The 59187-nt window shown below is 37.1% G+C and overlaps 2 protein-coding genes across 2 annotated transcripts; one reads left to right on the forward strand and one right to left on the reverse strand.

Annotated features, from left to right (window-relative positions):
• Window positions 1–22784: 22784 nt before the first annotated feature.
• LOC140140958 (dnaJ-like protein 60) lies at window positions 22785–36552 on the reverse strand. Its single transcript, XM_072162724.1, has 7 exons — window positions 36444–36552; window positions 32557–32665; window positions 30531–30624; window positions 28261–28454; window positions 27150–27311; window positions 25659–25745; window positions 22785–23005 (listed from the first exon to the last, which is right to left on the reverse strand). The coding sequence occupies exons 2-7, from the start codon at window positions 32655–32657 to the stop codon at window positions 22849–22851; spliced, it is 795 nt and encodes a 264-aa protein (XP_072018825.1). The 5' UTR covers window positions 32658–32665; window positions 36444–36552; the 3' UTR covers window positions 22785–22848.
• Window positions 36553–37793: 1241 nt separating this feature from the next.
• Window positions 37794–54581, forward strand: LOC140140959 (small ribosomal subunit protein mS31-like). The gene is made up of 8 exons (XM_072162726.1): window positions 37794–37980; window positions 47652–47894; window positions 48147–48314; window positions 48949–49047; window positions 49872–50042; window positions 52254–52315; window positions 53233–53403; window positions 54212–54581. The coding sequence occupies exons 1-8, from the start codon at window positions 37931–37933 to the stop codon at window positions 54457–54459; spliced, it is 1212 nt and encodes a 403-aa protein (XP_072018827.1). The 5' UTR covers window positions 37794–37930; the 3' UTR covers window positions 54460–54581.
• Window positions 54582–59187: the final 4606 nt, after the last annotated feature.

The raw sequence follows: 59187 nt of genomic DNA on the forward strand, positions 1-59187 counted from the left end.
GGTAATTGATCTTGGTTGTGCGTGAATAAGCTTGTATACCCCATTGAGGTCAATGGTCATCGACTTTTAGTTTATACTGCCTAGTAGTGAGTGCAGCTGTACTACACGATGTAGTCCATACAGGACCAACGCAATATAAAATTAGAGTTTTGGTCCGATTTTGAGTTCAAAGCGCACGGCCAATTTTCAAAGCGCATTCTAGCGACCATCATATCTGTTCAACACGTATTTTCAAGTGTATGAGACCACATCTGGTTTCTTGAGAAAATTCATTTACGGAGATATTCATCATTTTCTAACCCGGTATCCGAAGATTTTCGTCTGATATCAAAATCGTGCATAGCAATTCGTGTATTCATTTTAGTGTCTCTGCTGCACCAAATAATTATTAACCAGGCGGTGTCGGTGTGGGGTATACCCGCAAAGGCTTGTAGGATTTACCGAAAAGGTGCATTTGGATTAGATATTTGCACGTGGACGTGGTACGCGAACGCGTGTCGTCATCATGTCACTTCAAACGCTGTAAGCAATCGGCAACTGCTCAAATATCCGAACTGCTTTTCAGCGCCATGTGCCTCCAGATGCTGGCTTCGATTCTATTGTTAGTGATTACAAGGGCATCCAATCTATGCCCATGACTAAACGGTTGTTTATGCCCGAGGCATAAATAAACGCTGTTTATGCCCGGTTCTCGACCAATCACGCGCGCTGCTACATAGCGTATTTGTATGAACGAACTGTCATCCTTCACCCTCATGCACCGTGGGATTCAGATGCTTTTCGTGATGCCGTGCCATCGCCTTGACTTGACGTACACTGTTGCAGACTGGCCTCACTGTGGACAAGGAATTATATGAAGAATAGTGAGAGAAATAAAATGCTCTCCTTGCAAAGTCTAAGGTCAATTTTCACAACCACAATCCTGGCGGAAATTCGTTGCCACACCAGCATTGGTGTTAAAAGCACGCAATCGCCAGAGCTAACTTGGGGAGACTATAATCAAATCAACATTGCAATAGGGGAGCGGGGAAGGATGTTGGCCAATTAACGCTTTGGTGTGGCAACCTTTTCGCCAGGATTGCAAGACGATCAACGCGAGTACAACAAACTATCAACTCCCAAAATGGCCGGCACAATCACTACCTGCACATGACTGCCCAAAAGTTCTGGCTGAAAGTTTATCGCAGTTTTTGAAAACAGAATAAAGACCTTCGTCGAGACCTGCATCATTACCGTCTATGCAAGCAAGTCACATATTATTATAGTCATGTAGCAGTACCTTCAGCAACGTATTTGAATTATCGGCGGATGCATGAGGTCCTGAGGCTGAAAGCCCTTATAGCCTATCAGCATCATTCTATCAAGCTATGTTCACTGCCTATGCGTCTTTATTATCTGCTCTGCTGTTGTCAGATGTTTGTTTTTTGTCTATTTATAAAATGCAAGCGTAGCAAATGGATACAGGAATGCGGACTGCCAGTGGTATGCGGTCTGTTTTATACAGTCTTGCAGTCTTATTCCGCTAGTAACAACACCCATGCCCCGGGACTACCCCGTGCATTCCTGATCATCAAAATGTGCTTTGATGATCTTCTTCCGGCCATTATACAAGGATTGTCAATTCCTCATTGTCTTCAGGTGTTCCCCCATGCTTTCAATCACGTCTCTATCATCCTTCTGCTGAAGAAACCAGACTTGGACACTGACATCTTGCTGTCGACCAGCTGCAGACTTATCTCGACAATAACAACATCCATCCCACCAAAGCAGTCCGCATACCACTGCAGTCCGCATTCCTGCATCCATTTGCTACGCTTACATAACATAAATAGACAATTTAAGTTTTGAAATTTGTGTTCCTAAATTGCGTATATAAAAGGGGAAAATATTTTAGGGATGTTGAAAGAGGGGTTACAGATTTTTTTTTAACCAAAAGGGCCTGGGGCAAGTTTATTCACCCTTGCATGCAAGTACACATAATTATTATCTTACAACCCTTTATTGCTTACTTACAGTCTCTGAGCTCAGTCCCCGGCCATTTTTTAGCAATTCCCGTCACCATAGCCTGTGTCCCATATAATACAATCTCATACTCCGTAGCACCTTCGGTCATCGCTTCAACTTGTGCAGCACCACCAATGTCAGCGATAGTTGCAATCTCTCTAATCAGTGCAATTTCTTCATCAGATTTCACGATCCTTAACTCCATCGCCGGTTTTGCAATATCCACTATATCTACACTATCCGGAACTGCTTGCTTGAACTTTGACACGTTATCGAACGGCATATGATCAGACTCGAAACCAACTTTACCACGCACGTGTCCAAGTAATTTTTGAACAGCCCGCCAAAAATTATCTCGTTGCCAGTCGGTGTAGATTAGGTTGCCGCACGTATTAGCACGTCTCCAGGGTTGGGCCCAATCAACCAGTGCTGATATAGTTGTTGCGTCATCGTGTGTTACAACCAGGCCATAGGGTCGCCCAAAGCTGCAGTACATAAAATCTGCGTAGTAATTTATGTTGTGGTAGGATGTGAACAAGGCACCTTCGATTCCGTTTTTGGACATGTAATTACGTAGTGTGGACAATCTTGTATTCATCTCATTGGCAGAGAAAGTGGGGGTTATCTGTACGTTGTGCAAAAAAAGATATACTTGCTTTTATACCTGTGATGGCGTTTAGTGTATATATATATTATACAGTACATTGTAGTCTTCTTTAAATGCACTTTTACTACACAGCCATGCTTCAATATCTCGAGTAGGATTTGCTTTATAGTCTAGAAATTTAGATGAAAGCAAGCAAGAAACTTAGTCAAAGTGTCATCAACATAACGCCACCACTGAGTGGCTTGGCAAAAACCGAAGTCTAGATTAAATTATTTTTTTGTTATTTTATTCTACCTGAACGATTGATAAGTCAGAGGTGTTTATACTACTGTTTCGTATAGATATTTCTGTTCTGCATTTTGTTTTGATGCCATGTTGTTATGTTATGTGCAGAAAATTATAATAAGCAAATAAATAATTAATTAATTAATTAATTAATTAATTAATTAATTAATTAATTAATTAATTAATTAATTAATAATAAATAATAAATAATAAATAATAAATAAATAAATAAATAAATAAATAAATAAATAAATAAATAAATAAATAAATAAATAAATAAATAAATAAAGTATTAAAGTAAGTAAGTAAGTAGGGACCGTTCACAAACACTTGTAAGGGGGGCCTGATGCAAAAAGGGGGGCCCTGAACATTTTTGACCCTCCTAAGGGGGGGGGGGCTGAAAAAAATGGCCACAAATTTTTCTGGGGAAATTGAGTTTATATGCTTTTCTATGGGGTTGACCGATAATTTTCATGTCCAAAAGGGGGGCCTAAAATTTTCGAGGTCTGTAAAGTGGGGCCCCGAAAAATTTTCGCGATAAAATTTTTTTGCATCAGGCCCCCTTACAAGTGTTTGTGAACGGTCCCTAAAAGTAAGTAAGTAAGTAAGTAAGTAAGTAAGTAAGTAAGTAAGTAAGTAAGTAAGTAAGTAAGTAAGTAAGTAAGTAAGTAAGTAAGTAAGTAAGTAAGTAAAGTAAGTAAGTAAGTAAGTAAGTAAGTAACTAGAGCAAGCAAATATGTAAGCAAGTAAGTGACCAACCTTGAGTCCATTTTCTATTGTCATCAGTTGCGCTCTTTCTTCACCATCCAATCGGTGGAAAACAATTCCTGGTTGTTGCTTGTCGTTTCCATGGGACAATCTCCGATGCAGTGGGACAGCAGCTTGCCGGGACAAGACTTGTCCACGCCCTTGTAAAAGGCGATACACTGTAGACAACATTTTCTGCACACTGGAAGGAACGTTGATGTGACGTTCTGCTGATTCGGTAGGAAAACTAGATGTATCAGCAGCAACAGGCTTGTTTGAGTATGAATAATATAAATTTAGACTATAGAATATCCACAATCATGAGTCTCGTGTTATTTTAATAGTAAAGACGTAAAAAAATACGTTTCAATATATATGTAGCTCTATATAATAGCTTATAATTCCTATATTTGTTGTGCAGACATTATGTGTAGTACCTTTAAGCAAGCAAGCAACATACGGTTTACGAATGGCTGGTTGCCAATAGTGTTTCAAGTGTAAACCACGGTAATACTTCCCTGGTAAAACTAGAGGCAAATGGTGGTCATAGACCACAAACCTAGCTGGGGCATGTTGGTGTTGTGGAGGTATCTGACCCCTGCAAAATGTTCCAAAAATGTTCCCCTGTGATGAGGTTTGTTGTCACCGAGTTTTGAGTCCTGTACTCCTCACAGATGTCCAGAAAATGCAATTCTAAGATTTGACCCAGATGACCTTTGACCAGACACCTGCAAGATGTTCCATAATTCACCCCTGGTCATGAGTTGTCACCGAGTTTGAGCCCTGTACCTCTTACAGATGTCCAGATAACGCAATTCTAAGATTTGGCCCCAGAATGATGTCTTTTGAGCTGACCCGTGCAAAATGTTCCAATATGTTCCCCAGGTCATGAGGTTGTCACCGAGATTGAGCCCCGTACCCCTCACAGATGTCCAGATATTGAAATTCGAAGATTTGACCCCAGCTGACCTTTGACCTGCCCCCTGCAAAATGTTCCAACATGTTCCCCTGGTCATGAGGTTGTCGCCGAGATTGAGCCCCGTACCCTTACAGATGTCCAGATATTGAATTTCGAAGATTTGACCCCAGCTGACCTTTGACCTGATCCATGCAAAATATTCCAAAATGTTACTCTTCTCATCAAGTTTATTGTCACTGAGTTTAAGCTCCGTACCCCCTACATATTGCCAGAAAATGCAGCAATTCTAAGATTTGACATGACCCTTGCAAAATGTCCCCCTGGTTGTGAGGTTTGTTGTCACTGAGTTTGAGCCCCATAAATACCCCTTAGGGGGCTATTATTTTCTTTGGAAGGAGGATCCCAAATATACAGGGGTCATAAATTTTCGGAAAGAAAAATACGGGGGGGCATAATACTTTTGATGACCAAAATGTAGGGAGTCACAAGATGACCACAGATACCGTAGTGTGTTTATTTTATTCAAAACTAGCGGGAGCTAGTAGAGTAAACAGGAGCAGTTAGTAAACGGGAGTGGTTAATAAAGATGTTGAACGGTGATGATAAACATCCCAGCAAACACAAAAACGTTTTAAAAACGTTTTAAATAAGTTATATTTTGGCTTTTGGTTTAGTTAAAAACGTTTTAATAACATTAAAATGTCGGGTTATATAAAGGTCATGATAACGTTTTAAAACGTTTTGTATGAAAACACACTACAACAATATTTTTAAATGTTTTCAAAAATGTTATTGTAAACTATTTTTTGCAAACATTTTTGCCAAATATTGTGTCAATACTAAAATAACATGTTAAAATATTTGAACCCAGGAAACACAAAAATGTTCTTCAAATGTTTTTTTCAAAACCTTTCAATAACATTTAAATGTCGGGGTATATAAAGGTCATGAAAATGTTTTTAAAACGTTTTTGAAAATATTTTGGGCAAACATTTTTCGCAAAATATTTTTCAACCCCAAAATAACATTCTGTTTAGAATGTTTTGTATCAAGTTTTCAAGAATGTTTTTGGAATGTTATTAAAATGTTTTTATACCCTTTATATAACCCGACATTTAAATGTTTTTTGTAAAACATTTTTGTTTGCCGAGCAGTAGAATATCATAAAATGTTTTTTAAGGTTATGAAAACGTTTTATAACCTTAATATACCCTTTATATAACCCGACATTTAAACGTTTTCTGACAACCTTTTATAACCTTTTGCGAATGATGTCGAAAACATTTTGTGTTTGCTGGGATTGTGTCTTGGACTAAAACATGAATAGGAATTATTATTATTACCCAGGTATAATTCTGGTTTACCCTGTGCACCCTGTGTTTTAGGGTTTGGTTAGAGGGATGTCATTTTCTTCGTCCGGTGGGGGGGGGGGGGTCGGTGACCGGAGTAAAAATTTTTATGACCCTCCTATTGCGGGCACAATTTATTTTTTAGACCCCCCCCCTATGTTGGGTCGAAAATTTTTATGACCCCACCCCCCACCCACTTCCACATACACAGACTCAAGACAAATTATTCATTGCCGGAACAAAGGCGAGGAGCGCATCAAAACTTTAGAGCAAAGAAAGTGTGTGGAGTGCGTTAAAATTTAATTGTGTGTGTAAGGAAGGCGCACTATATGCGCAAAATATCTGCATTATATAATGAAAGATTGTGTGCAAGAATACATGCACAGCGCGCGAAAAGTTTGAGTCACCAGCCCTTAATAATTCTATACCCCCTATTTTGGGTGTTGAAAATTATAACCCCTATAATTGGTCTAAAAATTCTATGACCCCCACTCCCCAGTATATTCATGACCCCCCTTCCAAAGAAAATGACAGCCCCTTATAATTTAAATTTAAATTAGGGTTAGGATTAGGGTTAGGTTTATAAACGGTGAGGATTAGGGTTAGGGTTATAATTGGGGTTGCTTAGGGTTAGGGTTATACTTGTGCGCAGGGTCTACCAGAATTATTCCAATACCCATGAATAGTCCTGTAACTATCACTATAGAATTAAATTAATTAAACTATGATCAGTCTTACCTTGTTAGTACTAGCTAGTATTTCTCATTCAAGATCACCATGATTACAGAAAACAGCAAATGGGTGATAACCATGATAACAATAAAATGTACTGGTACCATTAACTCACAGATTATAAACATTTATCCACAGATTATAGAAGGAATTTTATCATACCACGATGCAGTGACCAATTCATCTAACACTGAAACCTTTTAGAAATGCAGTTTTAACTTGTTGTAGGGCATAAGGTTGTGCAATAAAAAATTATTTACAATATTACTTGTATACCCTGACCAATTGACCCTTACAGCTCAAATGTTACAGTCCATGACATATATACTACATCAAATGTAATGTGGCACCACAATAGTGCTGCCGCGCACAGTATAATACCCAGTGGACTCGGAGGTATCATGAAGGTACTTCTTTTACAGTTACCAATTACTAGACTTTTAAAGGCTTTTATACTATTTTCCCCAACTTCATAAACAAAACAAAAAGTAGGGAAAACAAATGAATTCATGTCCCGCATTCATTTAGGTCTATTCCATTTGCAAGCTATTTTTGTGTTGCGCATAATCTTAAACCATGTTTAATTTCCCTGTAAAATACAAGAACACCAATTGTTAATGTTTTAAACCACGCAAATTAGGAACTGGGATTCAAATATATATTAATGCAAGATGTTTTTAATCAAACAAAATAAGATACATACTCTAAGATATAAGTATAAAACAAAAAACCCTAACATCAGAAGACAAGAAAATCCCCAACAATCATTTACTTAAGCAAAACATAGAGCCTGTAAATATGCCATGATAATGGCACTGAAAGAATTAAAGTTCCTACTGCAAAGGAAACACATCTGATAGTTTCATATACCGGTACTAACATTGGAATTACTAATCAAGCCAAAAACACATTTATTACAAAGAAAGAGGCCAGAGAACACTTTCATTAATACAAAGAAAGGGGTCGGACATAACCATACAGAAATAAATGCTAAACATTTTAAAGCCTGGCTCATTAATCCCCTGTTTCCAAACATACCACCAAAGTCTGTAAAATACGGGTGCAAAATCAAAATCAAAAGATAAGCCAGAGCCTAATACTAGTACTTTTAATAGTAAACATAATATTAAACCCATAAATTTATACTACAATTACTGTTAAGGAGTGCCTTTAACACACCTGCATGGTTCATATCAAAAATCAAATTTCTATTAAAAAAACCTATATAAATATGCCATTACTGCTTATTTCCACTGCATTGACATTCAACCTTAAAGAAAACCTTTGGCTTTGCAATCACCTAAAGTTATTCACTTTGTTCATGTGCCCATATGCCATTATTTCAACTATTGCTTCCTACACAAACTACTGTCACTATTATCCAAGTTTTCTGCAACAACCTTTCAATTCCAACTAACTACATCCAAAATCATATTAGCCATCAATCCTCCCACATATATTCCCTGGGCTTGCAGAAACAACAGGTCATTAATTACCTTTTCAACTAATTAAGTGCCTTAGGTTAAATAACAAATTACAGTAACAAACTAACAAACACATTCATTCCTTTAGAAAAACAATGATTCAAAAAGGCCAAACCATATCTTCACTAGTCAAATAATTCTTACATAGCATCAAGTCAGGGTTTCATACTCAAAGGGTAACAAAAAAAAAACATGTGCATTTTCACTTAGTTGCCAGCGGAAGAAAACGGGAAGATTACAGTGGTTTGTTGCCAGGGGAAGAACCCGAACGATTACAATACCTAGCTGGGGGGGTGTAAACCCCCCAGCTAGGTAATATAATACTGCTGCAACATGCTGGCAGGTCAGGTTGGTACGTGAGGTCAAGGCAGTGCGCTCCCTTGAACTTGAGGACCAGTTTGCGCCCATTTTTACGAAAATCGGAGGAACTTTTTTACCCCCTGTATAACACGCACTCACGCAGGATCTATTGGGGGGGTGCGATGCTGATTTTGAAAAAGTGGACTTTTTTCCAGGGGGGGGCGATTTTGATATAAAATTGGATCGATTGAGCCCATTTATTGGTCGAGCTACGAGTTTTAAAATATTGGACGAGCAGTAGTCGAGTCCAATATTTTAATACTCATAGCGAGACCAATAAATATTGGGCGTAAAGTATCCAATTTTATCATTATTATATTTTGGATCTAAATATTTTCACACACTTGGACTCATCAAAACATAATAATGTGAAAAGTGGACTTTCTTCCCAAAATTTGGACCCTTGTTGACCAAAAACCGTAAAAAAAACCTTTTACCAATTTGGGGGGGGGGGGGGGGCGGCCTGCGTACGGCCCTGTCTATATAATTATGTCCTACATGCAGATATGTTACATTTTTGTAATCCTTAGACCCAGACGAATGATTTGACATGTTTTTCAGTGAATTTGGAGCATTTTTAATTTTTACCCCCTGTATGATCAGGGAGGTTGGGGGTATATAGCTTGCAGACAAAATATTTGAATTCAGCATACCTGAATTAACCAAAATAATTTGGTTACCAGCTTTTACGCGAATTTGCCGATTGATCTATAAAGCACATAATAGAACCAGTCTAGTATTAATACCTCCCTGAAAAAAAATATTATGATGTTCAATATTAGATTATCGGGGTACAATTACTTCGCTAAAGAAGATATGAATTTTTCTATACTAATATTCAACTTGATTTGAACTCTAAAGGATGGTGCAATAATTATAATTAGGTGTCCCCAGGGTGGTGAATTATTGGGGAGGGGGAGGGGTAAAGAAATTTTTGGAAGGCCAATAGGGGGCAAAGAGTTTTTGGCACTGGCAGACAGGGGGGTCAAGCGATTTGGGCACAGATATTTGGGCACCGTTTCGATATTACGCCTTTGTTTTACGAGTTTTTTTTTTATTACGAGTTTTGCATGTCTATGAAGGGGGTCAACAAGTTCAGGTTCTTTATGAACACTCCCTAAACATTATGTAGCCAGAGGTGTCCAGTGGTATAAAATATAAACTTTTTTTGTTGAGAAAAGAGCTGTGGATCACGAAATACCCTTTTAATCGAAAACTTCGCGATAAGGTATTCAAATATGACCTAAAGTTGTGGAGTATGAGGTTTTTGTTGAAGCTTGTTGGTGACGTCACCCATTTTATACTGGCCTAATGAATTGGAAAAAGGTGAATGGAGTTTAAGTTCAAATTAAGTTCAATTGAATGGAAGAATCAGATATGTGATGCAGTACAATCATGTAGTGCATAGTAGTATTGACGAAGGGACTTTCGTGCGATTTTTGTGTTAAAAGCAAACTTTCACTTGATTTCGTCTACATGTAGCTCTTGTGGGAAAAATATTGATAACAATTCCTTTAAAAGGGAGAGCTTGGCCTTGAATACACAAACTTAATGAAATGAACATACTGCACTACAGGAACTGACATTGCAGTAGTCCTATATACTCGGTTATATGAAACGATCTGATCCAATCAGTCCAAGTCAGTACTGATGTTTGTGTCAAAAGCAAACTTTCGCTTGATTTCGGCTAGCTCTTGTGGGAAAAAAAAAGAAGAAAAAAACATGTTTCCATTTTTTCAGATCGGGGTAAGTGATTAAATCCAAGATGGCCACCAAACACCCGTAAAACCACATGACGATTGTAATGATAAGCCATATCAGTCTCATATCACTCTCAACATATGATCAAAATATTAGATTTTAACTAGTAGAAAGATTGAATTGAACAATAGACCTATAAGTTGTTTTGTATCAGATACTCAATTATTCAGTCTAGTAAGGTGATTAATATTCAATATGGCGATTTCTAACTTAGTAAAAGAGAATATTCCAAGTGATATGTCTCAATATAAGTAATTTTCCATCCCATTTGTGAAATCCAAGATGGCCGGCCGCCATCAGATACAAATAACACAGTACTGTACTAATGATATCAACTACTCCTCATTCCAGAAAAATACAGCACTAATTCGTTTTGGATTAAAAAAATATTATCCTATTTTAATGAAACAAAACTAAATCCTAATCCTTCAGTTAGTTCTAACTGGCAATAAAAGTCAAATTTCAATATTTTGCACGTTTCTTACTATAGTAGTCACAAAATTGTAAGACTTGGTACAAGTCTAAGTATTCAAAGTATAGGGTAAGAGTTGCTCATAATTTGAATAATATTATGTTATTTTTGCCAATTGGTTATGAAAAAGATTGGAAAATGTGTTTTCCAAAAATTAGAATATTTGCATAACTTGAAATTAGTCTTAGTTAAAGTCTTTGGGCTTGATTGTCACAGAATACGGAAATGGTCGACAAACGCCCTAAAATGCATGTTTTGGCCCTAAAAATTGACCCAAATATTAAAATTTTACTTTCATTGCCAGTTAGGACTAATTAAATGATTACGATTTAGCTACGTTTCATTTGGCAAAACAGGATAATATTTATTAATGCCAAAAAATTAGTGCTGTATTAAGGGACTAGTGCTAGTGATAAAATACGCTACAAATGTATCACAAGCTCGTTCAAATGCAAACATGCAAAATAAATATTTTACAAAATTGTTAATTTTTCCTAAAGTTCATCAGGAGATACTTATTTAACTTTGCCTTTAGTACAAGAGGTCTCCGGATCAAATCTTCGCAGGTCCAAACTCATATCCGCCCTCCCCTTACTTGTCTGGAAAAGGTGAGGCAGATGACCAATGATAAAAAAATTCGTTACAGTCGGTTCCAATTTAATGCAAACACAAAATGTTTTCATTACTCGTTGACTGCCGATAAAACGCCCAATAAAGACTTAGTCACCGGACCGCGCCGGCCAGTTAAAGTACATGCCCTATCACACCACTCCACACCATACATAAATTCTCCCAGTCACATTTCCCAAATATGAAATTAAAAAAAGTCAAATTTTAATTTACTTCTTTTAAAGTTTGGCAGAGGCGGGGTTCGAACTCACGGCGCAACGCTTAGTACTGATGAGCCTAGCGCCTTAGACCACTCGGCCACTTGTCTTGTTGTTATTCATTTGAAACTTATTTAAAAGTAGGCCTATAATCGCTACCACGTGACAAGCAAAGACAGAAAACGTATTATATTTTGGAATTTTATCATTAATGTGTATTATAATAGAGCTACCATTATTTATATTGTTGAATTCTCAAGCGCATCATTTCGAATTGGGTTTTTATTCCTAAAGCCCGATACTGACTCCACCTGTACATTTTAATTTCATCGCGGGATGCTGAGATGTTTGAAAAGCATCGCAGCATCGCATACCGCTGCGAAGTGGAGTCAGGATCGGGCTTAATTCGAACCACCAGCATCCATGGTTCGATGTAGAGAGTCTCTCCTATTCAGAGGAAATATTGCAATTACACACCTTATTGCCTTTTAACAATAACCAATGACACTAGCACGTAATTCCAGTCAAGCACCAATCTTTAATCCTATTGTTGAAGAGGATAATAAGCTTATACTTTCTTGCTTATATAGCATTCGTAAAAAAGCTTAAGTCTTTGTTTGCTTTGGTTAAGTCCTGTTCAAGTGGTGGATTAACCAACAATTAACATTCCTGAACCTCGTTCAGTTGGCGATGATTTGAAGTGACCGCCAATTATGACATTTTGATATTTAATAGGGGCCTACCAGCAATGTGGAAAAAAAGAAATAATGTACATGTAGTGCCAAAATAATGTACCCTTTTACGGAAGGAGCAAAGTTTAACAAGTTACAACTCCGCTTCTGCAGTACGAATATCAGCGGCGAATGTCAGGTTATTATTTCCCAGTCTTGAAAAAAAATTGCAGGCAGAGGTGGGAATCGATCTCGGTACCTCCCGGTTAAAAAGCACTGTGCAAAACCACTAAGCCAACTAAATATCTGTCGTGAGATGCTTGACATTAATCTTTGATATTGCTGAATGGAACAAATCGCGGAATTAAATCAGTAATAAAAGAAGTAGATTCTTATTTAGCGGCCAAATTGGATAAAAGGGAAATATTTGTCCCTGCTCTAAAGAAAATATAGGTTAGAAAATTATCAAATAAATTTAAATTAAAAATTGAGACTTTATATTTATTTATTTCACAAGGCGGCATTTTCACAGACAAACACTGTATATGCTAAAAACTCGACCCTTATTACTAGATGATGGCATAGCTCAGTGTTAGAGCATCAGACTGGTAATGTCAATATCGTTGGTTCGAATCCGCCTGCCAGCAATGGTTATTATGATTTTAATGCTACGCTACAATTTGTTCAATTTTTTTTTCATTTATTTATTTATTTATTTATTCATTCATTCATTCATTCATTCATTCATTCATTCATTCATTCATTCATCCATTCATTCATTCATTCACTCATTCATTCATTCATTCATTCATTCATTCATTCATTCATTTATTTATTTAAATAATTTGATATATTTGAAAGGGGTATTTGAGCAATTTGAAATTTTACCCCGTATAATCCTATGGGGTCATTTTGAACCCACCCCCTCCCAAATTGCCAAAACCTATGAGTTTAAATCATACATAATGATCAGTACGTCAATCATGAGTGAACACCGGTTGGTCACTGCATTTATTTGGGAATGGGTAGGCACTGCAGCTTGATTCACCATCCACAACATGATAATGTGTGCACATGCTACATTATATACACTTGTAGGCCTATGTTGTTGTTGGTGTATAAGTAATGGGCCTTGCAATTGAAATGCCTCAAGCTTTTAATCCGATATGCAGATTATCTATTTGTTTTCATGAATTGGAAGACATTCTTTGATGTATTACTGAGCTCAATCTGAAATTACTGGAGTGTGAGGTCAGCATAGTATTTTATTAACAGAAAGTATAGAGGCCCTGCATGAAATTATCGATTGGCTCCAAACAAAGGATTTGAGCCGGTGTCCTTCACCGTAGTTATGGCGGAGTGCAGTCCATTCAATCAAATGTTGTCATCAACCTATTTGATTGCAATCATGCTTGTGTTGAATGCATTTGAGTAGTCCGCCATATTTACGGGATGATATGTCACATGCAAGGCCTCTATTCTCCAAATTCATTTCCTAATGTATGTGAGAATGATACAATAATGACATGATGAACATAGTCATTGATGCATCAGTTTTAAAATAGACTAGGCGGTTACCATATTTGGCGGTTCTCGGCTGGGCGCGATTACCAGGCTGATGGTGACATGTCCATATGACAGTTTTTACTAATTTGACCTCAGATGACCCCTGGCGACCCCAAAATGACCTTCCAAAAATTTGGCTCTAAATGTTGACTGTACCCACCAAGTTTCATGCCCATACGACAGTTTTAGTAATTTGACCTCAGATGACCCCTGGATGACCTTGGATGACCCCAAAATGATCTAAACTTATAACTATAAATGTTAACTGTACCCACCAAGTTTCATGCCCATATATGAGTTTTTACTAATTTGACCTCAGATGACCCGTGGTGACCTTGGATGACCCCAAAATGACCTTCAAAAATGTTGTTTTAAATGTTGACTGTACTTACCAAGTTTCATGCCCATACGACACTTTTTAGTAATTTGACCTCAGATGACCCCTGGGAGCGGACCCCGGTGTCAGATGACTTTAAAACGAACATAAACATCCTCTTGCCTGGACAGAACTACACCCACACACCGAGTTTGAGTCCCGTAGGACCTAGTTTCATGCCCATATGGCAGTTTTTAGTCATTTGACCTCAAATGACCCCTTGGAGGGGGGCCCCGGGGTCGGATGACTTAACGAACATAAACTTCTTCTTGCCAGGACAGAACTACACCCACCCACCGAGTTTGAGCCCCGTACGACCTACGACGGCCTCACATTAGCAGTCACAGACAAAACCTAAATCTATACAGAATAATATCCATTACTCGTCTCGAAAGAGCTCAAAATAAATAACTTAGAAAATTTTCTTGATGTCCTTTAACATGTTTCCATAGTTAACCATCGTTAGCCATGGATATCTATGCTGTAGAACTGACCGGTGACTAAGTCCGATTTATTGGGACGTTTATCGACCATCAACGAGTAATGTATTGCCGGGTTATATAAAGGGTAAAACGTTATAATAACGTTTCCTCAACATTTTTGAAAACTTGATAGAAATGCCCGATCAGCTTCACCAAGTCACTTACACCGGGTCGAAGTTTCATCAGCGTTATCTGCTAGATATGATTGACAAAAAAATTATCAGTAGAAAGCTGCTTCATCAATACCAGTATCAGCAGTAGTGTAGATAGCTACTTCATCAATACCAGTATCAGCAGTAGATAGCTACTTCATCAATACAGTATCAGCAGTAGAAAGCTGCTTCGTCAATGCCAGTATCAGCAGTAGAAAGCTGCTTCATCAATACCAGTATCAGCAGTAGATAGCTACTTCATCAATACCAGTATCAGCAGTAGATAGCTACTTCATCAATACCAGTATCAGCAGTAGATAACTGCTTCATCAATACCAGTATCAGCAGTAGATAGCTGCTTCATCAATACCAGCATCAGCAGTATATATCTACTTCATTAATACGAGTATCAGCAGTAGATAGCTGCTTCATCAATACCAGTATCAGCAGTAGATAGCTGCTTCACCAATACCAGTATCAGCAGTAGATAGCTGCTTCATCAATACCAATATCAGTAGTATATAGCTGCTTCAATCTTCATCAATACCAGTATCAGCAGTAGATAACTGCTTCATCAATACCAGTATCAGCAGTAGCTAACTGCTTCACAAATACCAGTATCAGCAGTAGATAGCTGCTTCACCAATACCAGCATCAGCAGTAGATAGCTACTTCATCAATACCAGTATCAGCAGTAGATAGCTGCTTCATCAATACCAGCATCAGCAGTAGATAGCTACTTCATCAATACCAGTATCAGCAGTAGATAGCTACTTCATCAATACCAGCATCAGCAGTAGATAGCTGCTTCATCAATACCAGTATCAGCAGTAGATAGCTGCTTCATCAATACTAATATCAGCCGTTGATAGCTGCTTCATCAATACCAGCATCAGCAGTAGATAGCTGCTTCATCAATACCAGCATCAGCAGTAGATAGCTACTTCATCAATACCAGTATCAGCAGTAGATAGCTGCTCCCATACAAACTAGAATTACGTGGTTTGTAATTAAGGTGGCCCCCACAACAAAGGTTGGAAAATATAAAGAATACTATCACAAGACCAAGTTTGAAGTTGGTCGGTGATTGCGTTTAAGCTGGAGAGTGGATTAATGGAAATGTAGGCAAAATATGCAAATCCGAACTCATTAATATTCATAAATACACAAATAACATGACACAAAAGTATACAGCGCATGAGGCCACCATATATTATCATCTTGTCAAGTTTGAAGTTAATCTGCGATTGCGTTTAAGCTGCAGAATGAGCTCATTGATATTCATAAATATGCAAATAATGTGACACAAAACTATACTGCACATGAGGCCACCATACCCTACCACTATACCAAGTTTGAGTTGATCGGCCATTGCGTTGGAGCTGCCCAGTGGATTAATGAATTTGCTTCCGCCCGGACAGCCAAACAAACAAACAAAGAAATAAAGATACAAAGAAAGAAAGAAAGAAACAACCAGCCATCTGGATTATAACATAAACCCCACATATGTGGGGTGTGTGTGGGGGGGGAACAAAAGTCCACTTTGCTGGGTAATTAAAAAAATTTTAATGCACCCAAGAAGGTCCAAATTAGACAGAAGAGTTAACAAAAGGACCACTTTTGCATGTTAAACTGTTCGAAATAGCACAGTCAGTTTCAGATGGTCGAGTCAAATGTTTGCATGATGTAAGCATTTCTATTTTGGGAAATAGTTCCATATTTGGGAAATTCTGCACCCCCATACTTTTTAAATGCATTATAGTTATAGTGTTGCCGGTTTGTTTATCACTATAACCAAGGATACTACATATAATATACAACCCTCCTTTTTTTTCCAGAAAGTGCATTAATTTTAATTATCATCTGTTAACTGCGTTCAGTCATAAATAATCATTCCAAAGCAGAAAGAATACAATATCTTTTTGTTTGTCACTTTTAGACTAATTGCAATTCTGAAAATTGACTGTTTTACATAGAGGCCTATGGGAAGGCATGGACAAGCCTGTAAATGTGCTCATTAGTCTAATTAATGACATGAAATAACACAAAGCACATAATTATTTAGTTGCTACAATTACCGACATCAAATTTGTACTACATAATCATGAATTTTAGTTTTCAACTCAACATAAAAGGGAAAAAAAGTATGTCATCAAATTAATATGAAATTTGATGCCTGCATTAGCAGCCATTTTGGAAACATGCAAATTAACATTTTTTTCCCTGTGGTCTTTTTTGCCCTTTTTAGATATGCTGTTCAGGAGGGTACTTAGAGTTACTGGCAAGCAAAAACGTAGGTGTTCCATTTTTGTCTAGCTCATACTTAAATTAACTCGTCTATTTATAGCTTCATTGATCATAAAATAATTAATTAGCATCAATGGAAAATCCTGGTTTTGGAGCCAAATTCAAAAGAAAGTATTCATCTTCATTTTGAAAATATCATTATTTCATTTTTTCAAAACAAAATGCTGCCACCCTTTTAAGGGTCCCAATATAAGACATATGGCCATAATGCATAGGTGAGAAGCCCAAAAATACAGGGTGCCCCAAAATGATGTACCAGTTGAGTGCTGGGCTCGAATTAGATCACTGGCTTGAAGCACTATCTTTTAATGAACATGTGTAAACGGGGAATAAGCTCCGGGGGTATCACCCCACTAAACATATTTTACTCTTCTTATGATGAAAAAATCATTTATTGAGATTTTTTTAAATTAATTTTTTTTTTGTGCCGGGCGGCCAACATCAGTCCCGCCCGCAGTAGCAACAACCCTGCCAAGTTTACAGTTACAATCAAAATGGAATTGACAGAACTAACTAGTGAACATATTTAAAATACTTTATTTTCACAACTTAAAATATATTCACATAATCTATACAATAATTATATATCTAAAACTATACATTCAGTAACATAATACATTTCACATAATAATATCATCTTAATGTACAATCTTGATTAATATCATTTAAAATCAAATACAAAGTGATTTTAAAATGCTCATGTGTTGGTACAGATAACAGTTTACAGACAACAATAGAATTAAGGTACAATGTACCTTTTATTTTCTCCCCTGCAGTGGTGTAGATTTCTTTTTTTACTTTGGGGGATGGGGTTGGAAAAAATTTCTTGAAATATAGTGAATGTGGCACCTTTTGGCGACAGAATACGTTTATTGTACAAATGCGTGAAAAATTTGAAAAATTTTACTATTTTGAAGTAAATAAAATAAAGAAAAATTCTGGGCTTTGGGGGCTAAAATGGCCAAATATGAAGTTAATTTGGTCAGAAACCAACACACTGTACATGCGTCAACATTGGAGGGGGGATGATTGTATGGACCATCCCCCCTGACAAAATATTGGAGGGAATTTATCCTCCCATCCCCGGGATCTACGCCTATGCACCCCTGCATAACCTAAACAAAGACAGATATATGTCATAATTAGAACAAGCAGCCAATACCTGCATCTTTTAGTTCTGATTTAAGACCTCATTTGTTGAAATTGGTAAAGAAAATAATAAAGACACTGTCATCAAAATCCAGAAGAAGATGCAAATTTAAAAGTTGCAGATTGCTCCATTGGATGTTCTATTAATAATTTATACACAAATGATTCTCGAACAAGAGAACTAACACCATGCTTTGCATTGATTTGATCTTGCTCCTTTGGGTTTTCGATCACTGTTTCAATCGATTTCAACGAACAAGGTCTTAAATTAGAGCTAAAGGATGTACTTTTTTTTTATCCTTGGTTAAATCCTGAACAAAGTGAAACGAAAAATCACACCAACCATACTACGCCACACACTCATCAAATGCGCAGTCTCTGTATGTGTTTATGCTTGAAAGGTCTATTGCAGAGCTGCCAACATTGGAATATGTAAATGCAGAAGATTTCTGTGAAGTGTAAAAAAAGCTTAGGATGTGGCGCGAGACAGCGGCCCTTGCGTGGGATCAGCCCCCCCCCCCAAAGCTCCTGGATGTTGGCTTTTGAGACCCTTAAAATGCCTTTCCAGGGCTATTCAACCTTTTTCTTGCTAAAGGACAGGACAGTGGGCGGATAATTGATTTTGTTTTGATTTTTTAGCCAGATGGCTGTAAATGCAGAAGATTTGATATGTTTTGCAGAAGACAGAAGATTGTCAGCAAATGAGGAAGTCTTCTGCAGAATCAAGAAGGGTTGGCAGCTCTGCTATTGGCAGTAAGTTTCCTCTCATTTTCACTTGGAGTCATGGAAATTTGAAGAGATAACAAGGTGAAGATTTAGAAGCAAATTGTGACACACTACAAGTAAAAACAAGCTAAAAACATCAGGATTGGTCTAATTGCATGTTTTGCATTGCCTTGTCAAGATATTGCACATACTAGGGTTTATGAGCCTTCCAAAGCAGGGGCATAGTCAGTGGGCCCCCAAAATGACCAAAAGCCAAAAAGGTCCACTTTTCGAGCAAAAAAACAAAACAAAACCCAGCTTTTATGCTTTTTTGGTCAAATAAGATCCAAATTTACCCATTTGCGAGCATATTGCATGACAAAATTAGGTTCTTTATACTTTCTTGGTCAAAAACTTTTGTGAAAAGTTTCAATTTTGGGGAAAAAAAGTCCACTTTTCAAAATTAGCCCCCCAAAATAAATCCTGGCCACGCCCCCTCCTAAGTACAAAATGCATATACTATGATCAGCTCTTAATAGGCAGGAATTATTCGTTTTTTGTTACTGCGCGAGTCAATAAAGTTCCAACTTACGCATGCGTAAATTCACAAAAGCACGCATCATTCACACAAAACGCAAAGCGCAGTTCGCGTAGGTGCTGCGCTTAACTGTGTGTACGCCATTCTGTATCAATCCACGATGTTATGAGTCCCCGCCTATTAAGAGCTGATCAGAGTATATCTGTGAACAAATAACAAACTTCCCAATATAACTGGATTAAAACTGAGCCGACTCATTAGCTCAGTTGGTAGAGAATTGAACTGGGAAACAAAAGGCCAAGGTTCGAATCCTGGACGGACAGTATGAACATTATTTTGTCCCATTGCTCTGTCAACAAGTAATATGTAGTATGTACATTTTCAGGTTGAGAACTTATGGCCCTGCTATCCCCTACCAAATTACGTCACTATAGCCCATATGGATCTCCAGATATTGGGGACAAAAGAAAAACCTAACCATATGCATAAATTATGCAAATCAGCTACTTAAGTAAATTAGCATATTTTGCACTGAAAATCTGATAAAGTTGAGAACCTCTGGCTCTGCTACCCCCTACCAAGTTACATCACTGTACTCCATACAGATCTCAAGATATTGTGAAAAGAGAAAAAACAAACTAAAATGGAACATGCTTAATGCATACAAGGAATACATTATTGCAAGATTCCTTTTAATGGCTGAATCCAGAAGGATAAAAAGTAAGACATTTGTGAAGGTGGACGTTCAGCAGATAATAGCCTGTCAGCAGTGCATGTTGTCAGCAGTGCATGAGTGTACCACAAAGAAGTAGCCACTGTCAACTATGGCCTCATACATAGTACCCAAGCACCAAATATCTAATTTAGTGCTTATAAGCTAAACCACGCCCACTGAACAGAAAATTACGTAATATGTAAAAGAGACTTTAACCTGTGGTTTCCTACAGTGGCTCATGCCTATTTATACAAAGTTAAAAAACAGGGAGTCAATTCTCCAACTCCAATGGATTTAGAATGTAAAAATCTTGTTTCACATAATTATTTGTGCAAATTTCATGATTATGTCTAACCATTGGCGAAGTAAAAAAATTATGATATCTTGACCCCCCTAGTACCCCCAATCATTTTATTCATAGAACCATCTCTGAACACCAGAGTCTTCAATTCCACTGCAACAACACTGTTGTATTCTTTATATAACAAACACTTCTATAGTCCGTCTCGTCTGAAGCTGAGAGCAACGTCATGTTGGATATTGCAGTGGGAGATACAATCTCGCGTGCTAACCTAATCCTGTGGGGCGTATATACAGTGATGTACGGTGCAAAAACTGAGGTATTCCAACCGCTCGAAGTTATTCTGCCACACAATGGTTTAAATCTACATTCAATTTTTAGTTTTTTAGGCTTATTTCCATTTCCAGTTCCATGACCTTACATAACACCACTAGTACTACTACTACAATGTAGCATCATTAATAGTATCAGTAGCTGTTGGATTCCTTGATTTTATTGTTTCATCCTCCTTCTCCTTGTTCCCAAAGTTCATCAAATTCAAAGTTCTTTTTGACTTTGACGCCATTTTGAGTACTTAAATAATCAAAACTTTTGACCTATCCTATCTTATTTGCAGGCGATTAAAAGCTTCAACAGTTGGTCGCCGTTGGTGCCAGGGATTCAAGGTTTAGATGCATCAGAAAAAATCTAGTCGCCAGAACTACTAAAATGGCCACACCGTACAGCACTGTGTATATACGGTGATTTGTCCATACCCTGGCAAATCAAATCACATAAATGCACCGATTTGAATCAGTAAAATCCAACATGGCATTACTCCTAACTTGAGACCAGACAGACTTAAAGACATCATTTGCCACAATTTTGACATGTCTCGAACCTGATATACTGTTATAATAGAAATTATATTGAATGGATAAAAATAAAAATAATTTACTAGCTAGATAAAGCTTTTGCTAACTTTATATGAAGATTTACTTTATATCTATAAATCAAAAGTAATTTTTTCATATAAACTCAGTAACATGAGTACAATGTGTACTCAATTCACACACATCAACTGCCCATTTTCAGGTTACCCCAAAATTTGAAATTCACACTCCCCGTGTGGAAGATTAAGGTCATGTCTACAATCAAGTGCAAAATTTGCTGGGACACTTGCACAGTTCAATGACCCTCCCCACTCCCCTTATTCAATGTTGTATACCAAACGCTTCAATTTTGAAATGCGTAAAATGTTTGCTTCAATATTGCTTGGTGTGGGCGGGAGGGGTTCGAAATCTATACAATTAAAACATCACATGGTGAACTTCACATGGACAATTTTATTTTTCACATGCGCGACATATGAACAAGTCTCCTGGGGAATTTTGCACTTGATTGTAGCTTCCATACAGGGTGTAATGCATTTCAACTGGAATAGCCCAATTATGAGCATTAACAATATTTTCTGCATACTATAAAAGTGAACATTTTCGTGCAATTACTTTCCTTGCGTTGCCTTGCCTTTACTTGTTACCTATATACAAAAGAATATTTATATATCGTTATTATTTGGGTAGTTACTTGGAATGCGAAAAGCACAAGAATAAAAGCAGTGCGAACAGGTCCACTTTTAGAGTTTTAATGCAACAGATCGTTGGGCAGGAAAAACCTCATGTGTGTTATTGGCCCCTGAACATGCTTAAAGCAAAACCTACTATGTAACTGGTTGGCAGCTTTGCTTTAAACATGTTCAGGGGCCACAAACACATTTGAGGTTTTCCCTGCCCAATGACGTTATACACAAAGAGTAACAACTCAAAATTTGCTTGCATGTAATGCTATGATAAATCCGCTACTTTGGTTTGTCACTCATGGAGGACAAATGGTGTACCTCTGGCGTTTTTCAGCCAGAACCCAAAATCAAATGATAAATTGTGTTACATGCAGAATGCAAATAATGCACTTTGAAAAGAACTTTGTTCGGCGTATAGCAAAATTATCCGGAGATACACTAATAACCCTCCATTAACGATGAGCAAACATGGTGGAGTCGGTACTCTTTGGTTCTACCTCGTTGGTTTTAACAGTTAACACACTTTGATTTCACCAAGCTGTATGAATAAAAAAAACCACAGGGAACCAGCAATTATGTGTATGCCGTATGGATACCACCATCGGGGTGCTGCGATGCTTACAGCATGTTCTTTAGCACCCCACACATACAATCAGTGCACCTTCCCATGCGACATACACCAAAAGAAATTCCATGATACATGATGACACCGTAATACTACTATCATTTCCAGCTATCATTTACCAATATCACTTATTCCCTGCCTACACTTTAATCAACTTCATCTTTGCACTGGATAGGAATAGTATGTGTTGTATCTAAACTTCTTGGCTGTCTCATCTAGATCCTCTACTCCCTCTGAGGCTGCTCGTTTATGATTGGTTTCCATTAAATTCACTACGTTGCTAGTCAAACCTTGTTTTTCTAGATTTTTAAGCCTGTAAACAAACAATCAAATAGACAAACAAAAACATGCATTAAGGGCAGAGTAATGGAAGACACATTCGTTCACGCCCGAATTTGAGATTTCTTGATATTTATCAACACTAAGATGTATTCTTTCACTTGAAACTGATAAAATACAACTTGCTAATATTTACTCGTATATTTGCTTGATTTGTTTCACTCTTTTCAACTCTAAAAAGTCACGTGGCTCAAGACAGCTTAGTAAATTGGCGGGAAATAATGAGTCAGAAATGCGCGAATGCGAAATATTGTGATTACGCGTGATTCATGAGCGTGGCGTGACGCTGGCGCAACTCTGCGCGTATGTCCAACGAGTCTAGGCGCATTCGGTATGTTATTCACGCCAGCAAATGTGGTGTAAACAAAACAAACATTTGCAGTCAAAATGCCACTTAGATTTTTTAATTATTTTGAATTTTGGCGCACTGAAAGCAGACATTAAAGATTTATTGGTGCAAAAAGATGCATATTTAGACTATGCACCAGTTACAGCTTTTACAAGCGTGAAAGTCTTACCGTTTTAAAATATAAGGACGTTTTGTGCATAATTTTGACATTTTTTTACAAAAACGTCGATTTCTCAGAGTTCACTTTTGACAATATTGCACGATTTTTGTGACAAGGTAACTCGAAAAATATGCAAGCAAAAGGTCAAGTTTTTGCACTATCGTTTAGAGTACATCAAAGCCTAGGGAAGGTTTTCTCATTTTTTCAAAATATTTGTTTTAAACAAAAATATACACCATTTTGTGCAATTTTTAGCTTAATAGAGTGACAAAATTGCTTTTTTCACATGTTTTTTCAATAGTTGGAAAAAAAAAATAAAAAACCTTCCCTAAGTTCATGTCTCTTCTTTATGAAAAGCTAACTGATTTTTTTTTACTCGAACAGATTTTTTTCTAAGTTGTCACAAAAAATTGGGGTAAAAAGTGAATTTTTGTGATTTTTTCAAAACTCGAGATTTTTGAACAAATCTGACGTCACCATAGGATTCCTTGACTCATTTCCTTTCCAAAAATGTATAGTTTTATATACTTTTGACATACAATTCAGAAATAATGATGCTCGAAAAGGTCCATGTTCTCTCCCATTACACTGGCCTTAATTCAGTCGATAGAATGTATAAGATGCACTTAGACAGTTAACACCTTCCAAAATTACTGTAATCTTATGTTCAATTTATATGTTCAATTTATATGTTTAGCAAAAATAACGGACACTAAAACCATTTTCCTTCTATGTTTTTTTTCTGGCAGCAACAACAAGATTTAAGGCAAATTTGACAACTAAAATGTCACTATATGACACCAATTTTGATTTCCTCTTCCTATATGTGATTATCCATATCAAAACGATGCACTTGTCGGCTGCTACATGTGCCTTATTTCACATAATAGCTAGGAATAAATACCAGACTCATCTCAAGTGGATGTCACTTCTAATCATCCCCAAGTGAGTGACATGGTTATGGAATGTTCTCTGTATTAATAAGCCATGTGACTTGGGGATGATTTGAAGTGACCTCCTCTTAAAATGAGTCTGGTATTTATTCCCAATTATGTGAAATGAGACACATGTAGCAGCCGACAAGAGAATCGTTTTGATATGGATGTACACATATATTATGACAATCCAATAAAGCTGATTTCCCATGGCACTGCACAAAGGGCTATAGTCTATAGTCATGAGCTGCATTGGCTTAGCGTGGTTTCTTGTGTTAACATATGCGGCATGTTGATCGCACACGTAAAAGTATGTACACACACTAATGCTAAGCTATCGCAGAACTTCAAAGCTAGTGCTAGTGCCAGTGACGCAAGGTAGATATATAGACTATATACAGAGTCTACAACTGGCCTCCACACTCATGTATCCATGGGTAGGCATGGATTTCAACAAACTTTGAGAACACCCCCTTTTACATCTCATTTTATGAAGTTTTCAGGGAAGAAACACAGCTTTTGTAACAATTTCATGAATGTTAATATTGCCCTTGTCGCTACAATGCAAAAAATATTTCTAATATACCCATTTCTGACAGAAACTCACAGGCTACGTAAACGGCACGGACACTGACATTTTATACATCGTATAAACAGGACTGTCAACTCTCACGCATTGGGTCACTTTCTCACGGTCTCACGCCAAGGTAGTATGATCTCACGCCTAGGTAGTAAATCTCACGCAAAAAGCTGGAAAATGAGTAAAATCTCACGCATCGTCATGAATAATTTGTTGCTCCTACCCCCCCGCTTTTCACATTCCCGAGCGCCGTGGCTCAAATAATCATGGTACAAAATGAACATTGGAGTCGGCAAATCCCGGTACGCCTCTGTCTCACGCCAAGCAATGCCAAAAGTTGACAGCCCTGTATAAATGATGTGATGTGCGTTGAATGGAACAAAGAAACTACAACGATTTATGCATATGGAGACATAAATGAATAATGAAACTATGATTATTAATGCATGTGATTCATATAAAATGAAGAAACACCTTTATAAAATTTTGCGACCAGATGGTTTGAAAAAAGACCCCTTTTTTGGTTTTTTGTGAGCCGTGTTTCTTCACAAAACCCCATCATTTTGCAAAATTTCTGCCAACCTCTTTGCTATGTATACTTACTTCATATTTCTGTCTAATTCCTGTAGAACCATTGATATTTGTCGGTCCCTTACATCAAGTTGGTTTCTTCTATAATCACTTATTGCACTACAGGGAGAAAACAAAAGGAACATAATTAAGTCAACAAATATTAAAGCTATATGCCTCCAAAATTAAAACAAATGGGCAACACTAGTAAAATTCAAAATATTCTACCCATTTTAAATGTTAAGGCCCCCCTTGGAGATCAGTACCAGTTACTGAAGGGGCTACCCTGGTTAAAGAAAGAATAAATAAACAACAAGCCTCTTTTTTAAAACATCATTTTATACCGATAGGCCCTTTAATACTATCCAACTTCTGAAGTTGAGCGCCCCTCCCTGCCTCTGGGGACTTACTCTTTGGATGGTATACAAATATTAACTGCCTATAGTATGAGTGTGTTGGTCAAAATATTATCATGGAATGTTCGAACAATAGGCTACATCTTTTACTGATGTATCAGTTATGACAAATAATAGTTGTTTTAAATCACTCATACTGTAGAAATTCAGTAACATTTTGAAATTTTTTTCAAATTTTACAACAAAACATTAAATGTTATCCTAATTTAACTGCGACAACACATATGCAAACCGGCTATTGAGCAGTCATTATCAAGCACATAGTTTTATTAAAACAAACTCATAGTGACCATAACAATGAATAAAAACATCCGTCTCTCAACATGCGATATTCAAAATTCCCGGTGCCGAAATTGTCGAGTGCAATGACGTCCCTATAACACAATGAAGGCTGACGACAATTGAGCACAAATAACCATTACGTTATTGCACTTAGACAATTTCGGCCATATCGTATGTTGAGAACAGATTGTTTTTATTCGCTTTTATGGTCACTATGACTTTATTTTAAATAAAATCATGTGATTCATGCTTGATAATTATTTTTATAACGATAAGGCATAATGTTACTTAATACCGGAGACTCCTTTTCAAAAAAATTTAAAAACGGCCCTAGATATTTTTATCTAGTTTTTAAAAATTAATTAAAGATTTTTTTGGCCTAAGAACTTACATTTAACAAAAAAGAAGTGGGCCAAAAAAAAAAGTTTTTTGGGATTTTGGGCCAAAAATTAGCATTTTGTCCCAAATTTGACCTCACAGATGAATTTATCAAGTCTTTGCCATTCTTAATAATTATGTATACTTATATATACTTTAGACCAACAATTTAGCAGTTATGGGGCCCAAACATTTCCATAATTCAAGGGTTAAGACCAACCTTAATGTTGCCTTTTCCCACACAATTCTACTTTACCCATTGGGCTATTCCAGTTGACATCCATAAACCCCTTTTGGAAAACATGACCTTAATCTTCCACACAGGGAGTGTGAATTTCAAATAGAGTTACATGAATGGGTGACTGCATTTGAAATCTAGTTTCTTAGATTATCTCCCATAGGGGTGTGTATGGATTTTAACTGGATTAGGCCATTAAATAATACTCACAATACAAATATAAATTGCGCCAAGCCCCCTACTGCTGCAAAGATTAATAGTCCAAATATTAATGTCATATTAGGTATTTTTGGTATGCCTCTGATGCCATAGAATGAGTTTGGATCCCTTGGTTGTTTGTATTTGTCCTCATCAAACACATGGGCTTTAAACCTGCAAAAAAAAATTTCATTAAAATCGACTCTTATGAATAAGATGTATTGTTGGAGAAATAAGTAAGCAGTGAGTAAATTCGGTGAGTATTCGAGAAGAATCTCCTGAACTGATTTGGGCGAATCTTAAGAGATTATCGCAGATGTTTTGAGCCTACAAATAAATGGGGTAAAATCTAAAGATTCTTGGAATAAAATGCTGTTACTAAAATCCATGTGGATTATTGCAAGGTGAAAGAAATCCTACTCCTGTAGTTTAAGCAGTATATTAAGCTCAATTGATAAAGCGTTCTACTATGATGCGAGAGAATCAAAAATTGTTTACAGTTCAGACACTAAACGGGACAAAGCCAGGTAAAATGGGACAGTTGGCAGGTATGATAACCCCTCATTGTAAAGTGTTGATGTTCTGTATTACTTTCATGACAGCCACTAAGCTAACCCAAGATATCACCTTTACATGTAGTTAAGGAGGTACTACACCCCTGGCCAATTTTTTGCCTATTTTTGCATTTTTCTCACAAATTATAGCGCATTGGTGACAAGCAAGATATGTATATTATAGGGGCAAGGACTACAACTACTGTACTGAAAATTCAGCAACTCAAAGCAAGTAGTTATTGATTTATTGATCAAATATCGGTTTTCCCTAATTTTTGACTGTAACTCCACAACTGTTGTCTGTGCTGAAATGAAATTTCCAGTGCAGTAGTTGTAGTCCTTGCCCCTATAATATTCATATCTTACTTGTCCCCAATGCGCTATAATTTTTGAGAAAATGCAAAAATAGGCACAAAATTGGGCAGGAGTGTAGTACCCCCTTAAGGTTCTACATTTGTTATTGATCAAAAAATACATTTATTGAAATATTGTAAATGGCAGCTATTACATTCTTCCACACTTACGATGGTCTTACACTCCACCCACAAATTATAGTATACAGGACTTACCAGTCAACTTCTTCATCATCTCCAAATGGGTTTGTAGTTGTGGCTGTATACCTCACATTGGCCCCACCGATTATTGGTGAAATTAAAGTTCTATCATAAATCTGTCTGGATAGAGGCTTTCCCAATATTTCATAAGCTTTACCAATCTCTACAAACTTTTCATGACAGGTGACATCCACTCTATCTGGGTGATGCTGTGTGAACATAAAAACACATTACATTATAATTCATATGTACATGTAGTGGTTAAATGGGCATTTTGTACTCCACAGCCTCGTCCTCCCATGTTTTTAAAAAAGTTTCAGATTTTTATAACATCAGAAACCTCTGGGTCCCATTTCACTAAACTTTTAACCCTTCGTAACTCAAGTAACCATTCGTAAAGTTACGAATACCCTAGACTAGACGTAACTTTAGTAAATCCCTATTACTTACGAAGGGTACCGTTCGTAAGTAAGTTTAGTGAAATAGACAAGTCATGAGTTACGAACGATTTCGTAAAGTTGAGTGAAATGGACCCCTGGCTACATAATGTTTAGTGTAAAAAAATTTCTTGCAGATTTGTTATTTGTTCAGCAAAAATATCAACAAATTTGTGTTTATTACGTAATCATGCGCAACTCGCAAAATCATAATCAACTGAAATTTTGGGAATAAGCTTTTTTGTGGATATCTATTGAAACATACCATAAATTGAAGCAGCCACTGTGCCCTCAAGGGCGAGTGGATGGTGACTGGATGCCCCGGTACCCCAGGTCAACATAAAAAGTGGTAACCATGTGTGTTCTAAATTCCGCGGAAAAGGGTATTTTGTTGACTGAAATCGCGGACCGCCAAATCGCGAAAAAAGGGGGGTATTCTGAGCATTGACTCCGCGAAATTTAAAAAAAAAAGGGTATTTCACAGGTTCGTTCGATCGATGTCTTCAGCCCGAGTCTTCAGCCTCCATCCTCTGGCATTTCATTGATTCCGCCCTCAATCGTCACAGCGAGAGCGCCAGAAGGCAGCTTTTTTACTATTGGCACGGCGGTTTCCCGATATAGTTGTCTAGTGGGTGTTGCAATGTATGCTCCCGCACGCTTTGAAGAGAGCTGAATGAGCGACGCGAACATCGATGGTGTACAGATGTAACCGTTTTGGCTGCCGTATACACTTTTCCATGTGGTGAATTGAAAACATTGCCGGAAACATTGACAGTGATTGGAGCGAATTCTACGACCGACCGAAAGTGATATTTTTCCTTGGTTTTTAATTCTGTTCGAATTCTGATGCATGTAAGTTTTATTTTGTATCGTTGTTTCTCTTCCCCTGTTGCACTTGAAGTTTGGCGTGCGCCGGTTCGTTCGTGAAGTAAATAAATCAAAGTAATGTTCATACTTGCACATTTTGTACTTAATATATTAAAATATTTGGAGTCATTGAAAAGGGGTGTCTGGAAATCTTCTCATTGAAAACCTTGAAAAAGGGGGTATTTTTTACCCTGATTTTGTCAGTGATTTGGCAAAAAAAGGGGGTAAAATCAATGAAAAATCAGTGAAAAGGGGGGTTTTGAAAAAAGGAAGAACACACATGGTTACCACTTTTTATGTTGACCTGGGGTACCGGGCTGGATGCATGGGGCTACTCCCACTGAAATCCATACACTCCCTATTGAAGACAAGACCTTACTCTTCCACACAGGGAGAGTAGATTTCAAATGGAGTCACACATTCAGGTAACCCCATTTTTCTTAGGATAGAAACTTATGAATTGCAGTCAAGTTAGCTCAATCGATAAGGCATTTGACTATAGTGTGAGAGGTTGCTGGTTCGAACCCTGGCGGTTACGCTTGTGTGAAAAAATTGAGTAGCTTGAAATTCCCCTGGACAAGGAACTTACTGCTAATTGTCTCGTTGTAACCTGTATGAAACTCAGGGAGCTGATCCTGGCTGCAAAGTTCAATTGCAGAATGTCTAGGGTAGGATGTGCTCTTCTAAGCAGACAAGTCCCCGAGTTGTTAAATGGTTTATGGAATGATGTGGGCCATAGTGGTCAGCAACAACCTATAAAGTGTGCTGAGGCTTGTGGATCAACGTCTAGGCGTTGTGCCTGTGTGTACTGTGTAAATGCACCATAAATCATTGCGCTTTTTTTAATGGGTGTTGACCATGATTGTTTAAAAATTGTCCACAAATTGTGTACACTTTTAAAAATTGAGTGGTGAGCCAGTCCCTTTGAGAATTGAGATATGTTAACTTTGCGTCAATTATTTTATTAAATTATATACATACCACTTTAGATAATTCAAAATAGGCTGCTTTAATTTCTGTTTGGCTGGAAGACCTTTTCACTCCTAAAACATCGTAGTAACTTCTTTGATATAGTCTGCAAAGCAAAAGATAATCTAATAAGTCCAACTGTTAAAACAATTTGAGACATCAACTGGGCTATTCCAGTAGAGATTGATAGTCCATAAGGAAAACATGACTTTAATCTTCTACACAGGGAGTGTGAATTTCAAATGGGGTTACCTGAATGGGTGACTCCATTTGCTATCTATTATATTCCCTGTATGGGGGATTAAGGTCATGTCTTCCATATAGGAGGTGTATGGATTTCTTCTAGAATACCCCATTAATTCAGCATGTTTATGCAGTACACTTATTCAGAGTAGGAACAAGCACCAAAACAATCATCAAGAAGTGTTTAGCAATCAACATTATTACACTAAATTGTTGAGGTGGACAATTAGAAATGACATTTGATCAAACTCCTGTAGAGATTGTACAATGCTAGTAATATATTTAGCAATTCAGTCAAGGCCATGTGTCTTGAACTCACCGCCCAAATAAGGTGGAGGCGTTGCGCTTTTCTGTATCTCTCTGTAATAAATTTACTGTAACTTTACAACCATGCAAGCCACACCTTTGGTTGTGGTATCATTTTAAAGCTTAAACTCCCTTTTCAGTGCTGTGCAAAATTCATGATATCAAGTTGTAAGATACTGGAGAAGTGTCATTTTATATTGTGAGTATTGAGGGTGGAGGAGGAGGCGGAAGCGGAGGTGCGGAAGCGGCCCTGTACAAACCCTATGGAAGGCACTATATTGCACTTGGTTTTTAAAATTGCTAACACTTCAGAAGTATGAGGTCCCTGTCCATGCAACTTGGACATAAGAGTCCATGAGTGAAGAGGTATTAGCTAAGCTATGTTTTAGGTCACACATGGGGTGAAAGGTCACATGTCAAAGGTCATTTGAGGTCATTTACCAAAGCAGTAAGTAAATCTATATTATACCCTACCCCTATACAAGTATACATTTTCTGAAGGGAAATGTCATGGGGAGTTCAAATATGATGAGAAATCAAAGGTAGGGGTAGAGGTTAAAAAAATGTGACTTGAAAGATAAAAAATGAAAAAGTAAATTTTTAGCTGATATTTTCAGTCTGGACAACTTTACCCTACTTCCTATAGTTTTTTCAATGCCATATTTGGATTCCTCATGCAATTTCCTTTCAGGAAATGTATACTTTTGATAGCGTGAGGTGCATATGTAAAATGTTATGTTGATTTCAAGCTCGAAAGATGTAAATATGCTCAAAAAGGCTGCGCAACGCAAAATGGGCGAGCTCAAGACACGTAGCCTCAAAGCTTTAGTCTGGTTCACTGTAAGTTCGGTAGTCTGCTTTCATATTTTCCTCTTTAAATCACACTATTTTACAGTAAAAGAATAGAAATAATGGTTCCAGCCTTGATCCTTTACACACAAATGTATCCTCCACATTATGTATTTAAAAACAGATGAGCCTTCAGCTGCACCTCACCAATTTTGTTTACATTTTGACTGCCTCTGTCACATTATTTGGATTTAAAGGGTACGCTTGCTTATTGCTTATGTCGACTCTTGTAGTCGGACTCCCATAATGGCTCTCCAAACTGCTCTGTCTAGCATACAATTTTTGATGTCTGTGCCTGTTATTAAAATCCTGTATCATCAGCCAACATCTTGATATATCCTTCTTGGGTGGACCTCTTGTTCGCTTTCCATGTTTGGGCTGCCACATAAGAAGCTGCTTCCTCTTCGCTTCTTGCACAGTGCCCTGCAAACTTTAATCTTCTAATCCTAAGCCCTCAGAGATTGGTAACAGATTCCCATATAGTTCTTTGTTGGTGGTGGTGTGAGTTTGCCATGAGATGTCTAGTGCCTTCAGCAAGAGACGGGTATAGCAGCCATCCATATAGCTTTTCTCATTTTGGTTGGACATTATTGTCCATGTTTCAGCGTCATACGACATTACCCTTTATTTCATAACCTACCTAAAATATGAAGCTTGTGTTGAGATGGATTTCTTCAATTCTGGACTTAGGTAGCGTTTACATCTGCTACAAATGGCCAACATTCTCTGATTTCCAATCATCCTCAGAGCTGAGTTAGGTAAGACAAAATTATACGCATATAGTACATGTAAGGTAGCCCTAACAATTAGAAATTTAATCAGTACGCTTGGGCGTTAGTCGCGACTATTAGCCGCAACTATTTCTGACCAGTGCAAATCGTTAAGTGTGTATTTCCCATTGACATCCAAAATGGCGTAAGCCAGTCCTATACATAGGCACGGCGTATAGGACTGGTAAGTGAGTCTAGTACCGTACATCACTATATACCACTTTGGGTTTTTTTTTTGTTCCAAACAAATGAATTTCATGAGCCTAATGCACATGCATGATGCAAGGTCCAATTTATTTTAAAATACATGCATTTCAAGAGCTTCGCGCAGACACCCCCTCCCACACCCACATCCTTAAGCATTTCATGCCATGGAGCAGGCTTTATATACATGTATGGATGCCCCCCCATTTACCATGATTACGGTACAAATCTTCCGGAGCGCTCTGATACCTTCATAGTCATAGACAGGCTGCAAAATAACCGAAGACACCGAAGGCTTGGTGCCCCTACCAGTTGCCTTGATGCTCAATTAATTGCTGCTATCAGAGGGCTGACAGTAAGTTTCGCTGATCCCTCCTTCTTTTTTCCTATGTCGATTTAACACACGATTCCCACTGTTGTTTTGGTTCCACTTTAGTAACTTCACTGTAAGTGTAAGTAGTGGGGATTATGCACTTTTCAGTTTGTTTGGTAACTAATGATGTCTTTTGCCAATATTATGTTTAAAGTTGTAATTTTGTGTTTTTGATTGCAAAGATTGGATATTTTTATTCCCAATTCAAATTCTGAATCCTTCGCAAGGGTGCAGAATTCTTAATTTTGTTTCAACCGAGTCTTAAATTAGCAAGCACAATAAAGTTGGTACGGTACCATTTTTATATACATTGATGAAATTTTAAAGATTTTTTTTCAAATATTTGAGCTGACCTGCACAAATCGTTTAAAAACTTAAGTGTGTATTTCCCATTGACATCCAAAATGGCGTAAGCCAGTCCTTAATATACATAGGCACGGCGTACATATAAAGTTATTTTGTTATTACTTCCGTGGTCCGGGTACGCGCTGGTGAATTGCGATCATGTAGAAGTGACAAGGTCGCCTACTACCAGGGCCGCGACACTCCGGCACTTGTTGGAAGACATGAAGTACAGCAGACAGTTACATGTACAATGTGATTTTCTCATTTATAATTAGGATTACGTCATTGCCAGAATGCCAGAGCTTGTTTCATTTGTTCATTAGAATGATTGACAGCGGTGGGCGGACTTATACTCTAAAAATGTGATTCTCTAATAAATTATAGGTCACTAGGTCAATTCGGACCGTCTCTTCCTCAGATCTCTATGTAGGACTCTATGGTATCTTCTCATTACACGTTCGTAGTAAGACTTGGCCGGCGACGGCGCTTGCGAATTGCATGTCTTCAACTGCTGTATAGCATGGTATAGGCAGTTTGTACAGAGTGTCGCTTCTCTATCTCTTTTTCTCGGCTACTACTACGTGCCGCGCTGAAGACCAATGGGTCAACCGGCTTGTTGTCAAGTGCGTTGATCAGCCAATGATCAGCGTGATTCACTGATTGTATGTATGTATGTATATCTGAAACTCCCGGAGGAACTCGGCAGGGGGCTTGCCATCACGCCAAGCTGACACAAGGTCAATTTCTACAAACATTTTTACGCCTGTTTGGAAACATCATAGCCTGATGGATCATTTTTAGGACGGTACAATGATTACTCTTGGGTCTATTGAGTGGAGGCAATGGCCCAGAGGGGTTCGAACCCACAACCTTGCGATCATGAGTCCAATGCTCTAACCACCGTGCCACACGACCCTTGTTTATTTCTTCTGTGTGTACGCTCGTCTATGCTTGGCGCACGGCTCGGATCACGGAAGTAATAAAAAATTAACTTTAGGACTGGCAAGCGAGTCTATTTAAGGTTACACGAAGAAACGTATAAAAAACGTATAAAAGACGTATAAAGTTGTTCTCTAAAACCGTGTTTTCTCAGCAATCAAATATCGCAGTGAGTCAAATGTTGGTGCATGGATGTATCTTAACATAATTTGTGTGTGTTTATACAAATTTTTAGAATCCGTTTGAAAATCCTTCGTTTAAATCATTTTTACGCACCATGTTCACAAGATCAAAAACACGTTCCATGCAGTTTTTTTCAAATATTCGCTCCGTATAAAACCACGCCATGTGATTGTTTTCTCCTTTTTTGTATTGTACTACAAATCGACCAAAGAAATAATGTTGCCATGGGGAAGAACCAAATACAGTACCGATTACATTTTATTAGCCCGTTTTTGGGAACAATTTTCGAGAATCTTGTACCACAAAACACTGTTATGTTACATTATCGATATCTGGATTGTGGAACGTTAATTTTGATTTCTAACTGCCTACATTATTTCTCAAAAGTATGTCGATTCCTTTACCATTTGAATTTCACTCCAAATTTAAGCTACTTTTGCAAAAATCGAGGTTTTTCGCCATCGATACCTCCGACATTTACAGCGGTGATGAGATTGTTTATCATAAGAGCCTGGTATGCACTATTCCACAATAGTCAGTTTGAGATCAATTGATTGCACAGGTCACTCAGTAGCTCAATCGGTTAGCGCGCAGGCACGTTCGACTTTATAATACTACAGTTTTGAGCTGGAAAACTTTGGTACGTGTTCGAGTCCCTATGTGGTCCATTCCATCTATTTTATTTTATTTTTTTCTCACCTCTTTCTTTTTTTCTTGTTCGTTTCTTTTCTTTCTGACAGCAGCGATTGATTGTTTTTGCCGGTTTTTTTTCATTATATAATTCAGGAATTTTTAGGCTATAGGAGCCTACTGGTCTATAGGCGCGGCCTATGAATATATTTTTACAAATTAGATTAACAAAATATTGGTTGTTGGTTTTGTTACTGTTGTTGTAGTTATTGTTGTAGGCCTATATATTGCATAATCAGGGTATAAATAGGCATACTAGGCATATTATAGCCTATAGAAGCATTGATTTATTTCACGACAGATATCATCCAGGATAATTTTAAAAATTGAAAATTTAGAAAATCCAAAGGAAAATTGCCGAAAACGGCTGCCCACAATCACCCCCCACCCATCAGCCCATATGGTCCTATCATGGTCGCCCTTCCCTATCCCTGCAACATATAGGATGACTCACGAGCAGCGGTTTGTCCGTGGCCCTAGTTCAGATTGATACACTATTGTACGCGTGAGTTCATTCTTTTCTGCATGGCTGTTTCCATTATTAACTTACGCCCCTCTGGAATCAAGCCTTGAAAATCAATTGTATTTAACCTTAAACTGTAACTTTACATGTTTAAGTAACCTTACAAATGCAGCCATAACTCATGCTGTGATAACAACAACAAACGTGACAGGGCAGGCCGTTTATTACCCGGTGTCTTCACGTCTTCGTTCAAAACATGGTTAAATTCATTCTGGGACATATCCTGAGGATGCAGGAAGATGAACCATGCAGAAGATATGCTCTCTACACCCCATTACATGGTAAAAGAAGACCTGGAAGGCAAAGAACATCCTACTTGTCTTATGTGCAAAAACTGTTGGGGATTTCGACAACTTTCTACTGCCAGATGCCATTGCCACTTTGGCTTCAGATCGTAGTACATGGAGAAACTTTGTAGTCGCCTGCTTCGCAGCCGAATGAAATGAAAAATGAAATGAATATGGGCTGTATACGTCTATTCACAAAATATTCAGACTTACCTTAAGTTTTACTCCAGCCAAAACCCCGGGCCAAAACTCGATGAAATTGTTATTTTTCTGCACAAAACCATCCAGGGTACTGTCACAGCTGTGAAGATGATTTTATGCTCGATCCCTGAGCGATGAGCGATTGATTATTAGCCAATGAGATAGTGCGCTTTTGTTGTGTTGGAAAAAGCAACGCTACTTCATTGGTCAAGTACCAATCGTCATCGCTTAGCGATTTGGTATGAACTAAGAACGAACCGGTGTTTTGTAATCAATCAAGTTTTTAGTGATGGGCGATGCTAGATTATTTCTGTAGTACATCAGATAAAGACATAATATTGGTACTTACTGACAAGAGCATAAAAAATATAAATATTATATATATAGCGCCTTTTCCCAGATCTCGGAGCTATAAACTGATGAAATATGGTGCAAAAGTGGAATAAATGCGCGTGAAGTGCGCGAAAATTTGCACTTTGGGGGCTAAAATGGGCAAATATGAGGTTAATTTGGTCAGAAACTCACATTCAGGCGTCAACATTGGGGGGATGATTGTATGGTCTTGGACCACCCCCTGCCAAAATATTGGGGGATTTATCCCCCGATCTACGCCTATGAGTACAGTCAACAGTACCGGGATGATCCCCTGCTCTTTTCGAATAACCTGTGCACACTGCATTAATGTCAGAAATACATGTAGGCCTCAGCACAGCACAGGACCGACGCCCGGGACCGACGGCTTAAAGTGCCCTCCGAAGAAGCAAGTAGAGTGAAGTGCCTTGCTCAAGGACACAAAGAGCCAGCCGAGCTCAGGCGGACCTCGGATTCGAACCCGTGACCCTTGGATTCACAGTCCAACGCCTTAACCGCTCGGCCACGAAAAAGATTAGAAAATGTGTTTTCCAAAATTTAGAACTTTATTGCATTATCTTGAAATTAGTCTTTGGGCTTGTCACAGCATATGAAAAACGTCCTACTAAAAACGCATGTTTTATTTCCAAAAATTTACCCAATTTTAAAATTATTGCCAGTTATAAATAGCTAAAGGATTAGGATTTAGCTATATTTCGTTCGGCAAAACAGGACTGATGATAACATTTTTAATCAAAAAAAATAGTGCTGTATTTTTCTGAAATAGAGAATAGCATGCCATAGATTGTTTGATGCGATCATTTATTAATGTTTCTAATAAGAACAATTTCACATCAAAAGCAGTATTGGTTACAGATGTCCGGAGAGCTTACATCCGTACCCCGGCATCCGTATCATGTTTATTCTTGGGAGTTTTGCAAACTTGTAATCGTTTTTCCACGTAAACTGCCTTACTGGGCTGTGGAGTTAGTATTGATTTGCCCGTCACTATTTGAATCGGCATGTCAAGATTTCACTTCGACGATCGCACAGTAAATGAAGATGATATTTTGATGCACAAATTTGTGTTATATAGTGTAATTTCAATCTAATCAGTGACTGTAATTCTTATCAAAGAGACCTTTATTATGAATAACCTAACTAGAAGTCAGTTATTGGTTCGGCTGTTACAAAAAGAGTAAGTTGATACAGTGTAGTAAGTGTGTCGAGCTGTTGAATTCGGAAGACTTCGTCGAATTCGGAAGCATGGACATCATATATCGGAAACAGGACGGTTCGCACCCTTTCAATTTCGGACCCGTGCACTTTCGCCCCCTTTCAATTTCGCACCCGTGCACTTTCGCCCCCTTTTTAAACCGCGGGTAATGTGCTGCTGTTGATTGATGATGCACGATCGATCGCTTCAACTCCCGGCGGTACAGTGGGGTGTTGTATGTGTATAGTATTGGTTGACTTTTGAGTGTTGATTGTCTGTGTTTGCAGTACCGGTACTGGGTCCAGCGTGTACAAAAGCAAATAGTATGTTGATGGACTCTCCGGTTCGATTGAATTTAATAGGCCTATATTATTACGATATATTAAATGTGCTTCGACTAAAGATTGGTATTCATTATGTTTTTGATTTGTTATTTTGTTTTACTTAGGCCTATTTTATTTTATTTCATTTCTATTTTATTTTATTTTAAGCCTATTAATTATTTTTATTATATTATTATTATTATTATTATTATTATTATTATTATTATTATTATTATTATTATTATATAATTATTATTATATTATTGTTATTAGAATTATGTTATCTTATTAGTACTTTATAATAGGCTATATAATTTAGTATTCAATTATTTATGGCCTATAAAGTATAAAATTTATAGGGCCTAATAATGATATTGCCAAAAATATGATGGCTTATAATTTATAATTTTATCCCATCTTTATGTTGCGAATTGATCTTCTTTGACATGACACTAATGGAAAAAAAAATATTTAGCAAATTTCTCAAAGACAAATGCGCACAAGCAAAACAAATGCCTGCAGCAGCTTTGCGATAATGCTGTGCCGACTTTCACCACCTTTCTTCACCGCGAGTATCAGCTGCCACTAGCACGCTAAAGCGCCGGGCGTGACATGGGTTCAATCAATGCAATGGTAGCCTACGGTGACTAGGCAGTAGCACGCATATATTCGATCCCAGAACACACCCGTGCGGATCGATTGCTTGACAAGTCTCCGGCCACGCGGCCGCATGTGATTGTATAAAGTGTGACTCCTTCAACCCATTATGTAATGAATGACTTACGCGAAAGCGCCGGGTATGGTGTGGGTCCAATCAATGGTAGGGTACCGTAAACAGACACGCAAAAAGTGCCATATGCCTCTTGACGTACGATCGTAAAATATTATTAATCAGGAAAGTTTTCTGTTCGTTTTAATGAGAAATGTAAATAAGGAACCAAATGTTTTAACTTTTATGTCTTTTAATGAATGATGTATTTTGTCTGTGTTCTTAATTAATTTAATATATATTTCTACAAGTGTTACGTAAATTGTATAAAACAAAGAAATGTAAATACTTTTAATGAATTTTGATATATTTGATGTATGATTTTTTGATGTTTATGCATTTTGATGTTTTTAAAAATTCTTACATATATAGGGCCTATGTATAATTCTACAAATTGTTATGTATATTGTTTTTATGACACAGAGCCCCTGTAATAGCAGATTTATCTGAAAGGTAGCCCTGTATAAATATGGTTTTAATAAATAACATAAAGTAAATAAACAAATTTGTGGAAAAAATGCTATCCAATTCTGCATTGTAAATGATTGACATTTATGTGTTCATGATTCATTTTGTTTACTGGCCTGTCAATCACGGACTCATTATGACGATGCTTTATTAACACCACGGCACATCTTATATCTTAATCTGCTAAATATGCCGACAATTTTAAGGCGGGATGTTTGAACTCGAAGATGTCAATAATGTAATATAGCATCTATTTCTTAGATAATAAAGATCGTGTAAAGGAGATGAATTTCTTTCTTTATTTTTCTTTTCGTTTTCCTTTTTTTTCGTTTTTATAGTGCCTTTTTTCTTCTTTTTTTTTAATCAAGAAAGCTGCTTTGTCTTTTGAACCCTGTTTTGTTTTTGGATGTTGCTGCACATAATAAACAGTTTTAAACAATCAATTTATTTCTATCAATTAGATTTGTTCAGTTCATCTTAATTTCTTTGGATTTCGTTTTTTCTTTCCCTTTCTTTCTTTATTTCCTTTCTTTCTTTTTTCGTTTGCATGATCAGGCTATAGGGTCCGGCGCATAAATGACATCTATCTTAAAGGAGTATTTCGTGATCCTAGTATCATCTTTTTATGACATTTTTAGTAGACATGGTAGATATGCTTGAAAAAATCTTATTCCCAAAATTTCAGTTGATTCCGATTTTGCATTATGCGAGTTATGCATGACTATGTGTATTACACTGCTCCATAGGCCACTGTTGTAATTTCGGTCTGGTACACCAGAACGTAATTCAAAATTGACGATATTTTTGCTAGACGAATTAAATCTGCAAGAATTATTTTTTGGACATAAACATTATGTAGCCAGAGGTTTCCAGTGGTATAAAAATCTCAATTTTTTTGAGAAAAGTGAGGGGATAATAATAATAATAATAATAATAATAATAATAATAATAATAATAATAATAATAATAATAACTTTATTTATACACGGTAAAACATGTTCAATACAATATTGATCTTCCACATGTCCGTGTGGGTATTAAAACATTACTAAAATATAAAATATAAAAGTTTGTTAAAAGATAATTATAATGCAAAAATGTACATAGACTAATACAATATTTCACTAAGAGACAAAAATTTATAATAAATGAATATGATAAAAATAATCTGCATTCATCCTCATATCATTGTTATTCTTCTTCTTATTATTATTATCATTATATTATATTATTAAATAAACTTTGTTTATATTATTAACATTGTTATTATTATTATTATTATTATCATATTATTATTATTATCATCATATTATATTATTAAATTAACTTTGTTTATATGTTTTGTGTTACTTCCCCATTGGATGTTGTGTCATACTTTCATTGTTTTTAATTTTATCCATTGCTTGTTGACACTTGTATCCTTTTGGATCCATCCTTTGGTCGTCAGTTGGAACAAATTTTCACTGTTTTTATACATATTATAATTAATAATTAAATATAAATTTATTATTATTATTACTATTTATTATTATTACTATTTTTATCATTGAATTCTAATTATTTCATTATTTTGGGTAAGCCTGCTGCTAAAATATCTGGCCTGTAATATATACTGAGAAAAAAAAATCGTTCCTCTATTTTGTTATAAAATATCCTTTCTTTCCTTCCTTCCCGGGTTTATCATGACTATGCCCGACGGCCCCAGCAGTCCAGCACTATAAACATACTACGCCGCACAGCCGGGAGTTCAAGCAATCGATCGTGCATCAATCAACAGCAGCACAATACCAGCGGTATAAAAAGGGGCGAAAGTGCACGGTGCGAAAATAGAAAGGGGCGAAAGTGCAGGTCCGAAATTGAAAGGGTGCGAACCGTCCAGCATTCCATATATCATTGACATACATGTATGTACTATACCCTATACTGTCTGGGATCTAAATTTCTATACGTTGATTTAAAAAAAAAAAATGTATATGGGTGAAGGTTCATGTTAGCCAGTGCACCACGCAATTGAATGGAGTTGCTGATTTCCAGAGGTCAGCAACTTTTCTTTTAAATAAAAATAAAATAAATGGGATGTCCGATGATAAAAAGCTTGTTCGATGGAATAAAAGGTATGTTTGTACAGTTGAAAACATGTTTAACCTTGTTGCGAAAGTTTAATAATGATAAATTTGCAATTTGTACCTTATAGCTCGGGTGGTCTTTAAAAGTCAGGATCGCCGAACTAGGGATCATCATAAGTTCGACTTCATAGCTATCAAGCCTCAAAATAAGCAGGCACCCAGGAGCCATTTACCCAATAACATTTTGGCTCCTGGTGAGGTCCACAATAAAATCAAGTGAACCAGACTCTACATTTAAACAAAAATTAGAGCCTGGTAGTTAAACCGGGTTTTGTATTTAATGTGTACAATTAATAGGTATCCCAGGCAAACCTTAGTTAACACATTTGCTAGTCAGCCAAATTCGCTGACAATGTCAATGCATATTTACATAGAAATTTAAAACAACTGGCCGAAGAAGGAAACCTACATTTATGTTTTCTATACTTCACTTGACCCAAATATATGATTTTTTATGGTGATAAGACAATCGCACATGGAATTTTAGAGGATTTTGATAGCAGTTCCATTAAAAAAGCTGCTATCATAATGAGACTATTAGATCTAGAAACACCCCGAAATGCCGTTTTGGGGAATTTTGCTAGCTGAATCTTTTTGATGAAAGTCAATCTTTGACAAGATGTAACTTTGCTATGGAAAGTGCTATGAAAAAAAGGTTTTCAGTTTTGGCTTTGTTTACTCAAGAGCTTTAATTTAATATATATAAAATGATGCAGTTTGATGGCAAATTTGAATTCACCTAGCAATAGCATACCTACAATTAAAATGTAAATGACTCCTAGGTCTTTCAAAATGGCTCCTGGTTCACTAGATAATCACAGGACCAGGAGCCGCCTTTTCCAAATGTGTGGCTCCTTCCAGATCTGCTTATTTTGAGGCTTGATAGCTATTAAGGGGGTACTACACCCCTGTCCAATTTTGTGCCTATTTTTGCATTTTTCTCAAAAATTAGAGCGCATTGGTGACAAGTAAGATATATTACAGGGGCAAGGACTACAACTACTGCACTGGAAATTTTATTTCGGCACAGACAGTAGTTGTTGAGTTGCAGTCAAAAATGAGGGGAAACCAGTATTTGATCAAAAAATCAATAACTACTTGCCTTGAGTTGCTGAATTTTCATAGCAATAGTTTTAGTCCTTGCCCCTACAACATGCATATCTTAATTGTCACCGATGCGCTATAATTTTTTATAATTTTTCAAAAATAGGCACAAAATTGGCCAGGGGTGCAGTACCCCCTTAACTTAAAAACAGAATGGACGTAAACTTGCAAAAAATCATGAAAAGCGCCCTCATGCTCAATTTTGACCCAAAATTGCCATTTTAAAGAAAACGCAATGTCCAATTTTCATGCAACTTTCAAAATTAGGTATTTACATTTAGAGCTCATTTACATATATTTAGACACCAAAATCATAGGAACATGCCAGAAAAGGAAGTACTTTGAAGGATTTTGTACTCAAATCCACTCCTCCACTGTAAAGATAAGGTATGGTGACACAAGAGGGTGCTGCACACTTTTTGCAACTTTTTAACCATGATGCAAAACTAAACCTTGATCATGTTGATGCAAAAGTTAAAAAAAAGGGCTTTTGTCTAACACACGCGTCGCGTCACGCCACGTCACGTCGCGTCGCGTCACGTCACGTTGATATCTTCTTAAAAGTTACAAACAAGTCATACGGATTCAGTTCACGATTTCGTTTAGTTTTTCCCGGGGTGTTTCCGCCGAACCCGTCATTATCCCAGGCCCACAGTGAAATGGTTATCGGCGGGGCGATTGCTGACGGCCGCACACCACCAAATAAGCCCCATCGAAATGCACGTAAAAGGGCAAACAGATTCGCGATTTTACCTTCCATGAATTTCCAGACACGATCATTTATTTAAAAAATGACTTTTTTCTATGGCAAAATATTTACTTGTATTTGTATGAAAAAATATTCCTTATTAATTTTACTTGGCCTATACAAATGTAGGTCCTACCAGCTTTAAACCACGATGAGTAGGTCAAAGGTCAAATTAGGGTCATGGTCACACAACATTAATGGGGTGGTCAGTGATTATTGTGACCAAGCCTGGTCAAAATCCGATGTAGTATACGGGTGCTAGACTCATTTTGAAATGTTGCCAGAAAGAAGAAAAATGACCTTTGACCCCTTATTTGTGTACATCCTATATGAAGCATGAGAAGGGGATACTTCTAAAATATTTTGGTGGAAATCAGCTTAATCGTCTAGAAGCCTTAGTATTTTTGTGTGAAAAAAATCACATTTTCAACTATATAATCAATGTCAAAGGTCAAATTGGGGTACAAACCATAAATGGGAGTGGTCAGTGGTCATTCTGACCAAGTTTGGTTAAAATCCAACTTAGTATGTGGATGTTATAGCGATTTGAAATGTTGCCAGAAGAAAGAAATGCGGGTGAAAGAAAGCATTTGGCATTTTGGCAACATTTGTTGCCAAATGCAAAAAGGGAGCAAAAGACAACCGAGACGAGAGCAAATAGCCCCTACTGCGAATTATATGACCAGCTATTTACACCGCCATCAAAGAAGACCAAATAATACCGCATCATATACCTCACAGATTCTGCAAAAATGGCTAACGTGTTTTATAAGTCTGAAACACGCGAATGAGGTAGCTTATTTTGTTTTGATAGGCCATTTTCACGTGTGTTTCAGTGGGAGCATTATTTAGTGGTGTGCGACTGTACGTAGCCTCCGTCGCAGGCTACTCGTGTTTTATCACACTCATAGTTTGAGAAAAGCGAAAACGCACCGCCTGCAAAAAGAGGCTACACTAAACTAGGATACGGGCTGTGGTTTAAAAGTAGTTCCAGCAATCCCGATTATTTTATTCATTGAAGCTTTGCTGTGCTTTGCGGCATTGATGAAAAGCTGGAATTCCATGGACTATTTCACGGACTATTTATCACGTGGGGAGATAAGGGTAATTGTGGAGTTAATAATTTATTATGAACTTTTGATAACATTTCAACGTGACGCGACGTGACGTGACGCGACGTGACGTGACGCGACGTGACGTGACGCGACACGTGTGTTAGATAAAAGCCAAAAAAAGAAGTCCTAATAGCAACGGTGGCCTGAAAGTCTAGATCGCCAAAATATGAATCTATGATGCTTGTTTTGGTGGGTCTGCGTGCAAGATTTTTGTAGATTAATTTAATTTTATTTAAGGGGGTACTACACCCCTGGCCAATTTTGTGCCTATTTTTGCATTTTTCTCAAAAATTATAGCACATAGGTGACAAGTAAGATATGTATATTATAGGGCAAGGACTAAAATGCTGACAAAATGTGACGGGTAGGTCCTACATGTAAATGCCAAAAGCCGAGAATAAATGCACAATATCGGGTGTTTCTCTATTCAAATCTTGCAATATTTGAACGCGTATGTTTTCATGGGACTTTGGATTTGAAGTGATCCGCAAAGTGTCTGAACGCGTAAATACGCGTGTTTTGTGCGTTAAAGTAAACCCTGCGCATGACCCTTTAGAAGGGGGTGATTTCATTCATACAAATGGGCAGTTCTATATGAGAGAGAGCAAATTCCAAATGGTGAATATTGTTAATATCTCCAAAAACACTGGTGCCACAATTACAAATTTGGTATCAAATGATAGAGTAGAAAAATATCTTTAATATGATGGGTATAATTGCAGTTATATTACTACTGATTTTTTTTCAAAAAACATATTTTTCTGCCCAAAATGTTGTGTTTGAAAATGCAAACATACATGTTTTGATGCTTTATTTTCACCCCCTGTATTAATGATAAGTAACATTATTATGATTGATATTAAATGTCGGAACATGTGAAGTGTTAACATAACCATTTAAAATAATCTGATATTTTTAAAGAAACAACATTTATCCAGGAAATTTTCAGAAGTAATTCCGTAACCATTTTTGTGTAATTCTGTTACCGCGACCTGTTTGGAAAAACGATTGAGTATGGAGTATCCGTGAGAATATAACACAATAAATTCCTGCCATAGGTAATAAAGACCAGAATCAACCTGAGGTTAATGTGTTATAGATTTCTTAGAAATTCTATTGAAAGTTAAGCCAAAATAAAACCCAATTTTCTGACGTAATTCCGTTACCAAAACCTACCAACATTCTTTAAGTCTTGGATCATTCCCAGCGTTCGAAATTTTGGTTGTCCGGTTGCCCGGGACAACTAAAAAAGTCACCGGACAACCAAAAATACTGATTCGGTTGTCCGCCGGACAACCATAAATCTAGCCAAAAGTCACATTTGTACAGCTCAACTGATCATACTTTTCCTACATTCGACCTTGAATGATTTTTGAGTTGACACAGTCATGAAAATAACTATAGATACTTGACAGACCATTAGTAGCCCAGTTCTGAACCTTTTCATTGATCATTCATAACAATAGGTATCTGATGGATCAGTGAAGAAAAGACGGGATTATAATATATCCGTAACCTTGATATTATAGTACATCTCAAGGAAAAAGTGCAATGGACATGTTTTCATTTTATGTTTCAAATATCCCATGCATGAAAATTGAGTATTTAACCCAAAATGGAAAATGGAACAATTTATTGGAAATCTGTTTTAACAGATTTTTTTGACATCTTTTTCTGCACTGTATTATACCTAAATTAATAAATTTGATAAATATTCAAAGAAAATATAGGTCATCCAAAAAATGTGATTTTTACACATTTTGGGGCAAAAAAGGAAAAATAAGCAAAAATATCAAAATCTGTTTAACAGCTTCATTCATCAAGTCATAACAAACGGCCTACATGCTTAATTTACAATAAAATATTGAAATTGTGAAAAATATAGGTATTTATTGATTTTCATGTTTTTCTTGCAAATATGCTAATAATATGCAAATTATGAAATTGCAAAATAAAGTTTCTACATAGCATACATCTTTCAAGTGTGATGTTCAAAATGACAGACATCAAAAAGAGATTCGATGAAATGTAAAGGTGTAGTAACAATTTTGGCATGGACTGTCTGGTTAGGAAAAGTACGGTAAGTTGAGCTGTAGGCCTACGGACAACCAAAAACTTTGAAGGACAACCAGAAATTGTAATCTGGTTGTCCGTGGGACAACCATTTATTTTTCCTAAATTCCAACACTGATCATTCCACATGCAGAAAGTTTCCAAATTTTCATTTTAATATGATAGCAGGGGTATCACCTAACCAGATAAAACTTTGTACAATCAGTTAGGTCTTAAGACTTATCTATAGCATGTTACATTATGGCCAAAAATGTCTCTGAATTGTAATTCCGTTACTGTGGAATTGCCTAAATATATCATACTATAGGCTCTGGTTGTGGTAATCTGTTCCAGATTATTAATTTATCACAGAGATGTTTTTAGTTGGTTGGGCCCAAAATCTGCTCTGACCCAACAAGAGTTCACATCACATTCAAGTACAAACCAAATTTGTGGCATCGGTGGTCGATGCTTTGCGTCACACGCTAGCGCGACGCGACGCGTAAAGAGCGTGGTGCACAAAACGCGCAGCAGTTGGCGCGCCAAAGAAGCATTGCACTGAAATATTTATTCTCATACCTCCAGTTTCCGAGGTCTATTTACTTTGTACTTCTATGTGGACAGACTATAGCCAGAGGTCATTGACACTGTCCAAAATATGGAAAAGATGGCGGACAACTAAACATTGATTCTGCCTATTATGTACTATTCAAGTACAGCACTATTCAGTTACTCCCTCCCCCATCGTAGGAAATATGGGGCACTGGTGAGGATTGTGGGATAGTTCCAGTAAGTCTGTCTCAGCAAAATATTGATTTACCGTACAAGTTCTAGTCCGTGTGATATAATGAATTAAAAAAAACGGATTATGATGGTTAGACCCTTACTAGATATTAGAGTTCCACAAAAAACACTTAATGTCACCAGTGTGGATTCATTTCTTTTCAGGATTCGCTATCGAGCTGTCTCAAGGACCATCCAGACATCGGCTTGCTTAAGAACCACCAAATCCAGTAAAGAAGATGGCAAATTACCAGAACAGAAAACGGACAAAGACACTCCAGATGTGGCAGAATCTGACACGGCCAAGAATCTGTTTGACACATTGGCTGGTATGAAGGTATCCAAGACCCCTGCTGGTGCAAGGAAGAAGGAACGCATTGATGCTAGAAGCAGTATCCAAGAAACAAGGTAAAATTAAAATAATCTACACAATCAGAATTAGCAGAGTGTTTAAAGAAATGTTTTAATGTCGGCGTAGTTCCTAGAAGTGTGTATTACCCTTTTCTGACTGACCATGAATTCTGAAAAAATAAGAGTTGTGGTATTTGTTTTTTAAATTGGACACAACATGGACATTTCAAAGCAACAAGTGTTTCCCACAAGTACTCCACAATCAAGCATATGATGTTGTCAATTATTTTTTCATTTCTGAACATGTAGCAAGTTCAAGACAGCAGAAGCTCTTAAGAATGCCATGAGTCAGGCTGCCAAGACTGTGTCCAAATCCTTCCCAGATGCAGACAAGACTGAGTCTGATCTGGTGAAACAGCTGAGACGATACGAAGAGGCTAAAGCTGCTGGGGAACGAGGAGACACAGAAGCTGTCAGGTAAGGGGCGAGAAAACAATAAGTTGAACTGCTTATGCATCAGGCTCAGACTTATGTTTAATGGTTTATGGAATGATATGGGGCTCCATCCTGTAAAGTGTGCTGAGGCTTGTGGATCAACGTCTGGGCAATGTGCTTGTTCGAAGTGCACTATAAATCAATGCGCTTTTATTTTAAGAACGCAAAAAACGTAATTTGAAATTCAAAATGGCCAGGTTGCCAGGATTTATTGAAAAGTGTCATGTGGACATTTATGACTACCTTCACTTATGCTGTAAATAATCTGCAGCAATGCACGGCAGTATAATAATTTATACTCAGATATACATAATGTATGGCAGTATACACAAATCCGAATTGACACATTCCTACACCTCACTGGCGGCCATAGCTGGGGGCCTTCCATCCATTTTACGCGACGCCAGTATCACATGCATGCATCGTTTACCGCTCCCATGACGCGGCGCAAGTGCTACACGCTCCGATGCGCTCGCGATAGTGGGTGTCTTGGATCGCAATCCAAACGAACTAAGCTAGTTTGGCATGGATGGCCCCCAGCTATGGATGACTTAATCCTGACCATCACTTGGCTCGTCGGATTCGTCTATAATGATTTTCAACATATTGTTCACAGTTCCTTGCTGACAGGTTTGAAGGTAGGAAACGTTCAAGAAGAAACAGAAGAAGTGAATGAAATGAAGACAAGGGAAGGAAACGATGCAGGCTCTGTAAGGTAAAATGCTATTTTGTTCCCTGAATTTTTACAGATTATCTGCAATGGGCTATTCAGTTGCAATCCATACACCCTCTATGGATGACATGACCTTCATCTTCCACACAGGGAGTGTGAATTTCAAATTTCAAACCCCCTGTTTGGGAGATTTAGGTCATGTATTCCACAGTGGGTGTATGGATTTCAACTGGAATAGCTCAATGATTCAAAAGAATTCATGTAGATTTCAAATGTAGTCACCCATTCAGGTAACCCCATTTGAGATTCACACTCCCTGTGTGGAATGTTAAGGTCATGTGTTCCATAGGGGGTGTCTATATGTACTTAACTTGAATAGCCAACTTATTCAAATGATTTCTTGTGCCACAAAATGCATGTATGCTTTATGTCCTTATGATGCAAAAGGCCTCATTTTAGCCTTATTATGTGAAGGTGCAGAAAAGATATTTTACAGTTACCACAATGCATTGTTTCCATTTCAATGTTATGTACCGATTTGTAATCCAGTTGAACATGGGTCGCTAGTGACAAATTGTACCTCAGTGAACAGAGCACATCCAGTTCTTGCTAATCATATTTACTTCATGACTATACACCCATGTTTAGCCAGTCTATTCTCAACTTGAAAACAAATATAACATTGATGGTCTTCGTACAAAGTAGCAAGAGTGTCATTTGATAAAATGAGGTTATGTATCATGTCGCAAAAGATTCTGGGAAAGGCAAGATATTTTCTCTTGTCAATGGGCATATGGGCAGGGAATGAAAAATTGTGACTTGTATCAAACTAAAATTGTATCTCTTTTTCATTTTAATTTATGTAGCTCACTCTTAGAAAGCATGGTATCAAAGGAGCCTTATGAAAGGTTACGAAGAGGTCAACAGAGAGACATGGAAGGGGGAAAACGACGGGACATGGATACAAGAAGAGGCATGGAAAGAGCCCAACGACAACGGCTTGGTGTGGAACGAATACAAACTAGTGATAGAAAACTGTGAGTAGATTTCAGAAGCTGAAAGCAGTTTGACCGGTACTTTGTTTTACCTTGAGTTTGGTTGTGATGTCAGGACTTTTAATTCGCTGGAAACTACTGGTCATTTAACAGCATTTCTGATTGGTTGATAACTTGAAATGCCCATTTCAATTGCCAATTATGACTAGGCTTTAAACTACTGTAAAAACAATTTAATTTCGCGAGCACCTCAGATTTCGCGAAATTAAATTGCCGCGAAATTACATTTGTCAAAATACGCTTGTAACTGGTGCCAAATTCGACAACCCTAACTCAACAAATTAAATCTTGAATATTACTAAATTTAACTATAATATCGTAATATTATGTCATAAATTTTTATTTGTTAAACATTTACCTTTTAACATCATTAAAATACATCGTTATCATAACAAGGATCATATAAATTCCAAAATCCTTACTTTCACGTACAACTTGCTGGGTATTGATTTGCTTGTGTTGATACATTCAATGCATAGAAAATAGTGACACTGACTATTTTGAGTTGCTGCAAAATTAAAGTGTTTTACAGTATTTATGGTCAAACTTGCATTTGCAGATGACCTTATTAATACCCTCCTTGATTGGTTCAAAATGTGATACAATATTCATTTTGGCCAATCGGCAGGTAGTTCTCATGGGGTTAAAACAGCTCTTGTACATATGTATATGCTTTGTGAGATTAGCACCCAAAAGCACATATGATTCAATGTTGCAACAAGCAAAACACTACCAAAGTAGAAGTGAAATAAAGTTTAGAGAGCTCGGACAAATAAAACATGGGGGTGGGGAAGTATGGGTGAAAAGGAATGGGAAAAATAATAATAATGTACATTTCTACCACATACAAATCCACAAAAAACACTCATGGCGCAAGAAGAGCTCAAGCAACAAGTAATGAAACCAAACAACAACAGATATATGAAAACAAGCAATAACAAACATGAACTTAACCCACTGAATAGATTCATCAGGTTTGTAGATATACAGTAAAATAATTTTATTATGTACAAAACCAAAATATTTTCCTCACTTGACGGTTTCGCCTATCATGGTCGATAGGCATCATCAGAATGATGCTGGTAGATCCTTACTTCCGGTAGGACGTATCCCGACTGTAAGAACTTAAAACCATAAGCAATATTCATTAGAGCCCAACAATAAGACCTTAGTGTGGCACAAATACCATCTAGCAATAAAAAACAGTAGATTTGAAGCTAACTAAAGGTGAAAACACTCATCAAGTTAGTTGTTATACAAGTCCAACAACTTTTGTGGTGTTGCAAAATTAGACTTTCTCATTTGATTTGGTCAATGCCATTTGATCAGTGCAATTTGATTGATTTCCATGCAATTTACTTTTTTCTTTTTAGTTCAGTAAAATATGTGGTAAGGTATATTGCTGATAGCGAACATGATGCATGCTTGGAATGAAAAGGGCTTAAATCTGTCGTTGCGGGTGTCAAATTCAATAGCTTTTGAGCCCTTTTCATTCCCAGCATGCATCACATTTGCATATAGATCGCTATCAGCAATATACCTTAATCTGCTGTTTTGCTCATGAAAAATGAAATGGGCTATTCCAGTTGATCCATACACTCCCTATGGCAGGTAGTGTGAATTTCAAATGGGGTTACCTGAATGGGTGACTCTATTTGAAATGTACACCACCTGTGTGGGAGTTTCAGGTTATGTCTACCATTGGGGGTGTATGGATTTCAACTGGAATAACCCAATGACACAGCCTCGGTTATAGGCAGTGTAAACCCAATTCCTCTCTGTTGTAATGCAAACTTTATACAAGCCTTATTAGCGTATGGGTCATTCTCAGTGAATGGCTCCAAACAGTGTTGCAGGTGTTTGAGTGAAAATATCTAATGGATAAGGCGTCCGTCTAGGAACAGGTTGTGGGTTCGATTCCCATGCCAGCACTTTCCCTTTTTCAAGTTGGGTTGTGTGCCGGTTTATTTGTTGTCATGTTTAATTGTAACACTTTGGGTTGGTAAACTGTTCATTCTTACTTTTTGAAAATATCTCCAAAACAGATATAGCTCAAGACCGTTTAAAGTATTTCGTCATGGTTAGAGGTCTGAATAAAATAAACCTGAACTGAAAAAGTTGGCAAATGTGCCTTTGTTAAAAGTGGCAGTATTTCTTGCATGTTTTAATAATTCTGTTTGTTTTGTTTTCCAGATTTGTTGGTCGTAGATTAACAAAAGAAAGACTAGGAATCTTCAAGCCAAGCACAACACCAGGTAAGATAGGGTTTTGGAATTAAATCTAATACTGGAACTTACTTTTTGCAACTATTGCGACGTTGCGTCTAGAACCACCAGACTTCATCAGGCAATTGACCCGCTGTAAGTAAGTTCTAGTATTAGATTTAATTCCAAAACTCTGTTTGAAACTACTGGATGACTAAGAACATTCACTCATTTATCAGGTAAGATAGTTGGGTGAATCAGTATTAGACTATTCCAGTTGAAAGTCAGACTCCCTCTGTGGAAGATTTAGCTAAAGTCTTCCACAGAGGGAGTATGGGTTTTGAATATAATAACTGAGTAACTTCCATTTGAAATACTCACTCCAGTTATTCTTTATGTTCCATCACATGGCAAAGGGAGACCAGGGTGACAAAGGACGGGGTTATATACAGAATATCAGCTTGCTATGATAATTGCCATTTTTTGTAATTTTGAAAACACAAGAACAAAATAAGGTTCAAGCATGCATTTAAACAGATTTAATCACCAATCTTTGCACAAGAATAAATGATGACAAGACAAATTAGAGTGAATAACCAGAAATAATTAGGGTGATCACATAACTGATGCATGCTTCAACCATATTTTGTACTTTGTTCTCAAAATGGCAAAAAAATGACTTAGGCAATTATCGTAGCAGCCAGGGTGATGAGAAGCTGTTGGGGGATACCAGGCAACAACCATTAACAACCAAGTGATATGCCTCACTAGCTATGGATCGTAGTTCTTGTAGAAAATTTGTAGTCGCTATCTCCAGAATGAAATGAAATGAAATGTTACCATAAATCCTGACTCTAAATATAACAAAAATTGAAACACATTTTAGTTTAAAATTAGCTCACCTAATGGAAACAAACTTGTTTTTTAGCCTTATAATGTGACTTTTTGATATGGCCCCAACTTTGCAGATTCTGAAGTTACAATTGATGCTGAGCTTGAAATCAAAAGTATCTGGGAGCAGGAGGAGGAGAATGAATTAAACCAACTCCGTAAGATGCAGATGCGACATGGTTTTGATGAGATGATTGATATGACAAGAGAGGGCAGACTATGGAAATATCCCATTGATAATGAACAAGGTATGTTGAGATGATAGAGTAAAGCTATCCAACACTTGGGTTTATGTACTAAATACACAATAATCGGCGGGCCTTATGACATTGCGGATTAATATCTATATATTTTATTTTAAGAATTGTCTCGCCAGAAGCATCACAATTTATTCATTCAAGTCCATTCAAGTCCTGTGCATTGTATATTTTCTTTAACACACACATAAGACCAGATATGTCAACTATATAATCACTCTTAACATGGGTCTACTTTTTCGGCTTAATGGTAAAAGTCTAACAATTCCCGTCGATTACTAACTGGTCAAACTATAACAGGGCTCAGCTGCCTGAGACAACCAATATTTGATGCCAGCCAATCAAATCCATAGACTGACATGCACGGTGGACAACCGGATTTGAAATGACAGATATGTGTAACATTAAGCACTTTTATGAAGGTCAATGAAACAACATAATTATGCAAATTGATAACTTCCAGAAGGACGAAAAAAATTCCACATTTTGTCATCACAGAATTTCATTTAGTCCCCCCATTTTTTTTTGACAATATTTGAACATTTTGTCAAATTTCACCCCCTCCTGAAAGTCACCTTGCCCCCGCCCCCACTGAGACACATAACACATTCGTTTCAGTAAGTAACAACATTTGTATTATCCTGTTGGTCACGCTACGTTTTTCTCATGAAATTTGAGTCACAAGAAAAAAGTTGGTGAAGGCCTGCTTTAACCCAATTATAGTAAAATAAAAGTGGAAAGCAAACATATTAATGTTGCCCCTTATTCAACGTACAGTATCTCACTTTTCCCATTACAGGTCTTGAAGAGGAGCAAGCCGTTGGTTTCCATGAACATGTGCTACTAGATGACCTCATAGAGGATTTCCCAAAAACCGGACCCGTCCGTGACTTCATGGAGCTTGTTATCATTGCTCTGTCCAAGAATGCATACTTCACTGTGCAGCAGAAAAAGGAGCATATAGACTGGTTTAGGAATTACTTCCAAGATAAAGAGGAGGCATTGAGGGAAGCAGAGAGCCTCCCAAAGGATTTCAGTTTTGCATAGTAATAATTAACTACACTAAATCTTTAAGTTGTCTTCACTTCGCATGTATTGGTGTTATGCTTGTAGTGGCGACTGAAAACGTTCCTAAGTCGTGTCGGACTCAGGAAAATATTCTTGCATGACTTTTGACAATTGGCGCCTGTGTAGTGCTTCATTGTACCGCGCTGTTGTGAAAAGATCGCACTCTGAAGTTCTAAAAGTACGTGTTCAATAACAAACACGGTCAAAAGGTCAATTTGGACACAACTGCGCAGTCTCAGATCACCAGAATTGGGTGGAAAAGTCCAACACGTTTTTAACACATAAGTTTCTCAGTTGTCAACCCAGAAAGTTGAAGAATGAATGCTGAGCAGTGTTATCAATTTGCATCAATTTTAATAATGGTGATGTTGAGCTAAGAATTGCATAAGAATTGACTTATCACTCCATTAGAGCAATTTCAAAAATGACATTTGATCATATGGGTGCAATTCAGACTCTGATGATAACACACCACCAAATGGGATATTCCAGTTGAAATCTATACACTTATGGAAGATATTACCTTAATCTCCCACACATCAGGGGGTGTAGATTTCAAATGGAGTCACCCATTCAGGTAAACATATTTGAAATCCGCACCCCCTGTGTGGGAGATTAAGGTCATGTCTTCAATAGAAGTTGTATGGATTTCAACTGAAATAGGCCATTGCTAGTCCCATACCGATGTGTACTTAAAGTCGCTTTCAGAAAATATAATTTTTTCTTCACAGGAGCAACTCAGTTCTAAACAAGAGTTATGAAGGTTGAAAGCAGCCCTGAAAAGTTACTCAATCTCTCACATCTGTGGTACACTTGCAGGATTTAACATTAGTAATCATGAGAAATCCAAATTTAGCCAAAATCATGCCAATATCTGCTCATATTAATTTATTTGTGTAATGTTTTATTCCAAGAATTGAAACGGGCAGTAATATTAAGTGCACTCTACCATAATTTCTATTTGGTGGTGTGAAATCTGATGGGGAAGTGTGACATCATATAATTTTGATGTATCAAATGTAGTTAATTTTCCCAGCACTGTAGTATACAGTTCCTTAGTCTGACAGTTGTTTCATATGAAAATAATGCTTCATGATGAGGGGCTTGTGGTTGGGATATCTTGGGCTAGTCAATTTGAAATCCATACACCCCCTTTGAAAGACATGACTTTAATATCCCACACAGGGGGTGTGGATTTTAAATTTAGTCACCCATTCAGGTAAGTCCATTTGAAATCCACACTCCCTGTGTGGAAGACTTAGGTCATGTCTTCAGTAGGGGATGATGGATTTCAACTGGAAAAAGCCCACTAACATCATTCATTCACATACTGTGTCCACATACAAAATAAAAATCCCAAAATCCCCCCTTATATCTGAGATACCTATTTTCATATCAGTCCCACCTTCCAAACAAATGCACACATTGCATGTTATGATAAATGGTATAAATCATTCTTCCATACTTGTGCAAAGAAATAAATAACTGCAGAAACAATGTATTCTTTATATTTCTTTTTAGCCATGCAGGCTACTTTATTTTCAGTATAGAAATACCTCAAATCAAGTGTTTTCAGATTGATTCTTACACAACAGAATTCCTACCATGTGGGACCGGCATGGATCCCAGCTACCAGTTACATTTTGATTGTCTGGTTCAATTAATAAGGCAGTTACAAAAACAACTCAAGCAGTATTGTGGTAAGATAGTCAGGGCTCAGAATAGCAGTTTTTGTTAAGCTAATGTGATATTCATGGAACAAGGAGTTGTACAGTTGGTGACAATTTTAGCATTTCATCAAATTGGGTTATTTCAGTTGAAATCCATACACCCAGTATGAAAGACATGACCTTAATCTTCCACACACAGAGTGTGATCCCATTTGAAATCTACACCCCTTGTTGTGGGAGATTAAAGTCATTTCTAACACACAGGGTGTATGGATTTCAATTGGAATACCCCATTGTTATGAACCAGGAACTGAAACTTATCAAATGCCACTTCACAATGGCATTGACTGTATGTATTGGCATTTTGATGACATAATCTCTATTTTGATGCAAATCATATTTGGGAATATGAAAATTTTATATTTTAAGTCCTGAATATAACACAAGACTTGTAAATTATTGTCACCACTAAGCTCAATGATTGAGCATCGGGCTACAATGTAATGTTTACCCTGATAATTTTGCAAAATTTGATATTTTTGAGTGCAGAAATATACTTTGCTGCTTTGTATTGGACATGATTTGGTGCACAAATGGGAATTTCCCAAAACTGAAAAATCTAGAAATATTATGTACGCAAAAATATCAGTGGAAACATTGATCAGATGAAAGTCTGTATGTACCATTGATATTTTTTGGGGGGAGTGGAATTACACCTAGATCCTGTGATATTGGTTGACTAAAAAATTCCTTGTTGTGAGGTTTTAGGACAACATTTTGAGATGAAAATGTTCAAATAATTTAATAATTAAGAGTGATAATCATAATACTGATCTATGGTGATGCTAGCCAGCGGACAGTAATGTACTGTAAACTAGCAACTTTGCAATAAAAAACCAATAAGCTTTGTGACAAAGTCCTTTATAATGTTTTCAATAGTAGTTTTGTTATTTCATTGACAAGTTAGGGATGAAATCAAAACTCTACCGCCGGTACCATCCGGTTTCCATTATTTAGAACAATAGAATCCGTATGGAACCGGACTAAACCAACGGTCAACCGCCGGATGAGTTTTGATTTCATTCCTTAAAAACAACATTGAAGCAATTTTAATTCCCAGTTATGGGGAATTTTCTTTGGTTCTCTTGAAAAAATAATTGAATTCAGCTGATTATACTCTGTTCAACTTACAAATGGCAAAAATATTGGGTTTTGTTACTGCACAGCCCTACTGTGCACATCAATAACATACCAACTGATGCTCACGTAAATCGCATGTCGGTCACGCATTACACAAAGCGTAACTAACGTAAATGCTGCCCCCAACTGTGTACACATCATTCTAATCCAATCCACAAATGATTCTTGATATTTGTAAGTTGAACAAAGTATAATATTGATCCTTTCACATTTAATTAAGACAAGTGGGATGACAGGAGTTATATGTTTTAACTTTTAGCCATTTAACTGAAAAAACTGCAGTGTACTTAATACACTGTACATATTGATTTAGTAGAAAATGAGTTGAGGAAGCCAATAGTTGCATTTATATTTCCACAGGTCTTATGGTTCATGAGTTAAGCCAATTTCCCCCTCCCAAGAAAAATCATGCTCATGGAACAAAAATCACATCCCTTATATCAAGCCTTAGGATCTCCTTTTTAGAGCTCATACCATTCCTCTTGTATGTCAGCTTTATTTATAATCTCAATATTTGAGTGCAAACCATACTCCCTCTGACTTGCCTTGAGGATAGACGCAGTATTGTTGGTCGAAGCGGCCATAAAAAAAATTGATTTTCATTATCTGAATCAATATATTATTGAAAAATAACACTTTGGTGTTTTGCAAAAGTTCATTCTACAAATCATATACTTTGAAAAATTGCTTAATTTACTGTTGTTAATGAGTTACGTACGTTTTACAAAAGTGTTGTTGTTTCAGCCCTCTTTAGAACATAACTCAAGAACCACAGGACCTTCAAAAGTATATCTGTGATATTTGAATTCTTCTACACTCTCCCTATGAATTGAACAATGCAATTTTTGCTAAAGCTCACTACCATTAGCAAGATGCTGTGAACTACGTTTTTTTTTTGCTGCTTCGACCAACAATACATCGTATACCCTTAAGTGTGACAAATGAACTACATGTAAACCCCATGCAACAGACACACACTAAACCCATCACCTTGTCTTAGGACAAACATGCCAATTCTTCACACTCCCCCAAAGCCAACAACATTTCATTTATAAATCACCATTCCAGTCAAGTAATAAATCTGTCCTTCTTTGGTTCTACTTTGTCTCATCAGGAGTTACGAGTGACATAGGTGCATATTTCGCTAGTCGTAGTATTGAATTGCGTACAATAACTTAATTGCGTATACACATGAATACAAGGGCAGTTTGTAACAAGCTGACATCACTCAACTCCGGATGATATAAAGTATACCATTTTACAAGACAGACAAGTCAGGGGCGTAGCCAGCTTTCTTGGTCAGGGGGGGCAAAATAAAATTTTGGGGGCATAGACGAAAAAAAATTGCAGTTGCATCATACAATACATAGAGACTGTATGTCTTGAGCTTCCCGAAAAGGGCCTTATTGGGATGATGTGCTGCGTAGTCTTGAAAAAATGGTATTTTACACTATTTTCGCCCATTATCCGCTGAAAAGGGCTTTATTGTTACAATTTATTGGCGTAGCGCTGAAAATTTTTGTATTTTACACTATTTTGGCCCTGATTTTTGCTAGAAAAGGGGCTCCTTGCCCTTTATCTTTTCCTTTGCCCTCCTGATTTTCTCTCTCATTTTTTGTCAGAGGGGCACTTTTTCTTTCATTTTTTGTCAGGGGGGGCACTCTGCCCCACCTGCCCCCCCGCTGGCTACGCTACTGAGACAAGTACTTTATACTTTTAAACAAGAAAAAACAAAACAAGAAAAGTACTTTATAAGGCCACATAGATCAATGGAGTTCATAACTTCAAAAATCTTCCACATGTGAGAATGGCTTTTAAATGAAAAGCATTCATGTAT

This window comes from Amphiura filiformis, chromosome 19, assembly GCF_039555335.1.
Source record: "Amphiura filiformis chromosome 19, Afil_fr2py, whole genome shotgun sequence".
In the NCBI taxonomy this organism is placed as follows: Eukaryota; Metazoa; Echinodermata; class Ophiuroidea; order Amphilepidida; family Amphiuridae; genus Amphiura; species Amphiura filiformis.

Coding starts and splice junctions, on each gene's coding strand:
- LOC140140959 (XM_072162726.1), top strand. CDS start 37,931: ATGAATAACCTAACTAGAAGTCAGTTATTGGTTCGGCTGTTACAAAAA. Junction 48,315..48,948: donor GGAGACACAGAAGCTGTCAG/GTAAGGGGCGAG, acceptor TATTGTTCACAG/TTCCTTGCTGACAGGTTTGA. Junction 50,043..52,253: donor CAAACTAGTGATAGAAAACT/GTGAGTAGATTT, acceptor TTTGTTTTCCAG/ATTTGTTGGTCGTAGATTAA.
- LOC140140958 (XM_072162724.1), bottom strand. CDS start 32,657: ATGATTGGAAATCAGAGAATGTTGGCCATTTGTAGCAGATGTAAACGC. Junction 25,746..27,149: donor GCGCAATTTATATTTGTATT/GTGAGTATTATT, acceptor TTCTCCCTGTAG/TGCAATAAGTGATTATAGAA. Junction 23,006..25,658: donor GAATTAGACAGAAATATGAA/GTAAGTATACAT, acceptor GTTTGTTTACAG/GCTTAAAAATCTAGAAAAAC.